This window comes from Stenella coeruleoalba, assembly GCF_951394435.1.
Source record: "Stenella coeruleoalba genome assembly, chromosome: 13".
Taxonomy (NCBI): domain Eukaryota; kingdom Metazoa; phylum Chordata; class Mammalia; order Artiodactyla; family Delphinidae; genus Stenella; species Stenella coeruleoalba.
The window spans coordinates 75,153,451-75,218,116 of record NC_137159.1 but is presented as its reverse complement, the minus strand read 5'-3'; the positions used below and the strand labels follow the sequence as shown (position 1 = coordinate 75,218,116).

The window sequence follows — 64,666 nt, the reverse complement described above, 5'->3', positions numbered from 1 at the left end:
GGTGTCGGTTGGACTCCGAGAGAGATTTTCTCCATATTCTGGACTTACTGATTTATGACAAAAATGCCCAGTTGTGCTATTTAGAGAAATTCTCAGGTTCAGTCCTCTCTGACTCTGCTGGAAACCTAGAGAAGTAGGCCTGTTGAACACACAACCTAACCCATGCATAAGAATCACTGGGGAGACTTTTAAAGGCAGAGTCCTGGGTCCCCACCCCAGATATTCTGATTCAGATGGTTTGGGAATCAGCCAGGAATCTGCATTTAACAACCTCTGGAGGCAATTGCCACACTGAGGGAGTCTGCAACATGGTGGTCCTAAAGATCTTGGCAACAAGCCTGGACGGAGACCCACTGCAGGGGCAGGGGCAAGAAAATAGCCACCCAGCATGGAGGGTGCATGGTGGGACCGCGTTCCCACACCAAATGGGCCTTGCCGAGGGACCAGCTCTGTGGTCATGGGACATCTTGGACCAGGGAGTGACTGCCCTCTCTCCTCCTTCTCTCCACACTTCTCAAGAGCAGTCACTGATGACTTGGATCACCAAATGCAAAGGCCCCTTGGGACAGTTCAGACAGTTCCACTTTGGCCGATGCTCCAGTTTCAGCCCCTTCCTGCCGGGCTGGGGTATGACCCCGATTCTGTACCAAGTGTCTATTTCCTTCGCCACTTCCTTTTCTGCCTTCCACACTCTATACAGTCTGGAAATCCACAGGCTTTTTTCTAGGTACTTTTAAAAAATTATAATAGGTGGTTTTCCTTGTTGTAAAAGTAATATAACACTGTACAGAATCTAGGAAATGTAGGTAAGCAAAAATAAGAAAAAAGAAATATCCATGACACGACCACCCCAAAGATACACTATGGGGTATTATCTCTTTTTCTCTGCTTATATATTCATCTATTTTATTTAAAATGAGATCATACTGTATATTGTGGTCTTGTAACTTGCTTTCTGTACTTAATGCATTGCGAACAATGTTCCATTACAATTATTCTTCTAAGACAACATTTTTAATGGCTATACTGTATTCCATCCTATATTCCATTTATTTAACCAATTCTCCATTGTGGGACATTTAGTTTCTACTTGTTTTTAAATTATAAACGGTGCTTCAATGAATCTCCTTTTATGAATTGTTGTGAATTACTGTTCCTTCCCTAGAATAAATTGCTGGAAGTGGAAAGTCTGAATGACCAGGGCTTCTTTGGTTCTTTGTGTACCATCTCTGTCAGGAATTTCATCTGATGCGGTTTCAGCTACCACTCCTCTGCTGGTAATTACAAAATCTGGGTCTTTTGTCCCAATCCTGCTCCTGGACAGTAGACCTCCATTAATAACCCTGCCGGTTGTACTCTCTATTCACAGGTCACAAAAGCACTCCAAGCTCAAGCATTTCCAAGGGTGAACTCAACCTCTTCCTCTTTAATGAACTCCCTCTCCTTTATTCTCATTTCTGCCAGTGGTACCGGTATTCTCCCAGCCACACAGGCATGAAGTCGGTGTCCTCTTTCCTCTCTCGAGCCCTTTATATTAAATAACTTACCAATGGGAATTCCCCGGCGGTCCAGTGGTTAGGACCCCATGCTTTCACTGCCGAAGGCCTGGGTTCAATCCCTGGTCAAGGAGCTAAGATCCCACAAGCTGTTTAGCGCGGCCAAAAAATTTTAATAAATAAATAAAGTTACCAAGTCTTCTACCCACATCTTCACCTGTTCAGATCTGTCCAATTCTCAAGGCTTATCTCTAATCACCTAACTGTAGGAAGTATATTCTTATCTTTCCAGCCAGACATGAGCCCCAAAGGAGAGGAAGGGGAAGACAAGAAGAAATATTTGAAGAAATAATGGCTGAAAACATTTCTAAACCTGATGAAACCTATAAATCCACAGATCCAAGGTCAATGAACCCCAGCCACAAGAAACACACAAACACAGAACATAAAAAATGCACATAATGTAAAAACTGTACAAATCAAAATGTACAATCAAGGAACATCATAAAAAACTGCTTGAAACCAGTGATAGAGAAAAACTTTTCATCACCTGGAAGAAAAAAAAAAAACAATTTCCATACAGAAGAACAAAATTAAGCAAGACAGCAAATTTCTCAATGTAAACAATGTGTGCAGAAAAACAGTGCAGCAACATCTTTAAAGTACTGAATGGAGAAAAACCTGACAACCTAGAATACCATATCCTGGGAAAATATCTTTTGAAAACAAAGGTAAATTAAAGACAGTTTCAGACATGCAAAAGCCAAAAGAATCCAGTAACAGCAGAACCACACTGCAAAAAAATGTTAAAACACGTCCTCTGCCTTAAAAAACTAAAAATAGAATTACCATATGACCCAGCAATCCTACTGGGCATGTACCCAGAGAAAACCATAATTCAAAAAGACACATGCACCCCAATGTTCATTGCAGCACTAGTTACAATAGCCAGGTCACGGAAGCAAACTAAATGCCCATTGACAGATGAATGGATAAAGAAGATGTGGCACATATATACAATGGAATATTACTCAGTCATAAAAAGGAATGAAATTGGGTCATTTGTAGAGACGTGGATGGATCTAGAGACTGTCATACAGAGTGAAGTAAGTCAGAAAGAGGAAAACAAATATCGTATATTAACGCATGTATGTAGAACCTAGAAAAATAGTACAGATGAACCAGTGTGCAGGGCAGAAATTGACACAGATGTAGAGAACAAACATATGGACACCAAGGGGGGAAAGTGGCGGTGGTGGTGGTGATGTGATGAATTGGGAGATTGGGATTGACATGTATACACTGATATGTATAAAATGGATGACTAATAAGAACCTGCTGTAAAAAAAATAAAATAAAATTCAAAAAAACCCCCAAAAACCGTCCTCTGGCTGAAGAATGTTAACAGATGGAAATGTGGATCTACAAAAGGAATGAAAGCACCAGAAATCGTAGCTAAATGGGTATATATGTAGGATTTTATAAATTTATTTATTATTTATTATTGGCTACATTGGGTCTTCGCTGATGCGTGTGGCTCTCTCCAGTTGTGGTGAGCGGGAGCCACTCCTCGTTGCGGTGTGTGGGCCTCTCATTGCGGTGGCCTCTCCCGTTGCGGAGCTCGGGCTCTAGGTGCGCGGGCTTCAGTAGTTGTGGCACGCAGGCTCAGCAGTTGTGGCTCATGGGATCTAGAGCGCAGGCACAGTAGTTGTGGCGCATGGGCTTAGTTGCTCCACGGCATGTGGGATCTTCCCAGACAGACACGAGCCCGTGTCCCCTGCATTGGCAGGTGGATTCTTAACCACTGCGCCACCAGGGAAGCCCTAGGTTTTTAAATTATTTTTCTCTTTAAAAGATAATTGTTTAACCAAAAATAAGAGTCACAGAAGGTCAGAGGAAGAAGGAATCTTGGCAGCCACTTGTTTGCAGAGTTATTTACTAATATCATTCAACTGATGGGAGGGCCAGGAATATAAATCAGGTTTCCTGATGCCTTGTCCAGATTTTCAGCTACCTAACTGAATGATGACAGATACAAAGCTCCTTTCCAACAGACCAGAAAACAGTTACTCTTTTTCTGGTTTCCAGGTCAAATACTTTTCTTCTTCCTTTTCAGACCTTCCTCTAGCCATTCTCGCTCACACGCCCCCTCATGATAATATTTGCATAGGGCTTTATAGCTGCCAACCCTCCCACGTCTGCTCCCTCACTTGATCCTAAGAACAACTCCAAGAAGTCTGTAGGCCAGGAATTTGCATCTTGTGGATTTTACAGATGAAGAAACTGAAGCTCAGACCCCAGTGAAATTTCCCAAGATGAGGGAATAATATCTTGGTGAAATTAGGAATTGAATTTCAATCTTCTGTCTCCAGATCTTGTGCTCATTCCACCAGCGCCATTCTGCCTCCCTCATGTGCCCGAATTTCATGTTATTTGGCATCATTCACCTGGCTCTTATTTTCTCATACTTGAAGTCATGATTTTCTAGAAAAACAAAGCAACCTCAGAAAAGCAAAGGCACAACTTTTTCTTTCAGTCAACTCTTGAGCTTATTTATAACATATGCCTTCTCTGAAAGCAAAAGGAGACCTGAAAATGGCACACAGAGCATTTGCCTACAAGGAACACTGGAACAAACGGACTTAGAACTAAGTTCCACAATGACTGAACAAATTAGCCTGGAAAACAGAGCGATTAGTACACCATTCAACAGAAGGAACAAAATGTATAGTTTAACAGTGGAAAGTCTCTTGGTTTCATATTGTAAGACCCTTTAAATGTCGGTGTGCTGTACCCCACATTTAGATAACCCAACTTATACTGAAAATAATCTATTAGCAGTGAAAATTTTGTGGCGACTAATTGTTACATTCAGTAAACATTTACTACTCCCGACCCCCCGCCCCCGGTTTGCATAGGTCATTGAACTAAATGCTGTGGATGGGAAAAAAAGAGGCCCTTATTTCCAAGTTGTCCACTAACAGGGACACAGATACAATATAACATGAGCTATAATGGAGGTAGGTGCTGGAGAGGAAAGGAAGCAGCCCAATTCACCAAATCATTCTCCAAAGCCAATTCATTGAAAGTCCATTTGTCAAATGATCAGAGGAGAGAATGACCAATGTACAGAATTTACCACTTAGTAAAATCTTCTTTTAAGTAGTATTTTTAAAATATTTCAGTATATAAAAATGTATTCTTCTGAGTACTTACTACAAGTCTGCACTTGTGCTAAACGCTGTACACACTGGCTTCAGCTTAGGAAGTTATTGTGTGAATTAAAGCTCACAGAAGTTAAGTAACTTGGCCACACTTACATGGTAAATCAGTGGCAAAACTGGGGTTTAAAACCAAGTTTATCTGAATCCATCATGTGATTTCTCGGCAGCTCCCTATACAGTCTGTCTTACAGCAGCTACTGATTTTCGGTTATGTACTAGGCACTGTACTAGGGTAGGTACATGAATTACAGCATTTATTTACAACTCTGTGAGTTATGAGTCCTTTTCCAGATGAGAGACTCCAAGAAGCTGTATAATTCATTTCAGGACTCTCATGTGTTTAAAACCCGTAGCTTCCTGTCCACTAAAAGACAGTCATCAGGGACTTCCCTGGTGCCGCAGTGGTTAAAAATCCACCTGCCAATGCAGGGGACACGGGTTCCATCCCTGGTACGGGAAGATCCCACATGCCGTGGAGCAACTAAACCCGTGCATCACAGTTCCTGAGCCTGCGCTCTAGAGCCTGCGAGCCACAACCACTGAGCCTGCACACCTAGAGCCCGTGCTCCGCAACGAGAAGCCACCGCGATGAGAAGCCCGCGCACCGCAACAAAGGGTAGCCCCCGCTCGCAGAAACTAGAGAAAGTCCGCGCACAGCAATGAAGACCCAACACAAAAATAAATAAATAAATAAAGACAGTCATCATAATGACCTGCAATGGCCAATTCAAAAGCTCTCTGCACTGTCTCCCATCATTCCCCACTCTCCTCCCTCTCCACTCACCAAGCTACTTTTTGAACATACCTGGCGTGCTCCTGCAGGTCCCTTGGCCTGGGATATTCCTCCTTCCTCATTCCCCAGGTCTTACTCACATGTCACCTTCAAAGTGTGGCCTTTCCTGACACCGTTTAAAACTGCACTCTCCCCCCCCCCCAACCTTTCCTTGTTTCTTTTTTTTTTCTCCATAGCTCTATCACTAACTTACTATACAGGTTATTTTAAATCATCTGCCTCTCCCCGCTAAAATAAGACCAGGGAATTTTTTTTTTTTTTACATTTTGCCCATCCCTACATTTCTTGAACCTGGAACAAAGTACATGCTCAAAACTTATTGAATTGCATTAAACTTTTGCTCAAGATTAAATAGAAGTGAGAATTGGGTATTGAACCCAATAGAGGATGCCAGAGAGAATGTGTATTCTGGTGAGCTCAATTTTGGGAACAAGGGCCTCATGGGACCCTTGAGCTGACAGATCTCAGAAACACTTGGAACTTTACAGAGCTTTTGCAGCTATACAGTGTTAAGTAAAAGTTGAGAAAGTGAAGCAAGATAGCCAAAACCACAATACAGAGTGGCATGGACAAGTGTAGGTGTGGGTGAAGATAGCTAGAGAAGGAAATTGAGTAATTAAAAAGATAAGCAAACCTCAATACAATATTTTGAAGGCCAAGAGAAGAGTGACTTTGAAGGTTAGGTAGTTGGTAACACTGAATGACTAAAAAAAAATGAAGTCAGAAAGGATAACAGAACTTTGTGATTTAGGAGGGCATCAGCATCTCACGAGACATTTTTGTGGGAATGCGAAGAGAGTATCAAACTTATGAGTCAGAATGGTGAAATGTATGAGCTACTCATGGTGAAGCTGCTTATTTTAAAAAACAGGACTAAGCATTTATCTTTCAGTGTTACCTCTATCTGAATTTCAGAATCAAATATACTAAGTAACCTAGTGTTTCTCTAGCACTAGCAGAAGGAAAAAAATGAACTTTTAAAGGCAAACAGTTTGGGTATATTTACTGGGATATTTAACTGTTACGTGACAACAGTTTTCCCTCTGATGGAAAATGATCCCTTAACAATAACATTTTCCCCTTCCTTGGTGGAAATAATTGGGATTAATATATTATGACTGTTCTCCAGTTAAAAAGTGTAAGGCCTGTGTCCTTTCCCAGAAGACAAACCTGCTGCGAATGAAGTAGTGATCAGAAGCTGTGATGGTCCACACATCCACTCCAGGGACAGGAACAGGCCCAGCTGGGTCCACCGAGCTTGGCTATGGCTATTCTCAAAGTACTAAAAAACCCTGGCAGTCTGAGTTTATTGTAATAGAAAATGTTGCGTTTCACCTATCAAAAAAGGATAACAGATTTAAAAAAAAAAACAATAAATATTTCAGAGATTTATTAAAGCATCTTATCACAAAGATGGAAACATACAAAATTAGAAACATGCAACCATCATCTTCCACAGTCAAGTTAAAATGTTATATATTTTTCCTGTTTTCAGAGCTGAAAATCTCGGATCTTATACCGAACTCGCTCACCCTGAATATTTCATTCATTCTTCCTGGAAGTATCCAGGGCAGCAAATAACCAAAATGCAAACTATTATATAAAGAAAGTGCAGTTAAAAAAGAATATGTGTAGAGAATGCCCGCTTCCCACCCACCCCCCAATCAAAGGCAAACAATGGCACTTTGCTCTTGCTTAACCTAGATTGTCTTCAAAAACTATTAAAATGTAATACACTTAACAACAACAAAATCTGACTTTTAATAGCTATCCAAAAAGCTTGTTAGTGTTTAAACAAAGGAAAATGTACTTTATATCCAATAAGTTTGAAGAGCCCTGTGTTGCAGCATTTTGTAAAATAAACAAGACAAAAAGCTGGTATAGGGTTTATTGACAAAGGCAGAATTTCTTCAGGCAGGTATGTAAGGAGGTGGTGGTTCCTTCTCAGGCATCTTCACTGCCATTTCATAGGTTGGCAAAACATACTGAAGAGAGACAAAAAATTATATTAGACTTAATTCTCCTTTAAAATTCTATCTGAATAATTCAGCTTTCAGAATTAATACCTTTAATAGGGGTATATAAACCTACGGAAGAGCTGAAGAAACCATTAGCTAAGTACACTTCACCCTTGAGTACACCTGACCCTTGAGCAATGTGGGCATTAGGGGCGCCGACACTCTGCACAGTTGAAAATCCACATGTAACTTATAGATGGCCCTCCGTATCTGCAGTGCCACATCTGCAGATTCAACGCAGACTGTATAGTACTGTAGTATTTACTACTGAAAAACATCTACATATTAGTGGACCCTCGCAGTTGAAACCCATGTTGTCTGAGGGTCAATTATAGCTCCTGAGAGTAGAGGTGACTAATAACCTGGAGCTTTTACACGCAGGTGAGACGTCTGATCCAAGATCACTAGAGATGGATGATGGAAGGAGGGAGGGCAGACAAAATTTTGCTTCTGAACTGACCCTGAGGCCACCAGGACGCCTTGACAGGCGGTATGTGCCGCCACCCTCCCCTCGCTCCACTGTGACTGATAAAGCAGCAGTGCCAAGTACACCTCAGGAACTTAGGATCTCGGTGAAGGGTCCCGCTGAACCACGCTAAAGGAACGCTCCATTATGAGGCTGTATTTCATCAGAATCTGTAGGCAAAGGATCAAGTACTTGTGTCTTCTGCTCTAAGGTAAAGGGCACATCTGTGTAGAAGAGTGGCATTTTTAATCTAAGTGACTCTAATGTGACAGGCTGGCCCTACATGGGTCACATATACTCTACATGCTGGAAACCTGGGAAAACAGTACAGCAGCAACTAGAGGGCCTGAGAGGTAGGCCTCCCAACAGACTCCTGGAATCCACTGCATTCATCTCCCCACAGGAAAATCAGCTTCCCCACTGGATCATACGGATGTTTTCGGAAAGCAACACAAGCTTCAGTTGATGGTACCCTATCCTTAGAAGTTCCAGAAGCCAAGAGCCTGGCTCGCCCACACTGCGGTTCCCTGTCTGATCTCCCCCTCAAAATGTAATGCTTGGAGACCGATTACGAATCAAACCTATTGGCCAAACAGAATGAGATGAGCAGTGCAGGGTGCCTCTAGCCCATGTACCCAGGATTCCAAGTGAGAAAGGCTGAAACTTGTAGATACAAGCTATCCACAAGTTTAGGATTATCCCTAAACCACAGTTATGGCATTGAAGAGAAAGTCAAGATCCAGGGTCTTCTCTTTGGAATAACTGATAAAGGCTAGTGAAGATTTAATACTGTAAAGGATCATTCACCTGTGGAGGTGCTTCAAAGGCAGGGTACACAGCAATCTCTGGCATGTTTCTGTTGTTGATATATTTATAACAGTTCCAAACACAGTTGATTAGATAAGCCTAAAAGAATACAAACAAAATTTACATATGCTCGAAACTCAATAGACCACCTGCTCTAAAATGAAGGTGACTTATAATGCTCTCCCCACTTTTCTCCACGGAGAAGGAAAGCGGCATCCACTTGGACCTAGCACAGGCCAGGTGCTTTCCCTACCTGGCCTCACTTAAATGTCACAGGTTTTATTACCACTGTTTTACAGAGAAACCAGAGTTTGGGATTCCAATTCAAGTGTGACAACCATTGTGCTGCAGAAGAAATTCTATTTCTGAACCTTTGGAATTTTAACAGATTTTCAATCCAAATCATGAACCACATCCAAAAACACAATGATGTTCCTTAGGAAGAATCCTGGCGCTTCCAACCACTGCCTGGAAACAAGAGGGAGGACGTTCCCTGGAAGCTGTCTCTACCACTACATCAGAATAGGAGAACTGTAAGGAGACACAGCAACAAGAAGGTTTAGATGGACAGTGTCACAGTCCAAATGGCCCCCCAAATATTTAGTGAGCAACTCACCTTAAAAATGATGAACAAGGCAAAGAATACAAGAACAATGAACAGGAGGCAGCTGGAGTCCAAAGCCAGGAGGTCATCTTTATAGGGAAAATCAGGCTGTAAAAAAAAAGGGGGGGTGGGGGATGAATAGGCAGAGCAGAAAGGATTTTTAGAGCAGGGAAACTATTCTGTTATGATATCACAATGGCGAGTACAGGTCATTACACACTTGTCCAAATCCCCAGAATGCACAACACCAAAAGTGACCTCTAATGTAAACCACGGACTTTGAGTGATGATGTATCAGTGCAGGTGCATCAACTGGAACAAATATCCACTGTGGCTCAGAATATGGACTGTGAGGGAGGCTGGGTGGGCAGGAGGGGGTATATGGGAACTCTGTACTTTCTGTTCAATTTTTCTATGAACCTAAAACTGCTCTAAAACTAAAGTTTATTAATTAAACATATACACACACACTTATAATTCAGCCATGGCACCTGTATTTTGTGATAACCTAGAAAGCATCTTAAGAATACAAAAGGCACCCAAATCAGAACTGATATTCCAATAAAAATTTATAAACAGAATTTAACTCAAAGTGCTTTTTAAGCCTCAGCATCACTAATGCATGCTACTGATCACTTAAAATATATGTCTGAACACTCAGAATACTCCTAAGAGTCTACACTGAGCTCATTTTACATCTTCCTGGCCTTTGGGAACACACTGTCTCCTGTACATGACCCCAGATTTGTCCCTGGGTCACTAAGTCAGGAGGTGCTGAGATTTACCTAAGTTTCATGGGCCATTCAGTCCTACATCGGGAAAATGATTTTTTAAAAGCCAAGTGTCAGCAATTCCACTGGTTAGAACTCCGTGCTTCCACTGCGGTAGCCGGGGTTCCATTCCTGGTCGGAGAACTAAGATCCCACAAGCCTCACGGCGTGGCAAAAAAAAAAAAAAAAAAAAGCCAATTGTCAGTCTCAATGCTCATCAGAAAGGGGCCAAAAGAAGGCACGTCCCTGGTTATGAAGCCAGGCAAGCTTATACTATTTACTGGACACATAAAATGTTCTGAAAAAGATCAGCTGTATTTTTTTTTTAATTTATTTATTTTTGGCTGTGTTGGGTCTTCGTTTCTGTGCGAGGGCTTTCTCTAGTTGTGGCGAGTGGGGGCCACTCTTCACCGCGGTGCGCGGGCCTCTCACTGTCGCGGAGCACAGGCTTCAGACGCGCAGGCTCAGTAGTTGTGGCTCACAGGCCTAGTTGCTCCGCGGCATGTGGGATCTTCCCAGACCAGGGCTCGAACCCGTGTCCCCTGCATTGGCAGGCAGATTCTCAACCACTGTGCCACCAGGGAAGCCCAGATCAGCTGTATTCACTCAAATATTTCTTTAGCATTTACTGTGTGCAAGGCAATGAGCTAGGTTCAGGGAAAAAGGCATTACAAACTAATTTAGGATTTACAAGCTGGCCAACAGAGAAAGCATCTTCCAGTCTGGGACACCAAGTGAATAACAGAACAGAGAAACCACTGGGGTTCTGCCAAAGGAATAGTAAATTCCTTTTGATGTTCTTCTATAAAGTTCATTTAATCTTTTAAAACTTCTAACTGTTTTTAATGGAAACATCAACACAAAGGCCCAAATAATTTTACATTTTCATTAAAAAAGCACACAGAAATCCCAAGGACCAGAAGAAAATCGTATCCACACACCAACCCCAAACCCTAGCTATGAAGTGTCTCCTTGGAACAAAAGTGTTCTTTAAGCCTTCATCTATAAATAAGAAAAGGACAAAAACTCAATGGGACCGGCTCCAGGGGGGACGTTATAAATTTTATTCAGAAGCCTTGCAAATTTTCAGCCAAGGACTACGTGATCGGGGAGAACTATGCTCAGGAAGCTGCTGACCAGGCCAGCAGGCCCTGCCCCGGGCCACCTCTCTCCAGCCCCATCACAGGCTGCTCCCACCACGTCTGCCGGGCCACCGCGGTCACCTCTGAGTTCCCTGACTATGCCACGTTCCTTCCTGCATCTCTTTTACCTGGAACTTTCTTCTGTACTTTTCCTATCTCAAGTCCTGCTCAGACTCTTGAGTGCAATTCAAAGTTCACTTCCCACCCCAGGTGTGGTATCTGTGTGATACCCACTCACAAAGCAACCGACACTTTTACTTCACTGTTTTTATCACAATTTTAATTCAATAACCGTCAACTTCCCAATTCTTTCACTAGAAAGTAAGTTTTAACTGATGTAGCCCTAGGACTGAGCAGAGTGCCTTGCACACAGGAAGCCATCAACAAATGTTTTTTGAATGAATGAATAATAAATTTGTGGTATGCAAAATGGACTATCTGAAGTGGGTTTCAAGAAAATTCCCCAAAAGACAGCATTTGTTAAATAAACTTCCATTCATCTGGATCCCACACCTCCATCCAGACCTTACTTCAGCCCACAGTGTTCCCTGCCTCTCCATCCCATGTCATTAACTTATGCTCATTTACTGCTGTCATGGGACAGCCCTAGCTTATTATCACAAATGAGATCTTCATGTCTTGACTCCCCAAACACATGCTTTGCTCCTCGAAGAGAAGGAAGTTATGTTTCTATTTATACCATTCACTAACAGTTTGCCTAGAATAGAGTGAAGGCTATAGAAGGCATCAAATATTTGCTACAGATGCCTGCAAAGACAGAAAGCTACAACTCCAATAAGTGCCAAATACAGTCAAATTATTATGTTTTTCATATACCCAAAACAAAAGATGAACTACTCCTGAAGTTCTATGATATCCATCTTTAGGGACTTTTAATAGCGGATTGTCCACGTGGTATGGCAAGAAGATATTCTATTTTCATCTTTTTGGTTTCAACATGGTCACTAAGAGTAGTAATGATAATTGCTTTAAAACATTTTAAAAAAGAAACAGGGGAGGTTAAAATAAAAATAGTGCCCAAAAGCTGACTCTGAATTTCAATGAATGAAAACAAAAGTTTAATTAGCATACACACTTACTAACTGATCCAGATATTCTTTGATTCTTGGCAAGTAAGTGAGAGAACTGATAGCAACCAGGCAGCTGAGAACGAAGTCAAAAAGCCGGTAACAGAAGAACGGAATCAGCCAACCCACTTGATACTGAAGGAAAGAAAGAGCAACCACAACATCACATCAGGTATATGCAATGACTGGGTACCATTCAGTAAAACTCAGAACTAACACACCATTGTAAAGCAATTATACCCCAATAAAGATGTTAAAAAAAAAAAGAAGATGTGGCACATATATACAATGGAATATTACTCAGCCATAAAAAGAAATGAAATTGAGCTATTTGTAATGAGGTGGATAGACCTAGAGTCTGTCATACAGAGTGAAGTAAGTCAGAAAGAGAAAGTCTAGTACCGTATGCTAAAACATATATATGGAATTTAAGAAAAAAAAATGTCATGAAGAACCTAGGGGTAAGACAGGAATAAAGACACAGACCTACTAGAGAATGGACTTGAGGTTATGGGGAGGGGGAAGGGTGAGCTGTGACAAAGCAAGAGAGTGGCATGGACATATGTACACTACCAAATGTAAAATAGATAGCTAGTGGGAAGAAGCCGCATAGCACAGGGAGATCAACTCGGTGCTTTGTGACCACCTAGAGGGGTGGGTTAGGGAGGGTGGGAGGGAGGGAGACGCAAGAGGGAAGAGATATGGGAACATATGTATATGTATAACTGATTCACTTTGTTATAAAGCAGAAACTAACACACCATTGTAAAGCAATTATACTCCAATAAAGATGTAAAAAACAATACAAAATAAATTTTTTAAAAAAATTAAAGAAAATAAATAAACAGCAAAAAAAAAAAAGTTAAAATCATAGAATACTTACAGAAATTGCTCCGTATACCAGCATTGAACTGATGATAAACATAAGAACAGAGACGGCAAAAAGAACACAGGCATTATCTAAGAAAACAAAAAGAAGAATCTAATTAAGCTACTTATATAACAAAAAGAATAAAACTCTTTATGACAAAATAATGTTATTAAGTAATGAAGTTTGAGAAATCCGTGCCTTTTTCTTGTTTGTTAAACGGCCACAACTCACTGCCACTTATTTAGGATGGCACATGAAGCAGGTACTCTGCCAGCGACAGATCTCTGCTCAGAGTCTAACTTCTGAAGATGTGAAATAGATAATTATAATTAAGTGTGGCAAGTGCTACAACAGAAGCAGAAACGATTAGTTTTGCCTGTAGAATCAGGGAAAAAATATGAAAGAAATGGTACAAGTTGGGTCTTGTGAGATAAGCAGGGTTTGACTGGAGCAAAAGGCTGGTATTTGCTTAAGAGACAGATGTATTAAACACAGGGTTATACAGATGCCCCCAACTGCCTTAGATAAAATACACAGCCTGAAATTCAAGTTTCTCCCTTAATCCCCCACTCCCATTTCAACACCCAAAATCCCTGCTCCGCATCCCTTCAACCATGGCTTCTCTGCTACATCCTGGTCTATTTTCTTCTTTGTTCCTCAACCCTTCCTCAGATTGCTGCCTTTCTCTACATTAATCCATGTTCACTAAATTTTCTCACAAAGCACTCATGTAATCTCAAACAAAACAAAAACAAACCAAAAGAGCCCCCACACTTGACTTGATGAGCTTCTCAGCACAAATCTAAAGCTGATTCTCTGACTCTGGCTAGTTAAGAACCTGAAAGGCACTAATAATGATGAATGATTAGACTAACTGCTGAATGTCCACACTACTGGATAAACGTTATGTATCATCTTGTCACTTGGCAATGCACACAGCATCAATATCTGGCACTAAACTAAGTAAGAACAGCCCTCTTTAAATTTTCCTAGAGGACACAGGATAGCTAAACGTTAAGGACTTAAAGAACCTCCCTGCTGCAGCACGCAAAATGGCACTCAAAGGGAAGAATTCAAATATAAACAAACTTGAAAGCAAAATTTATCATTCAAACAATCAGCTTTCAAAAATCTGTTACTGGAAGACTAGGAGTGGATTTTGACTTCTTAAAGTGTCGGAATAATTAAAGTGAAGTTCAAGGTCTTTCGCTGGAGCAACAAAAAGCAAAACAGGAGAGATGGGGTGGTGGGTGGGAAACACATTTCATGCCTGGAACAAGGGACACTCCAGTATGTGTGAATCAATAAGGCAAACAAAATATGAGAGGCTAGATGCCAGAGAAGAACCTCAGGTTCCCAGCCACCATTACATTCAGCACCTCCTTTGGAGGCCCCAAGTGTCCACCCATCTCCAAAGTGAGTATAAATAAGGATGAATTCATATTTGAAAAACAGCCTGCATATGCTGCAGAAGTATTTCCTATAAACTGAGTGTCACTGATTTGGCTGATTAAAAATAACTATTTGGCTGATTAAAAATAACTAATCACAAACCTCATTTTAAAAAATCAGTTATCAGGCCAATGATTAGAAATTAACTTACCTTTGCAATACTGGGTCTGTAGGAAAGTAAAATCTTACCTTCCAAAGAAACACCAACTACCATATGACCAAGAACTATGTATTTTTTTTTATATTTGCTCAATAACAGGGCTTCGGTAGAATATAATCAACAAACATATGATAATGAATAGATCTGATTTTCTCTATAGCAGCAACAACACTCACGCAACATGCAATGAATCTGTGACTTCTTCCCTGCAGCTCTAACAAGAGTCAGTTGTACAGACCTACGAGAATCTCAATAACCATAAATCTTTTTCTACACCTCAATTTTAAGAGAAACACACATGACAAGGGAAAACGCTGACATTAGCAGGTTCAGTAAAATTTTACAGCCTAAAGTAAAATTGTATGAATGCCAAAAAACGTCACCGGAAGCTAAAGTTTTATTTATTGTTCTATTCTGGCTTTTAAATAAAAACAGATTACTCAGAAGAAAAAAAATCAAATGCCAGAAAGTATGTTTCTGTATGTTCTTGGTATTTCTGCTATCAATTTGACAACAAAATTAAAGGATTATATATACTGTATTTGGAAATACAATCAGGAAACTCATTTAAAAAAAAAACACTTTAAAAACACAGTATGAACAACTGTTAGTGTTATCATACTACAATGTATAACAGATGGCCAGAAAACTCTACTTGGCTCCTAAAATAGGTTAGCCCTGAGGACAATGAATCATTTGAATTAATAACCAAATTTTTTTTAAAACTTCATTAATGGATCAGAGAAGATCATAATGTACAGAAGTACAGAACTTTATGATAAAAGCTAATCTAAAAAGAGCCTACAATATAAATACAACACACATGTGAACTGGGAACATTTTTCTGAAATGAAATTTTTCTGAAGAAGAAATTGTTCACACTAAAAAGTTTGAAGCATAATTTTCTGTTCAAATATTAAATGTTTAACATAATTTTAATATAAAATTAAACCTGTATGTTAGAGAAAGATAAATAATGAAAAATACTGCTATCAGGGAATAAATAGGTTTAAAAAGGTAATTTCCATGAACATTCATTCCATGAATGTTCTAGGAGTACTCTATTTTTAATGCCAATGTCAAATCTTCATCTAAACAATAAAAATATATTAAGAATTGAGGCCCTGGGCAAAAGATACCACCAAATATTCAAATAATTCACATTTTATACTTTACTGTAAGATTTTTGCTCCATGAGCAAATCCATCCTCTACTACAACTTGTCAGCTAACCCTCAAAGGCTCAGTCTTTTTTGTAATTCCTTCTCCCCTCCTCTCTCCACAGTACCCAAATGTATACAATACACATTTCTCAAAAATCTTCTAGCAGTCTATTACATTTTCTGGCTACAAATGCTCAATTATAATGCTCAATTATAATTTTTAAAAAACCTACAAAAACATTTTGTGCCTCGGCAAGTATAATAACAAACATAATTTAATCAATCCTCCTCCAAGTTAACTGTATGTGTGTAATCAGCAGGAGATATTCTCAACTAAAAACATACCAGCCATTCTCTCGGACGAATAGTAATTGCCAATGACTTCATACTGAATGTTGACAGCGGGCATTGAGTTTGGATGTGTTACTTCCACAGTCAGCAAAATTGCCATCAACAGGTTGACCACCTGTGAAAGATAACATTTTACCAATTATACTACTAGCCAGGGAGTGAGCGGTCCTCAGCACAATCTTTAGATGTCTTCCCCTATTTAACACTGTTTTCCCTGAAGTAACAGAGACACAAAAAGGGGACTACCTGTGAGGCAAAATACACAATACCATTTTAAGAATACTTTAAAGTTGGGGGCTCCCCTGGTGGCGCAGTGGTTGAGAGTCCGCCTGCCGATGCAGGGGACACGGGTTCGTGCCCCGGTCCGGGAGGATCCCACATGCCGCGGAGTGGCTGGGCCCATGTGCCACGGCCGCTGAGCCTGCGCATCTGGAGCCTGTGTTCCGCAATGGGAGAGGCCACAACAGTGAGAGGCCCGCGTACGCAAAAAAAGAATACTTTAAAGTAAATATTTCATAAAGTGAAAGTACAAACTTAATCATTTCAGAGAAAAGATGTTTGACTGATCCTGTGTCAATATAACAGAAGGCGGCACAACAATGAAAAATGAGAGATCATCACAAATTGTTCATTTGAATCACATATTTATTCATATCCCAGTCTCAGAATTTCCAGATTTGAAGAAGCTAATCTATCAGATAAATATAATTTCAATGGGCTAAGTATGTAATGATCCATCAGATACGCCTAAAGCCCCTCCACAGTTATCTCCTGTCCAGCGATAGGTAACTATAAACTCTTGAGCTACACTCAAATGCTTAAAAAGATTCTGACTGTGCCATTTAACTTTCACCTATTGGTCTTAATTCTACAGTTTGAGATAATTTGCTACCCCTTCTGAATAAGTGCTCCTCTGACACGTAAGGGCAGCCAACATATGCCTCCAAATATTGTCTTTTCTAGAATAAACGCTCAGGTACTTAAACCAGTTTTCTAACCAGCATATTTTCCAGCTGGCTCACTAGTTCCTCTTTGCTCCCCTCCATACACACATTCCAGTTTGTTCAACATACTATTAACATGAGAGAAGATCAGCCTGATCACAACACATCTGGATCTCAGTTCCCATATCCTGGGCTAACAAATTTCAATTAACGCAGCCTGAAACGGCACTGGCTGCATAAATCTTTTAAATGTCACATGAGTGACTCCCTAAAACTCCCAGTTCTTTTTCACATTTGATCCTGCTAAGCTACCACCTGTATCTACATGTAGAGTTGGATTCAGAGGCCCAAGCATAAGCGCTTATATATGTTTGCAATCAAATTTCATCTTATTAACATTCTTGCCTATCAAGATTTTCTCCATCTAGATTCTGACACCCTGCGGATAGACTTACTCTCAGCTGCCTGCATTTGAAAATATGATCATCATATAATGAGAATCTCCAACTAAGTCATAAGCAAAAGAACAGGGCTGATGACAAAGCCGCCAGACAGAGGCTGTTCTCTTCCCATCAGCCAGCAACCTCTGAATAAAAGTCTTTATCTAGTCCAGAGAAACATCTTGAGACTTTGTCAAACATCTTGCTGAAATCCCATCATTGGTATCTGGTGAATTTTCTTAGTCTACCAGGGTGTAACTCCAATTCAAAAAGGAAATTCTCTAGGCCTCTAGTTGTTAGTGAATTGTACAGTTATCCCAGGAGGCACCACTTCCTTTAAGTGATCAAAACAACACTAATGATTTGAGGGTTGGAGTAGGCTTCCCTATCTAGAGTTCACAGAATCTGTCTTCCTTCCCTTTGTGAACATTCGATACTTTCAAGGGATATGGGAGCTTTACCAACAGTGTTTTAAACAATCTCTATTATGTAGCTCTCTCCTGTCCACCCTGAATAACACAGCTTATCAGCTGAAGGCATTTCACATTCTATAAGACATGCAGCCCAAGTTTTATCTTTAAATAAGATAAACAGTGTCACAATACCTAATTCAGAATCAATTGATATTTCTGACTATATACTATAAATAAGTAAATTCATCTATATTACTTCACTTATTCCTCACAACAATCTTGTGAAGTAAATATTACTTACACCCATTTGCAGATGGGTAAACTAAGGTTCAGCAAAGTGAAATAACTTGTGTTAAGTTCACTGAGCTGAAGAGCTAGGATACAAATCTGGTTCTTTTTTAGGCATCCTTCTTCTTACCACTATAGGATTACTTATAACCATTCCTAAGCAACCCTTGTTTTGAGATCTTTCCAAAATAAACCATTATTTAAGGCTATAAAATGTTTCTACTTTACCCTCTAAATAAATATGTTCAGTAACGTGCCTTTTTTCTTGCACTGCTCTAAAGCAAGGTATTTTATCCTTCAATGCTTGAAAGGTCTTACAAGGGACAATCATATTTGCAAGGTGACTCTCCAGTTGAAGGCTGACTTTTTTTTTTTTTTTTGCCCACTTCTATTGCGATGGGTTTTGGACAGTATATGTGGTGTATGAGTATGAGTTAATACAATCACATGAATTAATTATTGAACAATCAGATACATCTACTAAAACACTGTATATTCTGTGTATGGAAATGAGTTAGAAATCAATTCACCAAACTCTTCTTTGCTAAGCACAATACGGTCATAGTTTAAAAGCTCTGCACTGCACAGAAAAACACTTTCATGTCAAGAAAAACATGCAAACTCAATTACTAAGTGAAGGACATGACACAACAAAGATATTCAGGAGTTCAATTTTCCCTTCTTAAATATTTGTATCACATGTAGGATTTATAAAAATCTCTTTTCTTCTCTTCCATGGGTAAGTCACAGACTTACCCATGGTAAGTTAAGTTAAGTTAAGATAAGTTAAGTTAAGATAAGTTAAGTTAAGATAAGTTCCATGTAGCGTTTTTCAAAACACACATAAAACTTTATAGTTTTGTAATATAAAATTTCTATGAAGAGAGCAACTATATACAAACAATTCCAGAATATTTATTCCTGATTCATTTTTCCCTTTTACTGCATTCATGAAAGAAAATTAGTAAAAATGTAATTAAAATAATGGTCAACTTCTAAACCTAGTAATATGGAGAGGTACAGAATGCAGCAAATATGTCAACAGCATGGGCAATGGACACACCAATGTAGGAGCAGTACTGTATTTAGTGAGAAAAACAATATGGTTTGTGTTATAAGCCTAGTGCACACTTTATATAAGTAAACATACAGCAGCTGAAGACCAGATGTGTTAGATTTCACTTGTTTCAAAGGAATAGTATCAGATCCTTGGAAGCACTCAGCCTGGGGAGAGTAATTCCTCTTTGCTTCTCATTTCATCGCCACACCCATCCCAGAAGACCCTTGAGGACCGGTTTTGTTTCTGTTTTATTTTTTAATCATTATTCTTTAGTTTTCGCACAGCATATTTTGCCACAACCTAATATCTGCGAAGACTATAATTAGAACAGTGTTTTAGGGCAACCTGATGGGGTCTCAAGCAAGTCAGAGAGCCGTCATCAGAGAGAGACCAAAATGGACTATCTTTAAAAATGTTGTTAAATGTATATATAGTTGAATGTACGTATACAGTTGTTGTTTACCATTATGTGCAGTTACAAATGAGTTATTCCTACTATTTTTGGAGGAGATAATTCATTTAATAAATGTCTAATAAGTACTTCAAATGCTCTAATAAGTTACTATTAAACACACAGTTTATAGAGAAAGGCATACCATCTTCCTCCCTCAAGGAGGACATCTTGCTGTAGGGGGTAAAAATTTTTAAAAAGATAATCATACTAATGTGTAATTAGTACTATTTAGTAAGTACATACAAGAGGTATGCAGTAACTTTTCCAGGTACACAGTAAGGAAACCAGATCCCTCTGGCTGGGAGTCAAGGAAGCTTCATCAAGAAAACAACTGAACTATTAAAAAACTAACTGTATAGGAAAACATAGGAAGAACACTCTTTGACATAAATCACAGCAAGATCTTTTCTGACCCACCTCCTAGAGTAACGGAAATAAAAACAAACAAATGGGACCTAATGAAACTTAGAAGGTTTTGCAGAGCAAAGGAAACTAAAAACAAGATGAAAAGACAACCCTCAGAATGGGAGAAAATATTTGCAAACGAATCAACAGACAAAGGATTAATCTCCAAAATATATAAACAGCTCATGCAGCTCAATATTAAAAAAACAAAACCAATCCAAAAATGAGCAGAAGACCTAAATAGACATTTCTCCAAAGAAAACATACAGATGGCCAAGAGACACATGAAAAGATGCTCAACATCACTAATTATGAGAGAAATGCAATCAAAACTACAATGAGGTATCACCTCACATTGGTTAGAATGGGCATCATCAGAAAATCTACAAACAATAAATGCTGGAGAGGGTGTGGAGAAAAGGGAACCCTCTTGCACTGTTGGTGGGAATGTAAATTGGTACAGCCACTATGGAGAACAGTATGGAGGTTCCTCAAAAAACTAAAAATAGAATTACCATATGACCCAGCAATCCCACTACTAGGCATATACCCTGAGAAGACTATAATTCAAAACGACACATGCACCCCAATGTTCATTGCAGCACTATTTACAATAGCCAGGTCATGGAAGCAACCTAAACGCCCACTGACAGACAAATGGATAAAGAAGATGTGGTACATATATACAATGGAGTATTACTCAGCCATAAAAAGGACTGAAATTGGGTCATTTGTGGAGACAGGGATGGACCTAGAGACTGTCATACAGAGTGAAGTAAGTCAGAAAGAGAAAAACAAATATTATATATTAACGCATATATGTGGAATCTAGAAAATGGCACAGATGAACCAGTCTACAAGGCAGAAATGGAGACACAGGTGTAGAAAACAAATATATGGACACCAAGGGGGGAAAGTGGGGGGTTGGGGGTGGGATGAATCAGGAGATTGGGATTGACATATATACACTAATGTGTATAAAATAGATAACTAATAAGAACATGCTGTATAGCACAGGGAACTCCACTGTACAGTAGAAACACAACATTGTAAAACAACTATACCCCAATTAAAAAAATAATAAATAACTAACTGGAATTGGCAAAATGGTTGTTAATGGTTGAAGCTGTATGATAAGTAAATGAAAGGTTTTTATACTATTTCATTATTTTTGTGAATTTGAGATTTTTCTCAATAAAGTTTTTAAAAAGTGACTTGGGGGAGAGCATTTTGGAGAGCATATTCAAAGGCACTGAGACAAAAAAAAAAGGTATTTGAGGAAAGATACTAACTTTTAAATATACACAAGTTATCCTTATTTAAAGGAGTCGGGGGTGAGGATTGGAAAGGAACACAGCTTGAGGGAGCCTGTCTTCACTTCTACCTCAGCTACCTACCTTTTAGACTGTTTATGGTGAAGACACTCATGAAAAATTAGCCATATATTAAATCTTTCCAAGACCTAAAATTATAACAAATGCTCAAAATGTCTTCTTGTAGTACACCATTAACCATGAAAGAGGACACCCCTGCAGCAGACTTTTAAGCTCATTTTCAATCGTTCAATAAGCATCTGCACTTACACCACATAAGAAACTGTTGTTTAAAATCACATGGCTTCAAATTTTTCAATAAATGATAGAAAAAACAATTTATGAACGTCAGAGTTTAAACTGGAGCTCATTCTGAAATTTCATATTACTTAAACCAGGTATTAAGCCAGGCATGCTTCTTTCAACTGGCTCTGGCGTCTCTGTGTCCTACTGCACTACTTAATACCATACAATTAATCCTTTACTATACAGTGTGCAATCGCCTAACATGCGACCAGTAGAGGCAGTTCTAGAAGGCAATGACACTATATCAGATACAAAGTCGTTGCTACAGTGTCTGCACCCGGCAGGAGGGAGGACTGAACCCCTAGGTTCCAAACAGCACAGGGCAATCTAAAGAGAATCATATTCTCCCACCTGGAACAGAAGAGGAAGAGTATCCCCGACAAGGTACTTGGAGAGGGAAGTGACATTCCAGTTCACCCACCCACTCCCATATTATTTCTCTTAGTAAAGAAGCTTCTGGCAAAAAAATGCACTGTTCAGACAACTCCTCTTCGTTTTGTGTCTTGGTGATCTTGTTTTCTGAATGTTACATGTCTCCCCAACTAGACAGATATTGTGTCTTTGTATTGCCAGGGTCCTGAAGCCACACTTTTTAAAGTCACCAATACAATTACAATACTGTAATCCACAAAACCAATGGCCTTTTCCAGTTCTTAATGTAATTTGAATCTGATATTACTGATCACCTTCTCCTTCTCCCTTGACACTGTACCGTTAAGTTTCACTTTTGTATCTTTGCTCCAAAGTTCTTTGCAATACCATCAGTATCTTAATGGCAGATGCCATGGCCAAGACAAGAAACACTTCAGAGCCTCTGTGTGGCAGCTAATAGGAACACAAAAGACGAATAACACATCTCTGTGATTTACTCTTTTTGTATGTGCACCACAGCCATTTACACTGTAGATAATCAATATATGTCTTAAAACAGATTAACTGATGTAAGCAGCTCATAATATTCTACTAACCAGAGAAATCCATGCAAAGAAAGAACAGCTACGGCATCTTTCTATAAAACTAAAGCACGCAAAAAGGATGCTATGCAAAATGTTTTCACATCAAGTCCTTCCAGTGGGAAACAGATTTACAACTCCCTGTTCCCTATGTTGGGAGAATAAATGCCCTTACTAAAGTTCTTCTCTCTGCATTTTGAGTTTCATGGTTTATAACTCCTAATTTTCCTTGCTATTCCCTTAATTTTTATGAGCTGAGCCCATAGCATCAAAAAAACATCTGCCTTGGAAAGAAATACAGCCAATTACATTCGGATGGTTGAAACTGAGATGGTGCTTATTTTCTTCTTGAGGAGTTAGAAATCCTTTGTTCTGTGAATGGAGGCAAGGATATGAGAAGAAACAGGAAGAGTAAGTTTGCAGGTTGAGCTCCAGGCTGCTGAGCTCTTTCTCAATTAAGTAGGAGGGAAGGTCATCTTCTAGGGATGAGGGAAGCAGGGTTGACTAAGAGGCCTGAGGACCCTAAAGATTTGAATTATTCATTTAGGGAAGGCAGAGCTAAGGACAAACAAAAGAAACTGAAGACCCAGACCCTTAGCAAGATGAAGAAATAAAAAGTTAGAAATACAATGCTGCTGTTGCCCTGATCTGATCAATGTCCAGTTTTACAAATCAGTTAAAATACAAAGGGGGGGCGGTCTTCGTGGGGAAATGTGATATAATTATAGCAATGATGTTTCTGAGTATAAAAATAATGGAAATATTAAAATAAGCTTAGAAACAACCCAATAAGCCTACACATTCAAGTTTTGTTGTTTTTAATGTGCATTCATGAAGCAAGACTGTAAATAACAACATGGCAATTAGGAATAAAGTAGAGTTCCAATGGTCCTCTGCGGGTGGGGCATGAAACTGTATCTGCCTAACCGAAGATGATTCTCATCTGGTGTTTGCCAAATGGTGATGATTTCGATCAAACCTCTGGGTTGGGAAGAAATGAGAACAGAGAAAGGCAAAAAGATATGCCTGTGATAAAGCTTTTCCTTTTTCGCAGTTCACAGATGTTATCAGAAACTGCAGTATCACTAATGCCACAACCTCCCAAACCAAAAACTAAAAAAATCACAAAGTCATTAGCGAACATGACCGAGTCGGCAATATGAGAACTTTGTCAAATCTTCGGTAAAGTCATCATAACTTAAAACTACCTAAACAGAAGCACATATTTACAAGTCACAAATTAGATTCAATGTATATGGATACTGGAGATGGTGGTAAGAAATCACAAAGGTATTACTAGTGAACCACCAATCAATAACACTGCCAACTTGGTTCTGACATAGAATTACATAGATCTTGGCCCCCAGGGAATGCCAGCATATGTGACCAAAACGGAGTAAGCCCTCAACAAAGGTCTCAAAACCGGAATAGGTCTTTTATGAAAAGCGTCTCATGAGCACGGGATGGGGGAGTGAGGGGATCTACTGCATTAGGAAAAGGCAAATCGAGTGTATGTAAATCCTGGCAAATGGTATTACCTCCAAGCGTACTTCCACACTCACAACAGAGGCCTTTCTGCCTACATCACAAACACACTGTAACATCACAAACACACTGTAACAAATAAGGTCCAGGAACCACAGACAACTGCGTTAAAAATGGATATGTCGCCTTCCCTTCAAGCAAGAAGTAATGTTAAAACTAGGCTGCATCTATCAAGGTGCATTCCTAATTGTTTCGCTGGGAAAAAAAAAAAATTCCAGGAAGCACTGGGGGAAGGGAGAGTTCTTTCAGGTCACGGAAGCACACAAAAAGATCCCGAAACCTGGTCATTTCCAGAACTCCCCAAACCAAAACCTAGCACCCTCATCCCGCCCCCCAAGCCCCCCTGCTTTTCCCAGTCCCGCTTTCCTCCTCTTACTCTCGCCCAAAAACCATCTCCCTATTCCCACCTACCACCACTCCGATTCCGGGACACAAGTCTGCCCCCTCAAAGTTAGAGGCCCCTAAAAAGGTCCCCCACGCCTTCCCGCCCCACCCCCTCCCAGTGGATCCTCCCTTTCGGACCACCCCCCACTTCCCGCTCCTGGCGCATTCCCCCCAGCGCCGTACCCTCCCGCCTCGCCAGCCCTTACCATGTACCAGGTCCCCAGGATGATCGTCCCGGTGCGGACATGGCAACAGCCGCAGCACCGGGTGCTGTAGAACCGGTCGCTGCGGCTCCGCTTGAAAGTCATGGACACCATTGGGAATCTGGCGGGCCTCGTTCTTGGCCGGGGCCCTGACAAACGCCTTCTGCCCAGCGGTTGAACCCAGATAACTCCGTCACTGTCCAAAATCAAACGACGCGTTTTTCTACCCCGCCCCCGGCCCGGGCCCCAGCCAGACTCTTCGCACCTGCGCACTGAAGACCCAGCGCTGCTCTCGCGCGAGCTCGGTTTACCCTTTTCCTCCACCTTCCCCGCACACAGGCCAATGGAAGAGCGGAAAGCTAGGTGGACCCGGCCCTTGATTGGAAAAACTTGGAGATTGACAAGATCTCACGCCCAATCAGAACCGCAACTCGCCTTAACGCTCATGGATCCCTGCCTCTTACTTGAGGGAGATGGGGGGCTTATAGGCCTAGGGTAGTTCGGGTTGAGGGGAGGCGGGTGGTTCAGCATCCCCGAGATGAGAGCGGCAAGAAGAGAGGCATTTAATGGGAAAAAAAAGAGGGTCGAGATGGAGTAGGTGGCAGAAACCGGGAACGAAGGACTTTCCTGAGTGACGTCTGCCACGTACTGCTTCGGAGGCGACACGGGACCACGACTGCTCACGTGAGTTTTGCGCGTAGCTCAATTATGGGGCTGGCCAGGGGCGGTGCCCGAGGGAAAGGGGGCGGGGCTAATCCCTGCTCTGGGGCCTTCCCGGCTAAGGGAATCGGGGATTTACTGGAGGGAGAAAGGGTTAGCTTTCCACTCTCACTCACTTTGACGCCTCTTTGGTGGGAGCAAAGAAATACCATCCAGCCCTGCCAAAGGCAAGTATGAAGCAAAAGGGTTGACGAAAATGGAAGCAAAAGTGTTGACGAAAATGAAAGCAAAGTAAAGCGGAAGAACTGCTTAGCTGCTGAGTGTTTACAGGTAGAGTGATTTTTATAGGGAAAAATTGTGAAACACGATGCAATGGACTAAAAGATTCCCGGGTGTTTTCAATGAAAAACCAGCCATAGTCTGGCTCACCTTTCAGGGTATTCTGAATCTATAGGAGCTCTCCATCTTTTTTTGTGGAGCTAGGTGTGGACAAAGAATGTAACCTGCTATTTCAGTAAACAAAGGCTATTGTGGCCGTGGAGCCAATCAGCCTCTGCAGCCACCACAAGTGGCGCATCCTGAGGGGATTCGGGATGGAGAAAAATAGGTTACTGGCCCTAGATGGTTATGGTGCATATCAAAGGAATAATTTTAATAAGCCCAGACTCTTGCATCTTCTCATATGTGGAAAAACACTAAATTCATTGACCTGAGATATCTGGTTTTCTTTAATTAACAGTAATCATTTGATGTTCTGACTACCTGGAATTTTTTTTTGAAAAAAACTCCTGTATCTCCTGGCTCCTCTGTTACCTTTTTGGAACAGGCCTTCAGAGCTATCTGAGAGGATGTCTCCTGGGTTTAAACCCTCAGTAAGTACAACAAATAAAACATAATTCTCAACTTACAGCTTGTGTGTATTTTTTTCAGTCAACATCTGTTCAACTCTAAATGTAGGTAACAGATAGCAAGAAGTACTCGTGTCCATTGAACTTCATATTGAATCCCCCTCCTTGGAAAACGCCATTTTGCAGCTATTTGTAAATTCATTTCCCAATCCTGATTTGAACAATGTAAGTGGGTACATTACAATGTGCTTTAAACCAGTTCTAAGATTTTACTGGTCCCGTCGTTAATTAATGAGTAAACAAAATCTTTGACACATGTTCATTTTGTATTTGTATGAGACATGACTTTTACCTTTTTAAGAAAATATATCGTTTCACTCTTTGGAGAGTACTCTTCCTTTTAGGGAACAGAAATGACTTCCCCTTTGCCATTCTTAGCTGAAAACCACAGTGAATTCAGTGTAAAGTTTATTGCATTGGCATGGCTTCAATGAACACTGCTTGAAATTATATATTGATTTGTTGATTATTTATCTCCCCCACTAAAGTATAAATTCTAGAAGAGCAGAGACTCTGTTTATTTCTGCAACACTGAAGGAATTGTCTGTGGACAATTATCCTGGTTTGGATAATACTCTCAAACTATCTAGGAGGCCATAGTTAAGCCAAGCTACACTGAAGAATGGAATGGGGTGGTAGAAGCTTAACTCAGAATGAATTATGATGTTTCTCCACTTGGTAGGGAGACGACTAATAATGCCCACACACACACCAAAAAAAAAAAAAAAAAAAATTCCATAGCCTTTACTGTGTTCTATGCATGGACCCCATCACTTTATTTTGAATCATTTCATCCTTAAAACAACTCTATAAGGCAGACACTTTTACATAATTTAACTCCACAAAGAAGTTAAATTACATGTCCAAAGTTAGAAGGCCAGTATGTGTCAGAACTTAGATTAAAACCTAGCACACCGGTGGTTTCCAATCTTGTGGCACACTAGAATCACCTAAGGATCTTTAGAAACCACTGCTGCCTAGCTACTACCCCCAGACATTATGATTTAATTGTTATGGGGTCAGACCTGGGCATTCAGACTCTCCAGGTGAGTTTTTTTTTCCACTGAAGAATTTACTGGGGCTCGTTGACCTGTGAATATAAATCTGAGCTTACAGAGCAACGTGGGGTTTCCTAGCTCACTGAGTGTGCGCTTTCCTACACAGTCATCAGGATGTACAGGACTGGGGGTGATGACCAACACTGGACAGATGTGGACCCCCCTGCCCAGGTGCAGTTGCCTCTCCCTGCTCTCTCTGCCCAACCAGCTATCCCTGGGGCAGAAGACAGCTCTGTGTGCCTCCAGTCATTCTGGAGGCTAACTCTGGGTCTGTCCAGGTATGTCTGTGTGTCCTCTGGGACCTGCCAATTGGTAATAACATCTTCCCTGTCCATGCCTTGTTTGCAGTCACCAGCCCTACCTTGGGGTAGCACAAGAATGGACTTGCCTTTCAGAGTGAAGATGACAGAACCAGCTAAAAGTTCTGTTTTTAAATTTTTTTTTAAATTGAGGTATAGTTGTTTCACAATGTTGTGTTAGTTTCTACTGTACAGTGAAGTGAATCAGCTATATGTATACATATATCCCCTCTTTTTTGGATTTCCTTCCCATTTAGGTCACCACAAAAGCTCTCCTGGGGATTCTAATGACCAGCATTATGTTATTCTGTCTTGATATAAAATGTGGCAGACAAAAATAAACACAATACAATCAAACAAAAATAATAAGGTAGAATAGAAAGACAAGATGGGGGAAAGTTACCTGTTTTATCTAGATGAGCCAAAATCAATCCATATTCCAAATTAAATATATTTAACATGGCATAACGTCAGCTCTTAAGGTCTGCTCTCCCTGTGCTAGGACTCTGTGTAATGGACCATGAGATGGTAGCTAAGTGTCAATCACCAGAGAACATACATACTGTTGATTAAGGGGGAAAAACATGATTATGGAAGTTTTGTCTGAATAATTTTTATCTAATATGCACACCATTTTGGAGGAGAAAATAATTTTAAGGTATTATTAGCAGCTTATCCTTTTTTTGGTTATTTCTGGGAGAAAATCATATAGAAACATCCACAATATAAGAAATTAGGGCAAATTTGGAGCTCTTCAAATAGCAAAGTTTAACCTACTTTTCTCTTTTAAATAATGGCTTCAGCTTATTCACATGCCTTTAGCACATTTTTTTTTGAGTTTTGCAATTTTTTGAAACCATACATACATTGTTTGGCTGTAGAATTCTAAAATCATATTTTTTTCCAAAAACGTTTTTATCCCATATCACAGAGTAATGATTTATAGCAAAAGAATACACAAGTCACTCAGTTTGCTTCTCAGTGTGTTATACAGAATTATTTGCTTATTTGGTAAACATTACCTCATCTACTTCTTCACCTTCTTCATCATAATCATCATCATCATCTTCAATAGCTTCTCCAGTAAAGTATAGCACTGATTTTAGGATTATATGCTCACGTAAAAAGTGACCAATTTCAAAGTCCGCAGCAAGGATAGCTTCAGCAGCAGCATCCAGGTCTCCACTCTCAGGAACTTCAGGAGGAGCAAAAAAATTAAAGAGTCATTCGAAACTGTTTTGGTCACAGTACGAACTGTTCCACGTCCCTTGTGTTTCTGCTTCTTCTTAATGGTTTTCAAAGTGACATTCTTCCCTTTTTTCCTATCTGTCTGGCACCCTATACAACCCATCATTTCTGGTCCATCAAAAGAAAAAGGATGAGAATCCTCTGGTTCTGACCTCATCCTATATGTCTTTGTCAACGCTTCATTTGTGAATTACTCATTGGGTTCAAAGTGAAATTCTAAGACAAAACTCATAGGCTGACCAGCATCTGAGAACTTCACTTTAATATCTTTCAAGTGCTTCAGAATAGGTTCATCATGTTCCTGAACCATATCGCTGAGCAGTTCTTAAAAACGGTCAACCAAACGTCAGGAATTCCCTTGGGGTCTTCTTTTTCTTTATCCGTTTTCTCATCTTCAATCTTGGCCTTTTCTTTTAGCTTCTCTGAAATTTCATCTTCCTCATCTGGTTTCCATTCACGTTCTTCTTCTTTAGGTTCATAAATGGCATTAATGATCTCAAATCTCTTATCAAATAGAGGCTGATAGAGAACAGCATACTTTTTTTTTAACATCTTTATTGGAGTATAATTGCTTTACAATGGTCTGTTAGTTTCTGCTGTATAACAAAGTGAATCAGCTATACATTTACATATATCCCCATATCTCCTCCCTCTTGCGTCTCCCTCCCACCCTCCCTATCCCACCCCTCTAGGGGTTCACAAAGCACCGAGCTGATCTCCCTGTGCTATGCGGCTGCTTCTCACTAGCTAGCTATTTTACATTTGACAGTGTATATATGTCCATGAGAACAGCATACTTTCTTTCAAGATCATGAACTTCCTCATAGAACTTTGCTTCTATCTGTGCCCATTTAACTTGAAGGTTTTTGAGAGCATTCACACGTCTTTTAACTACCCTAGGCAAACTTTCAATGTATCCTGTTGGTGTTTCTACCAGACCATCAGGTCTTTCTTGAAGGGCTGCAAGAATCTGAGGATTTTGCATCATCTGAACAGTCAGCTGATGCGCTTTGATTTTTCTTCACCAGTTTCTTCTACTTCTTCAACATCATCCAAATCTTGACCAAGTTCAGACTGTGCTTTGTTGTCGATGTCTGCCATGTTGTATGAACGCCAAAAATCTCGTACCTCTTGCGTGGTACCGGGAAGGGTGAGGGCGGCGGGGTGGGGGGGCCAGCCATCTGGTCCCGGCTCTCAGCATCCTGACGGCGAGCGCTCCTTAGTCCCCGACCCTGTCACGGCCTGATTCCTGCAGCTCTCCGGTCCCCGGTAACCATTTTCTCTCCCCGCCCATTTTTTCCCCCTCAGAACAACAGTTCTTTCCTCTGACGTGACTTTAGCACATCTTGATTGATATACCATGTGACGGGGATACGAGAATGAACAAGACAAACAATGTGCCTTCCCCCGTAGTTTTTTACAGTCTCGAGGCCTTCCCCCATAGTTTTTTACAGTCTGGAGGGGAAGGGATAGAAGATAGTCGTCCATCATGGTCACTATGGTAGACGCGCTATCTGCTATCACAGGGTAATAAAGGGTGTTATGGGAGCACGGAACAAGAATACCTAACCTATCAGTATAGGTTTCCCAGGGGAAGTGATACCTAAGCTGATAGTAGAAGGAAACTAGGCTGGGAACAGAGAAAGCCTGAACCAAGTCAGAGGCAATACTACGGAAAAAGTGTAGTGGAGAGAGAGGGAGGACAGAGTAGGGGATGTTTATGCAGCAGAAATGGTGTCTGCCCTGCCAGGGGCTACATTACCTAACATCCGTTTTCCAGCATCCCTTCTGTCAAGGTGGCTGACTGAATAGTTATTACCAACGGAATATGAGCAGAAATGACGTGAGTCAAGCAGGACCAGGGCTTTTAAGGAGGGTGGGATAGTTCCCCCCATAATATCTTTGCTATCCTTTTCCCTCTTTCTCCGCTGGCTGAATTCAGAGAACTCTGAGGCCCTGGGGCACGGCAGAGTCACCAGATAGAGCCTGCGCACTTGAATCGCCAAATAAGGGGAGGCCACAAGATGACAGTGGATGGTAACACAAATAAGAAGTAAATGTTAATGGGATAAATCAATACTGTTTGGGGGGTTGTTTTTTATAGCAGCTAGCATATCCCAATCTGAAAGAAATTTAGTACAATTAGAGAAATGTGGGGTTGGGAGAGGAATGGGAAGAGAAGGGTAAGAGCTTGGGTCAGACAGGAAAGTTTGAACCAGATCAAGAAGACCTGAAAAGTGTAGGGGAAAGTTGGGAAAGGTTTTGGCATGGACCCAAAAGCCAACTGGGTACACTGTCTAACTCACCTTTCTGGATTATCTGATTCTAAAGTCTCTGTGCTTTTCTTTGTCTTTGGAGCTATTTAAAACTCATAAATTATAGGTAACTGTTAGTTATTTTTATTCAGTAGATATGATTGACAGAGTTGATGACAGAAGGGTTGAGACTGGGAAACAGAGAGAGGAGTCAAAAATGGCTTCTAGAGTTCTGGCTTGAGCAACTGATTAGGTGCATACTAGCTGGGGTCTGGGAGTGGAAGACAAGATGTAACTAGGGAATGGGCATGTTGAATTTGTTATGGTTAAAGGCTCTCCAAGAGTCTTGTCAACTTAGCAACAGGATAAGTGGGCTTAAAGCTCAAGAGTGAGATCTGAGCTGGTGATACTTATGGGAGAGTCATTTTGTAAATGTCACAATTGGGAGAAGGTAAAATGAGAAAAGAAAAGGGTCTGTCACAGAACCCTGAAAAACACCAACATTTATGAGATGGACAGTGGCAGAGAGAACTTCAGAGGAGAATGAGGTGGAGCTGCTAGAGAATACACAGAAAACAAGAGGAGGTGGTTAATTGGAAGCCAGGAAAGAATTTCTAGCACTAAGAACAATCAACGTATAAAATGCTGTAAGAGGTGAGATGGAGGCTGAAAATGCTCGTTGAAATGAACAAGATCTTGGATATCTAGTTAAGAGCAATTTTATTGGAGAGGTAAGGACTGAAGCCAAGCTGCAGTTGACTGAAGAGTAAGTAGTTAGTGGAGACAACGAGGAGAGACCACATTCTCAGGACGTTTTGTCAAGGAAGGGGGTAAAGGATGAGAGCTGGAGGGAATTCGAGTCCAGAAAGTTTGTTTTATTTTTCTTTTCCTTTAACATGATGGAAACTTGACTATAGTATATGCTGATGGGAAGGTGCCAGTAGAGAGGGAGAGTTTACAGACAGAAAAGAGAGAGAATACTTTCGAAAGGGTTTAAAGGAAACCTACATAAATGGGAAGACATCCTTGTTAGTGGATTAGAAAACGATATTGTTGAAATGGAAATACTCCCCAAATTGATGTACAGATTCAGTGCCATTCCAATCTAAATCTCACCTGTGTTTTTCTAGAGAAATTGGCAGGCTAATTCTAAAATGCGTATAGAAATGCAAAGGGGGAGGGGTAATTGGGAGATTGGGATTGACATATACATACTACTCTATATAAAATAGATTACCAATAAGGACCTACTCTATAGCACAGGGAACTCTACTCAGTGTTCTATAATGGCCTATATGGGAAAGGAATCTAAAAAAGAGTGGATATAGGTATATGTATAACTGATTCACTTTGCTGTACACCTGAAACTAACACAATATTGTAAATCAACTATACTCCAATAAAAATTATTTTTAAAAAAAAGAAAGAATAAAAATGCCAGGGACTCAGAATAGCCAAAACATTCTTGCAAAAGAGCAGGGTTAGTGGAGTTCCAGTTTTCACATTTTACTACAAAGCTATGTAGTCAGAAGGGTGTGGCACTGGTATAAGGCTAGACATGTGGATCAATAGAATAGAATTGCGAGTTCAGAAGTAAACCTTTATATTTATGGTCAACTGATCTTTGATAAAGAAGCCAAGATGTTTTATTTATTTATTTTTTTGGCCGCGCCGTGCAGCTTGTGGGGACCCCGACCAGGGATTGAACCTGCACCCTCAGCAGTGAAAGCAAAGAGCAGAGTCCTAACCACTGGACCTCCAGGGAACTCCCAAGAAGCCAAGATATTTCAATGGGTTAAAAGAGTTTTTTGACCAAGTAGTACAGGAACAACTGGACATCTACATGCAAAACTATGAATTTGGACTTCTGCCTCATACCATACACAGAAATTAAATCAAAATTGATAAACTCTTGAGTCTTTTAAAGAGAAAACTGGCAAATTAGAAGACTGCAATGATAAATTGAACCAGTACCCAGCACAAAAGAGAGAAAAAATAAGCATTGATGACATGGAAGGCAGATTAACAAGATATAGGAGCAGATTCCAATTCCTATAAAATGGACTATAAAACAGAGATGATAATAATACTTTTCTGGTGGGTACTGTGAGGATTTCATGAGTTTATTCACATGAAGGCTTTCAACAGGGCCTAGTGTCAGCATTCAATAAATATTAGCTATAATTGATTTGAAATTTATTTGTGTAAGTAGTATGAGGTAGAAAGCTAATGATATTTTTAATATAGACTGTTTAAATTATATTAGCGCCTGGAAAAAGATTTCTTACATCTGTTCTAAGCTTCCCGGCAGATTTTTTTTTCCTTGTTTTAATATTTCCCTGCAGATTTTTATAATCCCATTTCTACCTCCTCCCTACTCCCACCCCAACTAATATTATTTCATTACATGTTATTTTTTTTAACATCTTTATTGGAGTATAATTGCTTTACAATGTTGTGTTAGTTTCTGCTGTATAACAAAGTGAATCAGCTGTATGCATACATATATCCCCACATCCCTTGCCTCTTGCATCTCCCTCCCACCCTCCCGATCCCACCCCTCTAGGTGGTCACAAAGCACGGAGCTGATCTCCCTGTGCTATACAGCTGCTTCCCACTAGCTATCTATTTTACATTTGGTGGTGTATATGTGACAATGTTACTCTCTCACTTCGTCCAAGCTTACCCTTCCACCTCCCCATGTCCTCAAGTCCATTCTCTATGTCTGTGTCTTTATTCCTGTCCTGCCACTAGGTTCATCAGAACCATTTGTCTTTTTTAAGATTCCACATATATGTGTTAGCATACGGTGTTTGTTTTTCTCTTTCTGACTTACTTCACTCTGTATGACAGATTCTAGGTCCATCCACCTCACTACAAATAACTCAATTTCGTTTCTTTTTAGAGCTGAGTAATATTCCATTGTATATATATGCCACATCTTCTTTATCCATTCATCTGTCGATGGACACTTAGGTTGCCTCCATATCCTGACTATTATAAATAGTGCTGCAGTGAACATTGTGGTACATGTCTGCTTTTGAATTACGGTTTGCTCAGAATATATGCCCAGTAGTGGGATTGCTGGTTCATATGGTAGTTCTATTTTTAGTATTTTAAGGGACCCCCATACTGTTCTCCATAGTGGCTGTATCAATTTACATTCCCATGAACAGTGCAAGAGGGTTCCCCTTTCTCCACACCCACTCCAGCATTTACTGTTTATAGATATTTTGATGATGGCCATTCTGACCGGTGTGAGGTGATACCTCATTGTAGTTTTGATTTGCATTTCTCTAATGATTAGTGATGTTGAGCATCCTTTCATGTATTTGTTGGCCATCTGTATATCTTCTTTGGAGAAATGTCTTTTTAGGTCTTCTGACCATTTTTCGATTGGGTTGTTTGTTTTTTTGATGTTGAGCTGCATGAGCTGCTTGTGTATTTTGGAGATTAATCCTTTGTCAGTTGCTTCGTTTGCAAAAATTTTCTCCCATTCTGAGGGTTGTCTTTTTGTCTTGTTTATGGCTTCTTTTGCTGTGCAAAAGCTTTTAAGTTTCATTAGGTCCCATTTGTTTATTTTTGTTTTTATTTCCATTTCTCTAGGAGGTGGGTCAAAAAGGATCTTGCTGTGATTTATGTCATAGAGTGTTCTGCCTATGTTTTCCTCTGAGAGTTTTATAGTGTCTGGCCTTACATTTAGGTCTCTAATCTATTTTGAGTTTATTTTTGTGTATGGTGTTAGGAAGTGTTCTAATTTCATTCTTTTACATGTAGCTGTCCAGTTTCCCCAGCACCACCTATTGAAGAGGCTGTCTTTTCTCCATTGTATATTCTTGCCTCCTTTATCAAAGATAAGGTGACCATATGTGTGTGGGTTTACTTCTGAGCTTTCTATCCTGTTCCATTGATCTGTATTTCCATTTTTGTGCCAGTACCATACTATCTTGATTACTGTAGCTTTGTAGTATAGTCTGAAGTCAGGGAGCCTGACTCAAGATTGCTTTGGCTATTCTGGGTCTTCTGTGTTTCCATACAAATTGTGAAATTTATTGTTCTAGTTCTGTGAAAAATGCAATTGGTAGTTTGATAGGGATTGCATTGAATCTGTAGATTGCTTTAGGTAGTATAGTCATTTTCACAATGTCGATTCTTCCAATCCAAGAACATGGTATATCTCTCCATCTGTTTGTATCATCTTTAATTTTTTTCATCAGTGTCTTAGTTTTCTGCATATAGATCTTTTGTCTCCTTAGGTAGGTTTATTCCTAGGTATTTTATTCCTTTTGTTGCAATGGTAAATGGGAGTGTTTCCTTAATTTCTCTTTCAGATTTTTCGTCCTTAATGTATAGGAATGCAAAGATTTCTGTGCATTAATTTTGTATCCTGCTACTTTACCAAATTCACTGATTAGCTTTAGTAGTTTTCTGGTAGCATCTTTAGGATTCTCTGTGTATAGTATCACGTCATCTGCAAACAGTGACAGTTTTATTTCTTCTTTTCCAATTTGGGTTCCTTTTATTTCTTTTTCTTCTCTGATTGCTGTGGCTTAAACTTCCAAAACTATGTTGAATAATAGTGGTGAGAGTGGGCAACCTTGTCTTGTTCCTGATCTTAGAGGAAACGGTTTCAGTTTTTCAGCATTGAGAACGATGTTGGCTGTGGGTTTGTCATATATGGCCTTTATTATGTTGAGGTAGGTTCTGTGCCCACTTTCTGGAGAGTTTTTATCATAAATGGGTGTTGAATTTTGTCAAAAGCTTTTTCTGCATCTATTGAGATGATCATATGGTTTTTATCCTTCAGTTGGGTAATATGGTGTATCACATTGATTGGGTTGCATACATCCAAGAATCCTTGCATTCCTGGGATAAACCCCACTTGATCATGGTGTATGATCCTTTTAATGTGCTGTTAGAGTCTGTTTGCTAGTATTTTGTTGAGGATTTTTGCATCTATGTTCATCAGTGATATTGGCCTGTAGTTTTCTTTTTTTGTGACATCTTTGTCTGGTTTTGGTATCAGGGTGATGGTAGCCTCATAGAATGATTTTGGGAGTGTTCCTCCCTCTGCTATATTTTGGAAGAGTATGAGAAGGATAGGTGTTAGCTCTTCTCTAAATGTTTGATAGAATTCGCCTGTGAAACCATCTGGTCCTGGGCTTTTGTTTGTTAGAAGATTTTTAATCACAGTTGTGATTGGTCTGTTTATATTTTCTGTTTCTTCCTGGTTCAGTCTTGAAGGTTGTGCTTTTCTAAGAATTTATCCATGTCTTCCAGGTTGTCCATTTTATTGGCGTATAGTTGTTTGTAGTAGTCTTTTATAATCCTTTGGGTTTCTGCAGTGTCAGTCATTACTTCTCCTTTTTCATTTCTACTTCTGTTGACTTGAGTCTTCTCCCTTTTTTTCTTGATGAGTCTGGCTAATGGTTTATCAATTTTGTTTATCTTCTCCGAGAGCCAGCTTTTAGTTTTATTGATCTTTGCTATTGTTTCCTTCATTTCTTTTTCATTGATTTCTGATCTGATCTTTATGATTTCTTTCCTTCTGCTAACTTTAGGGTATTTTCTTCTTTCTCTAATTGCTTTAGGTATAAGGTTAGGTTGTTTATTTGAGATTTTTCTTGTTTCTTGAGGTAGGATTGTATTGCTATAAACTTCCCTCTTAGAACTTTTAACTTTTGCTTGTCTGTAAAGGTTTTAATTTCTCCCTCGAATCTGAATGAGATCCTTTCTGGGTAGAGTAATCTTGGCTGTAGGTTTTTCCCTTTCATCCCTTTAAATATGTCCTGCCACTCCCTTCTGGCTTGCAGAGTTTCTGCTGAAAGATCAGCTGTTAACCTTATGGAGATTCCCTTGTATGTTTTTTGTTGCTTTTCCCTTGCTGTTTTTAATATTTTTTGTTTGTATTTAATTTTTGATAGTTTGATTAATATGTGTCTTGGCATGTATCTCCTTGGATTTATCCTGTATGGGACTCTCTGTGCTTCCTGGACTTGACTATTTCCTTTCCCATGTTAGGGAAGTTTTCAACTATAATCTCTTCAAATATTTTCTCAGACCCTTTCTTTTTCTCTTTTTCTTCTGGGACCCCTATAGTTCGAATATTGGTACGTTTAATGTTGTCCCAGAGGTCTCTGAGACTGTCCTCAATTCTTTTCTTTTTGGCGGTACACGGGCCTCTCATTGCTGTGGCCTCTCCCATTGCAGAGCACAGGCTCCAGACATGCAGGCCCAGCGGCCATGGCTCACAGGCCCAGCCGCTCTGCAGCATGTGGGATCCTCCCGGACCGGGGCACAAACCCACGTCCCCTGCATTGGCAGGCGGACTCACAACCACTGCGCCACCAGGGAAGCCCTGTCCTCAATTCTTTTCATTCTTTTTTCTTTATTCTGCTCTGCAGTAGTTATTTCCACTATTTTATCTTCCAGGTCACTTATCCGTTCTTCTGCCTCAGTTATTCTGCTATTGATTCCTTCTAGAGAATTTTTAATTTCATTTATTGTGTTGTTCATCATTGTTTTCTGTTCTTTAGTTCTTCTAGGTCCTTGTTAAACGTTTCTTGTATTTTCTCCGTTCTATTTCCAAGATTTGGGATCATCTTTACTATCATTACTCTGAATTCTTTTTCAGGTAGACTGCCTATTTCCTCTTCATTTGTTTGGTCTGGTGGATTTTTACCTTGCTCCTTCATCTGTTGCATATTTCTCTGTCTTCTCATTTTGTTTAACTTGCTGTGTTTGGGGTCTCCTTTTCGCAGGCTGCAGGTTCATCGTTCCCATTGTTTTTGGTGTCTGCCACCAGTGGGTGATGTTGGTTCAGTGGCTTGTGTAGGCTTCCTGGTGGAGGGGACTGGTGCCTGTGTTCCGGTAGATGAGTCTGGATCTTGTCTTTCTGGTGGGCCACACCACATCTGGTGGTGTATTTTGGGGTGTCTGTGAACTTAGTATGATTTTAGGCAGCCTCTCTGCTAATGCGTGGGGTTGTGTTCCTGTCTTGCTAGTTGTTTGGCATGGGGTGTCCAGCACTGTAGCTTGCTGACCGTTGGATGGAGCTGGGTCTCAGTGTTGAGCTGGAGATCTCTGGGAGAGCTCTCGCCGATTGATATTACATGGGGCTGGGAGGTCTGCGGTGGTCCGATGTCCTGAACTTGGCTCTCCCACCTTGCAGGCTCATGCCTGACGCCAGGCCTGAGCACCAAGACCCTGTCAGCCACATGGCTCAGAAGAAAAAGGAGAAAAAAAGAAAGAAAAAAAATTTTTAATCAAAAATTTAAAATAAAATAAATTATTAAGATAAAAATTAAATAAAATAAAAAAAGAAGGGAACAACCAAACCAATAAAAAAATCCACCAGTGATAACAAGTGCTAAAAACTGAACTGAGATAAACATAAAAATCATTACATGTTATTTTAATTTGACCTTTCACACCATAATTTATGGTTAAAATGTGGTCTTCTATATTATACTTCTTTATCAACTTTAACCATAGCATTCTTGAAGGGAATAATTTTTAAAGACTTCTACCAAGGAAAATCTGACTGTCAATAAAAGCATTTAGGGCTTCCCTGGTGGCGCAGTGGTTGAGTCTGCCTGCCGATGCAGGGGACGCGGGTTCGTGCCCCGATCCGGGAAGATCCCACATGCCGCGGAGCGGCTAGGCCCATGAGCCATAACCGCTGAGCCTGCGTGTCCGGAGCCTGTGCTCTGCAACGGGAGAGGCCACAACAGTGAGAGGCCCGCGTACCGCAAAAAAAAAAAGCATTTAGAGCAGATGAATGAATCTGTAATATGATGTATTCATTACTTCCCAGAAATAAAAGGATTAGTGAAACATCAATTCAAATCTTTACTAGACTCCTCATTAGACTATCTTATCAGTTCTGAGACATCTGGAAAATATAGCTGGAATATTCAAGATAGTCTGTCCACACATCCTCTTCATAAAGCAAACATTGTTTTGGCTGGAAATACTCCGTAATAAAATAGAAACCAGCTGCTTTCCTTTAATATTCTATTGAAATATTTCAAAAAGAACTTCATTTCATTTTCTCAAATCATTCCCATAACCATCGCCTCAAATTTTTTTTTCTTATAAATTCTTGATGGCATGTGAATCTTTTAAAATGTCCCACTTGGCACATTTTGTGGTTTTGTTGAAATGTTTGCCTTTTAATCACGCAGGATGGAGGCTTCAAAACAACACAACTACTTTATAGAAATAATTAGTGGTCTGCCCAAAGCCTGCAGTGCCATAGAATTGCTATTCATTTAATATGTATAGTACTTAAGGAATTTATTATATACCTGAAAGAAGTTTAACGGAGATAAAGAAATTTGGAAATTTGTTTTTGTTTTTTGGCCATGCTGTGCAGCTTGTGGGATCTTAGTTCCCCAACCAGGGGCTGAACCCAGGCCCCGGCAGTGAAAGCACCAAGTCCTAACCACTGGACCGCCAGGGAATTCCCAGAAATCTGGAAATTTGAATTCTGCTTCATAGAGTAGTTTATTAGTAAAAGTCAGTAGAACATTTAAGCTATGTTATAAATTAATTTCTTTTCCCCTCCTCCCCAAAATTGTGCTTTGGAATAAGGAAAAATACGAAAGAAAATGCACTAAGGGCAAACAATAGTGGGAAATAATCTATCACAAACTGAATGATATCTTTGCTATCAAAATGTATCACAGAAATTCAGGGACTTCCCTGACAGTCCAGTGGTTAAGACTCTGCGCTTCCCCTGCAGGGGACACTGGTTCGATCTCTGGTTGGGGAGCTAAGACCCTGCATACCCTGCATGCCTCCTCCGCAAAAAAAGGAAAATCACAGAAATTCATAAGTAAATGTAAAACAATGCCAATCTTCTTGATAATTTTTTTATTTTGAAAAATATAGTTATTTTTCATAAAATTATGTTGTCTGTGTTAACATCTAATGAATTTATTATTGTTATTTTTAAATCAATGTATAAATATTTTAATTTTTAAAATAAATTTATTTGTTTAGTTATTTTTTGCTGCATTGGGTCTTCGTTGCTGCACGCGGGCTTTCTCTAGTTGTGGCAAGCGGGGGCTACTCTTCATTGCAGTGCACGGGCTTCTCATTGAGTTGACTTCTCACTGCAGTGGCTTCTCTTGTTGTGGAGCACAGGTTCTAGGTGCACAGGTTCTAGGTGCACAGGCTCAGTAGTTGTGGTGCCCGGGCTTTGTTACTCTGTGGCATGTGGGATCTTCCCGTACCAGGGCTTGAACCCTTGTCCCCTGCATTGGCAGGCGGATTCTCAACCACTGGGCGACCAGGGAAGTCCCCCTAATGAAGCTTCAATCTCTTTACTCTCATGAAAACAGAAGGCAATCAGGCCTTGAAATATTTCTACCGCAATTTAATTATTCACCTCCAGTCCCTCAAGGTATTCCTTGTCTCCTAATATTGGTAATTATCTCCTTTAGCCAAATAAAAATGTGTGATTTTTATTTGTAATTGCTCCAGGTATTAGAAGGAGTAATTGTTAAGTGTTGCCCAAGTACCGTGAAGATGAAAAATGCTATGTAATTATCACCGTGGGAAAATGACTTTCCATGCACTTAGCTGAAATCACTACCTGGGTTTATGGAGTTAAATCTGAACCTTCAGGACTTCTGGGATGAACGCGGTGACGTAGGTTTAGCATCTGTCTGGTTTTTCTCAAGTCATGCAAAAGCATCAAGAAGGATGGCCAAATCAATGAACTTTTGTTCAGCAAAATTGGGAGCAGATCCACAGCCTTCAAAATATGAATCGGAGCTGCTAAGAGCAGCTGAGATCAGACAGAAGGCAGAACGAAGGAGGTGGTGATGCGATGGGAGGCCCAATCAGCAGCAGCATAGTCCAGGAAGCAGCAGCAAACATAAGCCTCCGAAGATGAGGGTGTCACCTTGAAGAGAAGGTGTGTGTCTCCTCTTATCCATGGACTTGGGTAGTAGGACTGGAGGTAGGAGTCCTCCCAGAACCTGATTTATTTCAGAGTAGAAGAGGAAGGGGTCTACACAAATAATTAAACAGAGAAGCCATAGGCATTAGTCTGCTAGGGCTGCCGTAACAAAGTACCACAAACTGAGTGGCTTAAACAACAGAAATTTATTGTCTCATGGGTCTGGTGGCCAGAGGTCTGAAATCGAGGTGTTTGGAGGGCTGGTTCCTTCCGAGGGCTACGAGGGAGAATCTGTTCCGTGCCTCTTGCCTAGTTGCTGGTGATTGCTGGCGATCTTTTGGACACAGGGCAGTGGGCTTCTCAGGAGATACACTTTCCAGCAGAGCACAGAGCAGGCAGACGCAAGGAGGGGACCACTGGCCCTTCCTGGAGACCCAGTTTCTATTGATGCAGCAAAGCTGAACAAACAATTCACACCAAGGTAATAGCAACTAAGTACCCTCACCTCCTTGTTGGCCTTTCAAAAAAAGGGAGCCAGGGTGGGTGCTACTTAACTCCATTGGAATTAAGCTACCATGGTAAAATTTTAGTACAGTTTTTAGATAAATCTTCCCCTCTGGAAAGGCATGAGGGGAGGTACTTGGAAAAGCTGTCACTACTTTGGTCCCTTACATCACATAATTGGTTAGAGAAATGGGAAGTGGCAAGTGGTCCCGGTAAGCATGGTGGAGAGCTGGCTCCAGTAAGCCTGCTGGACGGCACTTGCGAGGGGCCAGCCAGCCATGACGGAGTGATGCCGCGGAAGATGCCAAGGAAATCTGCATGAATGCTGAATTCCTGTCATGCTGGTGCCCTCCTTCTTCAGGCGCTTCACCAGGCCCGTCACCAGCCTTCCTACTCTCTGTCATTGGCAACAGACCCAGCCAGTGACTGCCAGCAGTAGAGAGGAAGGGGAGGGATATGGGCATTGAACAGCCATCCTCCCCGGCCGGCCCAGCCCACTGGGATCTACTCCTCCTCTGAGCTCCCCTGCCTTGACCACCGTGGCCAGGGCTTCCATGACGCACAACTCCAGAGGACGCCACTCACTTGCAGACCCAGGCTGGTTTTGTTCAGTATCTGTGTATGAGTTTGTCTTACCACCTCGGCTAGACAGCTCCTGGTGGGCCAGGACAGATTTGTAGATCTTTTTATACACCAAACCACCTAGCGCTAAGCCCAGCCCGATAAATATTTGCTGATGGATGGGCAATCCAGAAAAGGGGTCATTGACCCTGAATCACAGATAAATGCACGGCTTAGTCTTGTAAGAGCATCTGTTTTAGAGCTCTGCAAACCCGATTCTGCCCAGCTTTGGCATCTGGTACAGCTATTAGTCATTTAGAAATGTGACATTTCCTGACACAGGGTGTCTCCGAGCAGGAGTGTGACTTGACGCACAGCGGCTTTCTGCCCGTGCTAAGGTCAGTTTCCTCTTCCCTAAAAGGGTTCAGTTTTGAGCAGGGATTTCACGAGCCACAGGGAGAGCTGACGCACTCTGCAAAGCTCTGAGTGGGGTTTGGATTAGTCATGGTCGTAACCGCTGTTTATGCAGCCTTGGAGCGGGCCCAGGCTCTCATTTCTCCCAGAGGCCCATGGTGCTTCTCCCTGTGATTTTTTTCTCTATTTTTTTGAAGCATGGGACCTCAAAACCATACTTGAATACTTGTCCTCTAATGTAAGAGTTTGAGCAGCTAAATGATACCTTATTGGGCCCTTTCAAGCCTGCCCACCTTCCATCGGGCAACGAACATGCAGTAAAAACACTTTCAGACACTTTCACAGCACTGTCTGTGTTCTGGGCTGCCCTGCTGGAATCAATTGTAAGTGGGTGAAAAACAATGGGAAAAAAACAAACAAAAGCAAAGATGCTGAACTGAGAATTAGAGGGCCGGTGTTTTAGTCAGTAGCTTGTTGCACGGCCCTGAGCCGATTACTCCTCTGTGCTCCATGTTTCCATCTGCACGGTGGAGCACAGACGAGCGTGCTCCGCCCCTGCCATCCACAGGGCGCCTGTTCTGAGCCATGTGTCCCTCTGGGAATGAGAAGTAGGAGGGTGGGACGGGGCAGGCCAGCACCAAGCCCCCTAGCCCTTCCCTGGTGCCCTTGGCATGCATGACTGGGGGTGGGGATGTCATCTGTGGCCACAGGACAGAGGTGGCTATGTTTTTCCAGGTCAGAGACTGAGTTTGGAATTGTTCTCATGACACAGTCCCCAAGCTCTCTGGTTCCTAAACTAATTATTAAGACCAATAAATTGATTCTTCTTTTCTAAGAATGCCGGTCTCCAAGTGCCCAAGGGTGAGAGGGCAGCCTTTAGTGACTCCAGCTGCCTGGGAGGGCAGCGGGGACCCAGCACCATCCCAGGAGACATGGGCTTGGCTTGGGTTCCAGTTATACCCTCAACTCACAGAGTGACCTTGAGGGAGTTCCTGCCCCTCCTAGGGCCTCAGTTTTCCCATCAGTGCAATGAGGGGGTAGACTGTGGGAACCCCAGGGTTTCTTTTGACTCGGAGGTTTAAGGATCTGTTTGCCTTTCCTTCTCCATCAGGCCTTTTTTCTTCCTTGCTTCTCCATCCTCTCAGTCTTCTAATTCCTTTCCCCATTCTTGCTGGAGATCTTTTTCTGGCTGATCTTGGCTGTTTCACTGATATGGGCCCCAGTTTTCTCAGTGGGCAATGAGAGTTTGACTAAGGCTCTAAAGGCTCACCCAGCTCTGATGCTCTGGTCATCCTGGGATCCCATGGTGTAAAGTCCCATCTGGTGCACAGCCGGGGTGGTGCTGGGTAATCTGTGCTGGGCCCCTCCATTCACCCATCGCAGGAGGACTCATCCCTCAGATGCCCCAGCTGCTACCTCACCTACTGGTCCAGACTTCTCAGGAGGACTCCATGGACATGTCTTAGACTGAGGCCAACAGACAGACTCTGTTGTGATTACTTTTTTACCTGTCAGCTTGATTTATAGTCTCCACTTATTCAGTCAAACACTAACCTAGGTGTTGCAGTGAAGACATTTTATAGATGTGATTAAAGTCCATACTCAGTGGACTTTAAGTACGATAGATTATCCTAGATAATCTGGGTGGGCCTGAGTCAATTGCTCGAAAAGCTTCAAATGCAGAGCTGAGGCTTCCTGGGGAAGAAGAAATTCTACCTGTAGACAGTAGCTTCCATCCATGCCCCTGAATTCCACCTGCCCTTCTTAATGACCTTCCGTATAGATTTCAGTTTTGCCCAGCGGTGGCTTCTCTTGTTGCAGAGCACAGGCTCTAGGTGTGCGAGCTTCAGTAGTTGCAGCACGTGAGCTCAGTAGTTGCAGCACTCAGGCCCCAGAGCGCGGGCTTCAGCAGTTGTGGCACACAGGCTCAGTAGTTGTGTCTCGTGAGCTCTAGAGTCCAGGCTCAGTAGTTGTGGCGCACGGGCTTAACTGCTCTACGGTATGTGGGATCTTCCCAGAGCAGGGAGCGAATCCGTGTTCCCTGCATTGGCAGGCGGATTCTTAACCACTGCACCACAAGGGAAGTCCCTGCTGTGACTTTTAATGGTAGAACCTTCTAAATATATCTTGCTGAGAATGGAATATTCTACCACCCTCACTACTCAATTTAGCAGCTATTCTTGAATATCTAAAATGAAGGCAAACAGCCAAGCATAACCAAGCATGTGAGGCTCCAGGGAATACAAGGATCCTGGGTCTGTGAGCGAAAACAATCCTGCGAATTGGGAGAATCTATGGAGTCAGGGGCTGGAAAGGGATCTTGGGCAATTGAAACTCAAGTACCCGGAGTTCTTTGCCTTTTTGTTTTCAAGATCTGAGCTTTTAAGCATCTTTCTCTTTATCCTACAAACACAAACTTACCAAATACCTGAAGTATAATTTTTAAAAGTAATAAACGATGCAGATTCCATTAATGTTTGTCCCTGTTGGGTGAGCAGGACAGGTCGACCTTTTTTTGTACAGTTTATAAAGTGGAGAATATTGTCCTCTGAAGTCCAAGAGAAACACAATGCACCTAGCAGATCCTTCCATCAGGGGCTGAGGGGCTAGGAGTGGCCTGGGATGGGGAGTGACGGGGTCCCTACAACAACAATGGATGTCAGTGAAAATTACATAGAAGACAAGCCAAGTTTCCCAGAATCTTCTGCTCTCAGACTATCCCAGGCCATGGGGTTGAGGGCTTGCTGAGCTACAGTGAGCAGAAGACTTTGAAAAGGCTCCTGGCCCTCCCTGGTGTGCAGCCTTGAAGCAGGGCGGGACAGCTAGTGTCGAACCTTCTCAGCCCTCACCTGGAGCATGCCGCTCTTCCTCCTTCACTCGTGCATCCATTTTCTTCTTGCTTCGGGCCAGTGCCGACACGCAGAAGGGACTGGCTGCTTCATAACCGGAGCTTCCGATTGCTCAGCTGGCACCCCGCCCTATATCTGGGGCAGCTGCTGAGGGCTTGTCTGGGCCAGGCAGGTGGGCATCAGCACAGGCTGCCAAGCATGAGGCGTGCCCCAGCTGCTCAGCTGGCCTCTTGCAGGCTGCGATGGGGGCACTGACTCATCTTTCTCCTCCCACAGCTTGCAGCCAGGCAAGGAGAGCTCAACTCAGAGCAAGGAGGGGCATCAGCCCCTTGGGCCTCCTTTCTGCCTTCAAGGCTGGCAGTGAGCTCCTGCTGTGAACACTTCGCAGCTGGTCTCAGCTTTGCTCTCTCGACAAGTCACAGTGACCTCAGCTGGTGGATCTGGGGAGCCGGAGGTTCAGTGTGGTGCAGCTTACCTGGCCTTTTGGGTGTGCTGGGAGATGAGCAGGGGGTGGCGTAGGGGGCATACTCGCAATTTAAACGTGTAACTCACTGGGGGTGATATTTCGGAAAAATATTAATGTGCTTTTCCCTTTCTGAGTATGTATATTTTCTAATTTTCCTGAGGCATTCATTTACATGGATGAGATGAAGATTGTTCTAGAAGGAATGCAGAAAGGAAGAAAGCATTAATATTTACTTTTTGACACTCAGGATCTTCATAGCCTTGTTAAAATATTGAAATACAATAACTGTACATATTCAAAGTGTACAATTTGATGAGTTTTGACCTACATATACATCTGTGAAATGGTCATCACAATCAAGGTAGCGAACCGATTCATCACCCCCAAAAGTTTCCTTGCTCTCCCACCAGTTCCTCAGGCAACCACCAATTTTCTTTCTGTCACTATAGATTAATTTGCATTTTCTAGAAATTTATATACATGGAGTCGTAGTACTTACACCTGTTTTGTCTGTTTTCTTTCATTCTGCATAATTCTTCTGGCACTCATCCCTGTCATTGTATGAATTGGTAGGTCATTCTTCTTTACTGCTGAGTAGTATTCCATTGTATGACTATCCCACAATATGTTTATTTACCCCTTGATGAACATTTGATTGTTTCCAGTGTGTGGCTATTATAAATAAAGCTCCCGTGAACATGTGTGTATAAGTCCTTGTGGGCTATATGCTTGCATTCCTCTTGGGAAAGTTCCTATGAATGGAATGGCTGGGTCGCATCATCAGTCAGTGTATTTTCATCTCTTTAAGAAACTGCCAAGCTGTTTTACGAAGTAGTTGTAATTTTTTCTACTCCTGCCAACAAGGTAGAAGAGGTCCAGTGCTTCACATTCTCACCAAGTCTTACTCTGCTCAGTCTTTATCATTTTGGCTATTCTAGTCCATGCTAATGGGTGCAAAGGGGTATTTAATTATGCTTGCAATTTGCACTACCCTAATGACTAATGACATTCAGAGTAAGATTTGTAGCGAGACGTTACTCCAGCTCGCCTGGCTATTGCTTGGGAGGATTTTCTACATTCCTTTATACTGAAGCAAAAGACCACTGTGGCTAAAACATGGGTGTGGCGTGTGCATAATGACATACATACGCGGATATTCATTGCAGCATTCTTTGTAACAGCAGAACAATGAAAAGGCTAAGTGTCCATTAATAGAGGCCTGGTTAAATAGATTATAGTATTAGGTTCTCCAGAGAACTAGAACCACAGGATGTGGGTATATATAGAAAGAGATTTATTTTAAGGAATTGGCTCACATGATTATGGAGGTTTGGTGAGTCCAAAATCTGATGAAGGAGGCTGGCAAGCTGGAAACTCAGGAAAGTTGCAGTTCAAGTCCAAAGGCCGTCAGGCTGGAAACACAGGAAGGAGTCAATGTTGCAGTTCAAGTTTGAAAGCAGTCTGCTTGTAGATTCTCTCTTGCTCAGGAGAGGTCAGCTTTTTGTTCTTTTCAGGCCTTCAACCAACTGGATGAGGCCCACCCACATTATGGAAGGCAATCTGCTTACGCAAAGTATACCACTTTAAATGTAAATCCCATCCAAAACCACCCTCAGGGAAACATCCAGAATAATGTTTGACCAAATATCAGGTCGCCCCATGGCCCACCCAAGTTGACACAGAAAATTAACCATCACAGGTATGAATGGAATACTATGTAGCCATTAAAAAGGAAAGGGAGGGCCTCCCTGGTGGCGCAGTGGTTGAGAGTCCACCTGCCGATGCAGGGGATATGGGTTCGTGCCCCGGTCTGGGAAGATCCCCCATGCCGCGGAGCGGCTGGGCCCGTGAGCCATGGCCGCTGAGCCTGCATGTCCGGAGCCTGTGTTCCGCAATGGGAGAGGCTACAACAGTGAGAGGCCCGCGTACCGCAAAAAAAAAAAAAAAAAAAAAAGGAAAGGTAGCTCTATATGTACTAAAATGAGTATATCTCCAAGATAAATTACTAAGTGAAAAAAGAAAACAGCTGCAGACAGTAAGTAAAATATGCTACTATTATTAAAAAATTTTTAAATAATGTGTGTGGTTATGATTGTAGATGCATAGTACATATCTTAAAGGACATACAAGACATTATTATGGGGGAGAAGGCAGTTGCCTCCAAAGAGAGGAACTGAGTGGTTAGGGAATAGGAAAGAAATAGACTAATTTTTAAAATTTCATCTACATCTTTTGTAGTTTTGAAATTTTATGGCATGTACAGAAGCCTTTGCTTTAAAGCCCAGCTCCATAGATCAGAGATGTGTCTCAGCCTTTCCTCCCAGAGGGCTGCAGGCACAGGGGCAGCCACTTTAGAGCAAAAGTGATGACAAGGCGGGATGGGTGGGGATGGAGACCAGAGTATGCTCCGGAGCAGCATGGACAGGATTCAAGAGTACAGCTCACCCATTTGCTCCGGGGTGGACAGCCCAGGCCAGGGGCTGGGGAAGGCAGGCCTGGAGCTTGGAGCAGGAGGGACAGGACGCTACAAGAGCTGGGATGAGGTTGAGTTGGCCAAGGAGCACAATGGCTCCACCAAGCATTACTTTTCGCTTTGCAGTGAAGTCTGGCCTCTTCACTTCTTGGTCCAAGGATGGGAAAGATGACATAGGTCCCACAGGCCTTTAAACCCACCCAGAGGAAATCTCTTTCTAAACCAGACTCTCCCTGACATTTCGGGTTTGTAAATCTATGTAGAGACCCTCCCTCCTGACAGGGGGCCTGCAGAGGAAATCCCTGAACAGGGTGGACTGGTGAACCCTCTGCTTTATAAGCTCTTTAAGGTTTGGACTCCACAATAATAGGGCTTTGCTCAAAAAACAAACAAACAAAAAAAGCCAGCCTGTGTTGCAACTTGATGGTCAGCATATGGTAGTGGTTAATGGCGTGCTGTCAACGTGCTGTGCGATTCCAAATTCCTCCAGCCCTCTTCCGCTTTCCCATGCTCCTCCCTCCCTATTCCCTTCTCCCATGTCCCCTAATTTCCCCCAAACCCTGGACTGACTTGATTCCCTACTTCCCCATCTCATCTTGACCACCCCACACCCTCCTTTGTCAGATGTTTTCAAAGCAGTGAACAGAACCCCAGTCCCACTGCCACTCACTCAACCAACACCCACCCCCACACACACATTTTAAAGCAGACCTTTAGTTTTTCTGCTGTTTTGTTGGAGTTTCTTCAGGGAGGAGGGGGAAGGGAGTTCCTTTTTTTTTTTTTTTTTGGCTGCGTTGGGTCTTCGTTGCTGTGCACAGGCTTCTCATTGCATTGGCTTCTCTTGTTGTGGAGCACGGGCTCTAGGTGCATGGGCTTCAGTAATTGTGGCTCATGGGCTCTAGAGCGCAGGCTCAGTAGTTGTGGCACACGGGCTTAGTTGCTCCACAGCATGTGGGATCTTCCCAGACCAGGGATCAAGCCCGTGTCCCCTGAATTGGCAGGCAGACTCTTTTTTTTTTTTTTTTTGCATTACACAGGCCTCTCACTGCTGCGGCCTGTCCCGTTGCAGAGCACAAGCTCCGGACGCGCAGGCTCAGCGGCCATGGCTCACGGGCCCAGACGCTCTGCGGCATGTGGGATCCTCCTGGACCGGGGCACAAACCCATGTCCCCTGCATCGGCAGGCGGACTCTCAACCACTGTGCCACCAGGGAAGCCCTAGCAGGCAGATTCTTAACCACTGCACCACCAGGGAAGTCCCGGGAATTCTTTAACAGATTTTTCTTTTCTTCTTTTCCTTTCCCTCTTTCCAGAAGACCAGCATTTCATGGCTCAGGACTCAGTAAAGAACCAACTGCTAAGTCCGACTAAATCAGAAGGAAAAAGTTAAAAACAGAGTTTTCCCACTGGTCTAGCTGTATTTAAAAATGTTTCTCTTTTCTTTGTAACGTGTAATTAAAATTTTGTTTATTTCCTGAACTCTTTTAAGAGGTTTGAGTGCATTTTTGAGAAAAGTACAGCTTGTATCTTCACTATCTTGCATCATGTGTCCAGCGCCGCATTCCACACGACAAATATAACCAAGGCCTCTTAGAGCTTCCAAGATATGAAACTGCCGGTGGCAGCTCATTCACGTTGCTGTAACCGCCACCCTCATGTGACAGAGCTGTCCCTTGGATGGACAGCCCAGTTCCACACCCCCTGCCAGAGCTTTCGCATTTGAGGCAGAAATACAGGGCCTGCTATACATTCTTGTCTGGTGTGTGGTCACATGCCCCGAGTCTCCAAATCAGAAGTTATTTATACCAAATGCTCAAACCAAAAGGATTACTTAAGCCGTGATCCTTGAGTCCTTCTGTCCTCTCATCTCCCACCTCCAGTAGTATGTACCATTGGTCCTATCACCAAAATATGTTTTACAAGCGTCCCTTTCTCTCCATCCCCACTGCCATCACTCTAATCCAAGCTACCATCTCTGTCTCCTAGAATATACAATAGCTTCCTAACTTGTCTCTCTGCTTTCACTCATGGCAGAAAAAATTTACTGAAAAGTCCTCTATTTTTCCCTTCTTTGCTTCATTCCCCTGCCCTGCGTTTCATTTTTCAAGCAGATAGACAGACTTCATAATCCCACGGTCCTGGAATCATAGGAAAGCTGTAAAGCAACCTAACGATGTCTGTACTTGTGGGCGCCTGAATCACAGATGCTTCTTTGCTAGAGGTTCTGGAGGATAGAGAGTGTGTCTGGATCCAGCAGCAGAGCCAGAGGTGAGATTTTCTCAGACTGGGAAGGGAGACAGTTGATTGGCATCTGAGAGCAGTGAGGAGCCCAGCCAAGGCTCCAGGGAACGAGATCACCAGATCAGATAACTTGGCAGCCTGGGGTGCCAAGGGGGACTTGTGGGGCAGAGGCATTGAAGGGACTACCCTTGTCTTGAACAGTCAGGGTACCTGCTGTAACCATGACAACTAGAGGCCCTCGCCCAGTTTTCTGAGCACCTAATAAGGATTCCCTCTTGGTCCTGAAAGGGGAAGAAATCTCAATAATGACCTGTCCGGAAGGAAGACTTAAGGCAGAATAAGGCAAGATCTGGATGTGAACCAAGATTTGCATCTACTATACACTTACCATGACCAGTCTTCCCAGTTTTCTCTGTCCTGACAGATTTCCTAGGACACGGGACTTTTAATCCTAAAAGGCAGTCTAGGATGAGTTGTTTACCTTGTTCAAAGTTCCTTCTACAAAATGGTAAATTTTTTAAAGATAAAATCATGTTACGTCTCTCATTCAAATCCAGGTTCCTTACCATGGCCTCCAAGCCCTTTGTGAGCTGGAGCCCACCTCCTTCCGAAGTTATCTCCAAGTGCGCCTAGACTACTCCTGGCCTCACTCCTTTCCATCAGCCACCCTACCTCTGTTCTGTCTTCGACAGCCCAAGTTAATTCTTTTGTTCCTTTTTTTTTGGCTGCGCCATGCACATACAGGATCATAGTTTCCTGGAATCTCACTTCCCTGACCAGGGATCCAACCCATGCCCCCTGCAGTGGAAGTGCAGTCTTAACCTCTGGATCGCCAGGGAAGTCCCAGGCCGAGTTTATTTTTATCTCAGTCTGTGACCTACTGTTCCCACTGCTGGGACCACCTTCACCTCTTCCTCCTTACCCTTTCCAAGGCTGTCTCCTCCTCTCCTGCACATCTCAGCCCAGAGGAACTGTCTCTTGCCATCCCCTTTAAAGGAGTTTCCCACCCCCACCCCCACCCCCCGGTCCCAGTGCCTCTCGCTAAAGCACTGTCTTTAATGTGCTGCTGATCACATGTGGAAATAGTGGGTCCGTGTCTTTGTCTGTTGTCTGTCTCCCCCTTAGCTTGGAAGCCCCAAACTCTGGCTCAGAGCTTTACACAAAGCTGGTGCTTAATGGATAGTTGTCGCCTGGCTGACTGCAAGTTTTTGCGATTTTAATTTTTTCACTTCTCTTTTCTTTTTCGTATTTTACTAAACAAGAGCAGTGAATAAGCAGATGTCAGTGTTTTGAGACTAACATGTATTTGGGTGGATCAAGTGAAAATCAGTCACTCAGCCTGCTTAGTGTTGGGGTTTGTTAGAATAAGCGTTGTTTTCTCTGGCGAACATTGTAGGCTATTTCCCTTTCTTCAGTCCTCCTTGGGGATTTTCTTTCTAATCTCTATGACGGATCTAAAGAAGCCATCAAAGGTAATACAGGAAGGGGGAAAAAAACAGAACAATGGGGCACAAAGTAAGATGGTTAAAAACAAATCCAAATGCATCAAAAAGCACAATAAATTTATTTGTTCTTAATTTTCCATTTAAAAGACTGTGATTATCAACTTGGATTAAAAAATTCAGCTATATGCTTTTTACATGGGACCCACCTGGGAATAAGGGTACAAAAAAGTTGAAAATCAAAGAATGGGAAAATAGGTCAGGCAAATAGTAACCAAAGGAAAGTTGACAGTGGCCAAAAATGATTTTCAAACCAAAAACATTAGCAGGGAAAAAGAAGATCATGACATAGCGGCAAAATGTTCAATTGACCAGGAAGATACAGCAGTTCTAAACCCGTATACCACTATTTAAGTAGCCTCAAAATACATATTTAAAAAAACGATAGAATTACAGGGAGAAATGAACAAACTCGCCATAATGATGAGCGATTTTGACACACTGCCATCAGGTATTGATATGTCAAGCACAAAGAATGTTAGAGATTTGAAAAAGTAATTAACAAGTGTGACTTAATATACTTACTAGTATTTGGGAAACGATTCTCCATTGGTCTCTCATGCTTCTCCAAGTCTTGTGAGTGCAGATTTTGTTCTGCACATCTGTTCAAGGATGGCTGTGTAGTGGACAGCCTTGGAGTACAGAGACAGTGTCTCCCTCCAGAGCAGTTCACTGTCTAGTATAATAAAGGTTAATGTCTCCCTCCAGGACAAGATTTGAGCTGGTTTGCTTGCAGCCCATAATAAAAAATTGGAGCTTCCTAAATTTGTGGTTCCTCAGCTGTGAAACAAACCCACTGCATGTCCCGCATCCACAGGATTGCCTCATATTGCCCTCGAGGGGTAAGAAGAATCGGCATAAGCATGAAACTCAGGCTGCCTGCTCTGCCCTAATAATGTCTTTGTCTCTGATTCAGGAGTCTCGTGTCTCCTGTCAGCATCCATGACCCTGTAGCAGGCTAAGTTACTGGACTGCAAGTAAGATAAAATAAATATGAGACCCTTCACTGTTCTTGATATGTGGACCCCTTGCACCCAACCGTGGACAGTACACCACCTTCCTCGAGCAATACACATGGAACGTGGACAATCTACCTAGCACAGTGCCTGCCGCCCGAAAGACAGTCAATGAATGTTAGTTCTCACTCGCCTCTAGCACTACTGTTCCTCTCACTTCCTTAAGCAGTCAGCAGCCAAAGGGAAGAAATGAATTATGTGAACAGAAATCATAGAGTGTTAAAACCGTCTGAGAGATGGAGATAAGTGGGCACACAGGGTAGAACAACCCCTTCTGCGTTGGCCTACATTGTGACTTCATTATTTGATTTGAGGCAAGACCATTCCCAGGAACACAAATATTGGATTTCTTTTTTTTAGGCTGCACCGCGCAGCTGATGGGATCTTTAGTTCCCCAACCAGGGATTGAACCCAGGCCATGGCAGTGAAAGCGCTGAGTCCTAATCACTGGACTGCCAGGGAATTCCCAGATATTGGGTATTTATATTCAATTGTCAAGACACTTTCCCAAGGTCCTATGGAAATTAAATCTATATTAACCATTTTCTTATCACTCAGATCAGCAATAACCTAGCTTATTAAACCATTATGAGCTCATGCTTTTAAGGGCCTTCTGAGAATGTGAATTTCTTTCTTTCTTTCCTTTTTTTTTTTTTTTTCTGGCCGTGCCGTGGCTTGCAGGACCTTAGTTCCCCAACCAGGGATCGAACCCAGGCCCTCAGCAATGAGAGCTCAGAGTCCTAACCACTGGACAGCCAGGGAATTCCCAGAAAGGGAATTTCTTCATCCTGCCTCCTCCTAGAGCTACAAATGCTTAACTCATCTTGGATGAGCTTTTTTTTTTTTTTTTTTTCTGAAACTGGCTTCTTTTCTTTCTGTAGCAATTTTTGCCACCTACACTCAGATACGGAGGAATTGCACGTGTTAAGTCTCAATCCTATACCTAGAAGCTCACTCTTAACTGACTGGGCAGAATCTCCCGTGTATAAGAGTCTAGGTGTCTGCAAGAAAACTCGAGGTCCGCCCCTACTCTGTAGCCATGCTCCAGGGAGGAGGGGTGTCGAATGGTCCAGGCTTTGAATCCATGGCGGGAGGGCTGTTACACTTCTCTGTTACATGCCTGCTATACTCCTTTCCAAATCATCCCAGCCCCATGTAGTCCAATGTGACTAGGGCTTTGGGGACAGTCGTGATCTTCATCACATTTCCCTTGTGGCCAGTCTCAGCTCATCACTGTAGCCCCTTAAATAGCATATCGACTGCCGAGACACTGGTGCCTAGGGTAAGTCTTACTGAGGATCTCCTGGCAAAGAGGAGATGTTATTCTGCATGTACTCCGAGACACCTGCTATAAATCTATTCTTCCCCCAAGTTCTTCTCCCCAGAGCAGCTCCTCCTTCCTTCTCTCTCTCCATCTCCCAAATCTCCTCCTTTTTCCTCTCCAACCAATCTGCTCCAGCGAGCACTCTGTACAATTCCTCCTTCTCTAAACCTGGGGCTGTCTGTGTACTCCACTCAGCAAATCCAAAGCCCAACGAAATAGTCCATCTACCGTTTTGCCAGACACCTTCCTGGGGGGCCACCACGCCCTTCTATCTGTGTGCGGGATTTGTAACACTAGGACACACCTAGCTGGACTCCCGCCATTATCACGTTTCCTTATGGGGCCAGGTTCTCCACATCCGTTCTTGTATTCAGTTCTTCTTGCAGATGAAGAGACTGAGAGGCGAGAGCTGAAGTCAGTTGCTGAGGGTTACCCAGGGACAAGCAGTGGAGCCTGGATTTCAGTCAACGCCCCCTGACTCGAGGCCAGATGCTTCTTCCACTTATTAACTTCAGCAAAGGAGACACCTGTGAAGTGAGCTCATTTTCCAACCATTGAAAATCCTAGGGGGATTTCCCTGGCTGTCCAGTGGTTAGGACTCCGCACTTCCACCGCAGGGGGTGAGGGTTTGATTCCTGGTCGGGGAGCTAAGATCTAAGATGTTTCTGTTTTTCTGTTTCCCACTGGTCTTCAGGGAAGGCAAATGAAACTGTCTGGATGAATTTCTTGGATTTGATCCTGTGCAAATTAAATTTGAGGCATGTTTTGTGATACATACTCAGTGAACATCTAGAAAATGTTGACTTGCCTGATCCAAGTCCTGATTGAGCGGACGGAGGGCAGCAGGCAAACCAGTAACTGACACAATGTGATGTGTCCCCACACACTGCGGGGCACAATCCAGAATTGATTGTGCTGAGGAAAGGAGACCTCGCAGGGGAGGTGACATTAGAGAACTCGGCTGGGTCTAGAATAATTCTGTCAGGTGGAAAGTGAGCAAACTCTCAGCTTCCAGTTTGCAGGTGTCTAAGGTGTAAAGTTCCCTTCGTTGTTCTGGAGCCCCGATTACCCAAGCCTCTGCCACATGTGACCCAAATTTGACCTCAGTGCTATTCTGGTCATGTTTTTGAGGTAGTGACTACAATGTTGATGGTCGAGGCGGTGTCATATCTTCCCAGGGTCCTCAGATCGATCCAGCGGGTTGGTCTCCTAGAAAGCTTACTATGAATTTGCCAAAGCATCCAGTGACCAGAAAAGCCTTAGAATTAGAGGGAAGGTGATCGCTGTGTGCAGACAGGCCCAGGCAGAGGTAGCAGCTTCCAAACCTTCTCAGATAATCAGACCCCAGAGGTCCGGGGGGAGGGGAATCTGAGAAACGCAGTAGATAACATCAACATTGCCCAACAGCTGAGACCCAGTCTTTAGCCTGGGGCTTTTCCTAAACGATTGTAGAGACCCTGGGGTGTCCAGTGTGTTAGAAGAGCAGTGAGGGCCTCTCTGAGGCTGCCTTCCTGGCAGGAACCTGCAGAGGTTTAACTGCAAAGAATTAGAGGACCGGTCAGAGGTGTGGGCGGAGTTAAGAGAGCCAAAGGGATGTCAAAGCCCCTAGAGCCATACACACTACTATACACAAAATAGATAACAAGGACCTACTGTAGAGCGCAGGGAGCTCTACTCAATATTCTGCAATAACCTAAATGGGAAAAGAACCTGAAAAAGAATAGATATATGTATATGTATAACTGAATCACTTTGTTATGCACCTGAAACTAACACAACATCGTAAATCAACTATACTCCAAAAAAAAAAAAAAAAAAAAAAAAGCCCCTAGAACCAGCATAAGAGGAAGCATGAATGGTTCTAGGCTGAAGGGACCAGGGGAGGGAACTGTGTCACCTGCAAAGAGGGTGTGTGTGTGTGTGTGTGTGTGTAAGGTGGGGATGAATACCTAGTTCTTTCTCTCCTCCTGCCCTGCTATCTTATGTTAGTACCTCCCAAACGTGAGCAGAAGCGAGGGAGCAGGGGCACATGGGTGATGCAGTCCTATCTGTGAGCCTCCCAGGGGAGATCAGGCAAAGAAGGGGTGGCAAGTGGAATATGTAAAAAATTAATAAACAGAAATCTCAACTAATAGAGTTGGGAGAACGGAAGGGGGAGCTCTCACATCCTGAGACTGTAGCAGAGCCCAACAGGAAGAAGAAAGATTCCTCCTCTTTCCTGGCAAGGTCTCAGCCAATGAAAAGCCATGGATTCTTTGCTTACTAGAGCCCTCCCACCTTCCTTTCCCCTCTATAAAAGCGTTCTCCTTCCCTTGCTGTGCAGGGACTTGCACATGGCTGGCCTGGTTGCAGATCCCGAGTGGCAATTCTCTACTGACCCTGAATAAACCCATTTTTGCTGACAGTCTATTTCTTTCAGGTCATCAAATATAACCAGCACCACCGATACAAGAGAATGGGAAGGGTAGGAGGAACAGCCACTGCTGAGTGAGAGAGCTCCTAAATTGGCAGGGGAGAGGCAGACTGCATGATCTCCAAGGGCTGTGCGAGGGTCCTTGCCATCCTTTGAAAAAGGATGAAACATGTCACTGGAAGATCCCACCAGACACCCAAATGGGTCCAGGATGACGCATTTCAGGGAGAGGGTTGGGTGTGGGAGGCTATTTCAACCGTGGTGAGCAGAACCCCCTCCAGCCCTCCAGCAGGTCTATAACCACACACAGCTGCCCTCAGAGCTGTGGCCACCTGAAGTCACACCCTGAGCTCAGGTCCTCTGGCCCCTGACATGTGGCCACAGAGAGACAACTTGTTGCTAAAACGACCAAACAAAGAGAACTCAAAAGATCTCTATGTCATGGCTCAAGTCCACTTTACAACAGATGTAAAAGTATGCTGCCCTGGACACCAGCCTGGGAAGTGTCCTCAAAACACCCTTGGTTCTCTCGGTGCCTATATGAGTGTAATTCTTGACTTTATCAAAACACTTTCTCCATTTGCCACAGGGTCCCAAATTGATCCACACCACAGCTCAGACTTGCAAAGAAAACAGGTTTTTAAATTTCGTAGAGGGTAGATTCAATCTTCCCAATAAGCTGCCACCCACGGGATAGAAAGAAAAGCAAAACATCTTCAGTCCATTCCAGAGACTTCGTCTCATGCATAAGTTTAAATGGCTCCTCCAGGTGATGGCACCTGGGCAGCTTATTCTCGGCTTTCCATCGCCTCCTCCTGCCTCCCTGCAGAAGGGCATCTGGGATGCGGATGGGGGTGGGGCTCGGGCTTGTGGCCCCGTAGCAGAGGGATGGGCCCTCCAATCTTCCAGGTGGTTCCGATTCTCCCTGGTCTCCACTGGTTTGCCTCTGTCCTGGCCTGACGTGGCCCCAAGCATTGAATTTGGTGAGATGTGGGCCTGGGGAGCCCCGGAGGTCTGAGGCCAGGAGGGGTCTGGCCTTGTGTGGCCAGGTGTTGCCGACTGTGTTTATTTTGCAAAGTCCAGATGAAGCCTGTGCTGGGTGGCCCGTGATGGAGCCCACACCCAGCCTGACGTCAAACCAGGAGTCAGCTGGCCCAGCGGTGGAACTAGGGTCCTCAGAAGCCCCATTGTCACCTAAAAGTAGGGATGTCTGTGCTGTACCTCCGGGCTCCGTAAATGGACCTCTTTCACCTTATATAATCTACCTCCTGGGCTCCTGGCCCAGGGCATCCGAGAACTGGTGAGCAGGCTGTGAGCCAGGGGAAACCAGCCGCGATCAGGCTGGTCCTGCCAAGTTGCGGCCCTGGAGGGGAGTCCTGGCTCTCGCGAGGAGCGGAAGGTCCCAGGCTACGCGAGGGCCTGACTGCTGTCTGGCAGGAGGTCTCCTGCCCCAGAAATGCCCTGCCCCAGTCCCAGCTCCCACTACCAGATCACGTAATACGTAGCTAAAGCTTACATTTAATGCAGCCTCAAAGCTGGATCACATGCACAAAAAAGCTGGGGGAGGGGGTACTGACAGCTGGAAAAAAATCATGCAAATGATCGCGCTAACGCTGTTCTTCACGTTTAGGGTTCAGGGCCTCGAAAAGTCTGGATCTGGCCCTGATAATGAGCTCTCCCTCCCAGAAGCTTAACTCAGAGAAAGAGCATTCTCTTGCTCATCCTGCGACCTTTGTCAGAGGGTGAACGCAGCCCAACTCCTGCTTCTTTGACATTTCCAAGCCCTGCCCTCGGCTGGGCCCTGGGCAGACGCTGAGAAGACACGGTTCGGCCCTTGAGTGTTCACAGCCTCACAGGGGAGACAGACCTATAGGATGAACGATATTTACAAAGAATTTCTAGTTTTGAAATGCCCTCCACATGCCAAGATTTTTACATATACATTCGTCCCGACGACCCTAGGGGTGAGTATATCTCCAAGTTACCGATGGGGAAACACACTCAGAGCAGCGGTCAGGGCCACCCAGCCCAAGATTTGCATCTATGGGTTCAGGGCTGCTCCGCTGTCTTGTGCCACCTTCAGCCATGATACTTCGGGCATCCTGAGGGTCTCCTCCCAGACATCCAGGACTGCAGGGCAGGCTAAGTCTGTTCAGCTGTCCTCCTCAGGCACAGGCAGATCGGGCTTGGCGCCATGAAGGGAGCCCCGCCTCTTGATTGACATGAGGGTCCCTCAGGGCCTCCACACCTCATGCATTGTGGGAGGAGGGAGTGTGTGCTCGCTGACCTGGGCTCGGGGGCTGGGACTGGCAGAGCCCCACCCTCAGTGAGGGCAGGACCGGCTGCTGCTGCAGCAACACCCAGAGCCTCAGTGGAAAGCGGACAGCTGTGTGTGAGTCAGAAATGGCAGGAAACGGAAGACCCCAACAAAGGTTTAATGAAGGGTCCAGTACAGCCTGTGGGCGGGTTCAGGGGGATTCCAATGCCAGATTTAGCACATAAAAATACAGGATGTCCGGTTGAATTTGATTTTCATCTAAACAGCAAATGATTTTTTTTTAGGATGAATACTTGTATCTCTAATATTGAGGACACACACTAAAAAATTATTTGCTATGTAAGCAGATAGGGTAGGGGGTCTCCCCCAAAAGAGAACTAAGCGTCACTTTCTTGACATAAGAGAAGCCATTTTAGCCTGAGCCATTTTGTGAGCTAAGCCTGGCCACAATGCTTGTCCTGGAACAGGTCTCAGTAATAATGATCTTAAGAAAACAAAAGGACAAACTTATCAGGTGAGAGAAGTAACCAGAGCAAAGATAACACATCAGTTGTAAAGACTCCCAGTCCTATTTCAATGGTAAAGACTAGCCTGAAGCGCTGTCTCGAGCTGTTTTGCAGAATTTAAATCCTCCCTGGGCGCTCAACCACCAGATCAATAGGACCTAAGGGATAATAATGTCGACCTTTTCTGACCCTCAGGACTTCAATCAACTAAAGCTTGGACTCTGCCCACTGCCCAAGCTCCTTCATGAATATACATGTACTCTTAGTTTAAAACTGCTCCAATTTTGCTGTTCGGGGAAACACTGCTTTGGGAAAGATCTCGCGTTCTCCTTGCTTTGCTGCCAAGTAATAATAAATCTTTCCTTCTCCCGATCTTTGGCTCAGTTGTGTCTTTTGACTCAACACCCACCAAGAGGCAAACCACAGTTTTCGGGTATTAGTTATTTCTCTGAAATTCAAATCTAATGGGGAATTCTGTTTTTTTGTTTTGTTTTGTTTTGGGGTTTTTTTGGCAATACAAAGTTAAGGACATCCAAGGAATAGCTACAGCAGGCAGCTGGGCGGGGAGGGTGATGGGAGAGACGGTGGGAGGGAAATGCCCCCCAGGAACCTGGTGGAGCTGGAGGTCCCCAGGGCCAGAGCTCCGCAAGGCAGGAGGGAATGGGCAGAGGGGGTGGCAAGAGGAGGAGTAATTAAATGTATGACTACCTCCCTCCTCTAGGACCTACAATTACTACTCTCACTGCCTACAGCACCAAGTTCCATGCTTTAGCATTAGGGAGTCTTTCCCCTCTAATCTCCTGAGACACATCCACTGCTCTGAGCAGGCAGTACTCCTGCGTGAACCATCAATTCACTGTGGCTCAATCCAGCCTCAGGGCCTTTGCTTATGCTGTCCCCTTGGGCAGTCTTGGAATTTAGAGTTGGAACAGTCCTCAGAGGAATCTGTTCTCACCCCCTTATGGGCCAGAGAGGAAACATCAGGCTTGGCACGTTGAAAGGACACACGTAAAGTCACTTCTTTTCCAGCCAATCAGCTCTCCTTGGCCTTTAAGGTCCCACCCCCGTCTCTGCCAGGAAGCCATCAAGGTTCTGCCGGGCCTGCCCTTAGACAAGTAGCTATGGCTCTCTCCCTTTCATCACAGGCTGTTCTGTCCTACTTGCTGCCTGTCTCTGTGTCCCTTTTCCCTGACCAAAGTTCTTTTTCTAAGCCTTTCCTCAGCACAGTGCTGGGAATGTAAATGAAATTATTTTCTTTTTAAATTATACCCTTTGATTATAGTTCAACAATGTAATCATAGTTATTAAATCATTAAAGATCTGCCTAATTTGGTACTTGTGGTAAATGGGGAAAAAAAATCAGGGTTTGGAATCAGATAACCTGGATTTGTTTACTTTTTTTTTTTTTTGATAAATCTTTGCTGAATCTACTCTGGTGAAAGAAATTCTTATTGCAACTGGCATTGTCATACAGGATGGGGGAATCCCATGTCCTGTCCTGGTAGAATGAGGACCTTTCTGATGGATGTTTAAACTCCTGCTTTCTTCACCACTTCTAGGACGTGACAGCATTTGAACAAGATTAACGTTTCAACATAAAGTTTAATTTTTAAATTAAAACCAAGAGTACCAAACATTGTTTTCATTTATTTTCTTACAAGGATTGTTGATGCAAATGATTTGTGATGATTTTTCCATGGAGAAAGAATTTACTCTGGCTTTTTCTTTTCTTTCTTTTTTTAGATGTGCTGATTTTTTAAAAATTATTTTATCGAAGTTAGTTGACTTACAATGTTGTGTTAATTTTTGCTGTGTAGCAAAGTGATTCACTTATACATATGTACACATTCTTTTTCATATTCTTTTCCATTATGGTTTATCACAGGATATTGAATATAGTTCCCTATGCTATACAGTAGGACCTTGTTGTTTATCTGTTCTATCAATATATATAGTAGTTTGCATCTGCTAATCCTAAACTCCCAATCCATCCCTTCCCCACTGCCCTCTCCTTGGCAGCCACAAGTCCGTTCTCTATGTCTGTTTCTGTTTCATAGATAAGTTCATTTGTGTGTCATATTTTAGATTCCACATGTAAGTGATATCATATGATATTTGTCTTTGTCTGACTTACTTCACTTAGTATGATAATCTCTCGGTCCATCCATATTGCCGCAAATGGCATTATTTCATTCTTTTTTTATGGCTGAGTAGTATTCCATTGTATATATGTAATACATCTTCTTTATCCATTCATCTGTTGATGGACATTTAGGTTGTTTCCATGTCTTGGCTATTGTGAATAGTGCTGCTGTGAACATTGGGGTGCATGTATCTTTTTTAATTAGAGTTTTCTCCAGATATATGCCCAGGAGTGGGATTGCAGGATCACATGGTAACTCTATTTTTAGTTTTTTGGGTTTTTTGCCCACACTGTGCAGCATGCAAGATCTTAGTTCCCTGACCAGGGATGGAACCTGTGCTCGCTGCAGTAGAAGTGCAGAGTCCTAACCACTGGACCACCAGGGAATTTCCTATCTTTCGTTTTTTGAGGAACTTTCATCCTGTTTTCCATAGTGGCTGCACCAACGTACATTCCCACCAACAGTGCAAGAGGGTTCCCTTTTCTCCACACCCTCTCCAGCATTTGTTATTTGTAGACTTTTTAATGATGGACATTCTGACCGGTGTGAGGTGGTACCTCGTTGTAGTTTTGATTTTTCTAATAATTAGCAATGTTGAGCATCTTTTCATGTGCCTACTGGCCGTCTGTATGTCTTCTTTGGAGAAATGTCTATTAAGATCTTCTGCCCATTTTTTTTTTTTTTTTTGCCTGCACCATGAGGCTTGCAGAATCTCAGTTCCCCAAACAGGGATTGAACCCAGGCCATGGCAGTGAAAGCCCAGAATCCTAACCACTAGGGCACTGGGGAACTCCTGTCTTCTGTGCATTTTTCGATTGGGTTGTTTTTTGTTGTTGTTGTTGAGTTGTATGAGCTGATCGTATGTTTTCTTTTGTTTTTTGGCCACAACACACAGCTTGTGGGGTCTTAGTTCCCCGACCAGGGATCGAACCCTTGCCCCTGCCGTGGAAGTGGGGATTCTTAATCACTGGACCGCCAGGGAAGTCCCAGAGCTGTTTGTATAGTTTGGAAATTAAGCCCTTGTAGGTCACATGATTTGCAAATATTTTCTCCCAATCCGTAGGTTGTCCTTTTGTTTTGTTTATGGTTTCCTTTGCTGTACAAAAGCTTGTAAGTTTGATTAGGTCCCATTTGTTTATTTTTGCTTTTATTTCTATTGCCTTGGGAGACTGACCTAAGAAAACATTGGTATGACTTATGTCAGAGCATGTTTTGCCTATGTTCTCTTCTAGGAATTTTATGGTGCCGTGTCTTATATTTAAGTCTTCAAGCCATTTTGAGTTTATTTTTGTGTTAGCTTTTGCTTTTCTTAACTTGGGGGTTCCCTGGATGAGTTTCAAGGAGTCTAGGAACTCTTTTAAATAGTGTAGAGAACGCTGTTCTTTGGTGTTCCCAGCAGCCCCCTCGGCCTCTTCCCGCTTCTCAGCCTGCACGCCCCTGGGAGCCCTCTCCACGTAGGGTGGCCAGCTGTCACCACACACGTGCAGAGCACCGGCCTGGGGAGGAGTTAAATGCACAGTGTTTATTGACAATATATCCCTACACATATCAACTATTAATTCATGCTTGCTGATAGAGCAACTTGTATAATATTTTTGTTTTCCAGAAACAGTTCTTTTAATTCAAAACAATGTTATGCAATTATCTGTCAGCAAGGATGTGGCTTTTGGTTTTTTGGGTTTTTTTAATTAATTAATTTATTTATTTTTTGGCTGCGTTGGGTCTTCGTTGCTGCATGCGGGCTTTCTCTAGTTGTGACGAGCTACTCCTTGCGGTGCGCGGGCTTCTCATTGCGGTGGCTTCTCTTCATTGCGGAGCACGGGCTCTAGGCACACGGGCTTCAGTAGTTGTGGCTCACAGGCTCTAGAGCGCAGGTTCAGTAGTTGTGGTGCACGGGCTTAGTTGCTCCGTGGCATGTGGGATCTTCCTGGACCAGGGCTCGAACCCATGTCCCCTGCATTGGCGGGCAGATTCTTAACCACTGCGCCACCAGGGAAGCCCAAGGATGTGCTTTTTATGCATTTTGAATTTCCACATTCCTGAAGAAAAAGCTTTTTAAAAAAATCACAGAGGTCTGGTGCAATATTTCCTATTGCAGCAATCACCCTTTTCCTCAGGAACAAGCGACAATTAAGGTGCAGTGTTGTCATCTATGCTACAAGCTTCCAGAGCTCTTCTCTCCCCTTCCTTCTGTGACCATCCCTGACCCTCACACACATTGCCAGAGTTTTGGTGACACAGTGCAGCACGTCCATACACAGTCCTTTATGAGTTAATAACTTTACAGTTTTCCCCAAGAATAATGGTCATATCTGTGGGACTCAAGGGCCATCTCTGGTGATGAAGGAAAGAAGGAAGGGAGGCAGGAAAGAGGGGAAGGAAAGAAAGAAAGGGAGAGAGAAAGAAAGAAAGAAAGAAAGAAAGAAAGAAAGAAAGAAAGAAAGAAAGAGAGGGAGAGGGAGGGAGGGAAGGAAGGAAGGAAGGGGGCTGACAGTGTTGAAAGGCTGCACGAGGCTCCCTTGGCCA

At 42.7% G+C, this 64,666-nt stretch overlaps 1 protein-coding gene and 1 pseudogene across 2 annotated transcripts; both read right to left on the bottom strand.

The window, feature by feature from the left end:
- Positions 1 to 6,888: 6,888 nt before the first annotated feature.
- LAPTM4A (lysosomal protein transmembrane 4 alpha) lies at positions 6,889 to 25,495 on the bottom strand. Its single transcript, XM_079940557.1, has 7 exons — positions 25,116 to 25,495; positions 16,399 to 16,519; positions 13,292 to 13,368; positions 12,421 to 12,543; positions 9,421 to 9,516; positions 8,805 to 8,903; positions 6,889 to 7,498 (listed from the first exon to the last, which is right to left on the bottom strand). Exons 1-7 carry the CDS (start codon positions 25,224 to 25,226, stop codon positions 7,424 to 7,426), a joined length of 702 nt encoding a protein of 233 aa, XP_079796683.1. The 5' UTR covers positions 25,227 to 25,495; the 3' UTR covers positions 6,889 to 7,423.
- Positions 25,496 to 28,769: 3,274 nt separating this feature from the next.
- On the bottom strand, positions 28,770 to 30,386 carry LOC307196186 (nucleosome assembly protein 1-like 1; annotated as a pseudogene). Its single transcript has 2 exons — positions 30,082 to 30,386; positions 28,770 to 29,822 (listed from the first exon to the last, which is right to left on the bottom strand). The product of its transcript is annotated as a nucleosome assembly protein 1-like 1 (transcript).
- Positions 30,387 to 64,666: the final 34,280 nt, after the last annotated feature.

What these genes read in the sequence shown, in the direction of transcription:
- LAPTM4A (XM_079940557.1), bottom strand. Translation starts at nt 25,226, where the DNA reads ATGGTGTCCATGACTTTCAAGCGGAGCCGCAGCGACCGGTTCTACAGC. An exon ending in TCCTGGGGACCTGGTACATG is followed by an intron (nt 16,520 to 25,115) that starts GTAAGGGCTGGC and finishes TATCTTTCACAG; the next exon opens with GTGGTCAACCTGTTGATGGC. An exon ending in AAGAATATCTGGATCAGTTA is followed by an intron (nt 9,517 to 12,420) that starts GTAAGTGTGTAT and finishes TTTTTTTTACAG; the next exon opens with CCTGATTTTCCCTATAAAGA.